The sequence below is a fragment of the Pyrus communis genome, chromosome 6 (assembly GCF_041283825.1).
Source record: "Pyrus communis isolate YQ-2024b chromosome 6, ASM4128382v1, whole genome shotgun sequence".
NCBI lineage: Eukaryota > Viridiplantae > Streptophyta > Magnoliopsida > Rosales > Rosaceae > Pyrus > Pyrus communis.
In genome coordinates, this window is record NC_142570.1 from 9632234 (window position 1) to 9704322 (window position 72089).

Here is a 72089-nt window from a genome sequence, read left to right on the forward strand (position 1 = left end):
AAAACTTGTGACTACTCTAAAAGATAACTAATGCAGTACACACACTCTGTGGATTTTAATTTTTATGTAGAAACAAATAGTGAATTGGGAAACTTAGACAAAGTGGAAAAAAAAAATAGTCGTGGGTGCAAGAGAGAGAGAGGGAGAGAGAGAACACACTATGTGTGATTTTAAATTTTATGTAGAAAAAATTAGTGAATTAAGAAACCTATAGAAAGTTGAAAAAAATAGTCCTAGGAGAGAGAGAGAGAGAGAGAGAGTTTTGGGTATTGATAAGGCGACATAAACGTGAGGTTCAGGAAAAAACAGCAAAACTTGTTTGTGCGAAAGTATTTTAATACCCACATTTTTTAAAATATTTTCTTTCATTTTTGTATAAAAGGGTATAACAATAATTTTATAAATTTTTTATTGACAAACAAGGTTTTATTAATTTGTAGTATTAATATATAAATAGAAGGGCTGAAAAATGTGTAAAGATGACTGTTTTGGATGTATATATTAATTTGTAGTATTGATATATAAATACAGGGGTTAAAAAATGTGTGAAGATGACTATTTTGGATGTATATAACCGGGCTTTGGGATTTAATTTAATAAAAACTATCTTTGTGTAATATAAAGAATGGAAATTACAAAAAATACAGGGAAGAGAGAGAAGTTGGAGACAAATTTAGGAGAGAAAATGTGTTTAAAAGTAAGGGGCATGCTTGGTATTTAAATTTTGGAGAAATGTTAAGGAGACTCTCTTAAAGTGGGACTCTCCATGGACTCTTTGTTATCTCACAGTTTAATGTCAAATTTGTTACTAACAAAGTATTGTGCTAAAAAAATGAGGTGGTAGGGATATCCTGGAGAATCCTAGTTTTGAGAGTCTTCTTAGCCTTTCTTTTAAATTTTGTTATGAAATTATTATCTAACGAAAAACAATAAAAAATGGGGACATACTAGGTATTTTGAGGAAAGGGGGTTGACAAGCCCCCTTCTCTTCATAAGAGTTTTAGTAATGCTAGAGAGACTAAATTTGTTGACAAAATTTGTAAACCAAATGATGTGTCACCAATAAGAAATGAGCACATTTATCAACATGATAGGTGATCTCTCCAGTGCAACAATATCATTCGATCCTCTTCGAAGACCATCAGGAGGAGGAGGCAAACATCAAAGTTTGATTATGGTAGCTCACGAAGAAGAAGACATGGGAAAAACTTATATGTTTTTAGCGAAACGACACTGCTCTTGAGAAAAAAATTAAAGATGTTATTAAAAAAAATAATAATAAAAGGCTCATTAACACTTCTTCCTTCTAATCGTTTTATAAATTTGAGCTCACAACTATAGACATTTATGAGTTAGTTTTATGTTTGATTCACACTATAACAATATTAACCTAAAAACATAATCAAAAGAGCACTAAATGGCCCAAAGGGTGAAGATGTATACTAAGCACACAGTGGTACAGCCCGATTCGCCAAGTACTCGACCAAATGGCTAACAAAAAAGGTGAGATGCAACAAAGATAGAGACTTACATTTGTCAGTAAATTGTTCCCCCGGTAAAGTAACTTTCTAGTTTCGCCCCAGCTCACATCCTTAGATCTGGTTTGGTACTGAGGTGAGTCTGAAAAAAGCTGGTATAAAAAAAAGCTGGGAGCTGTTTTTGTGTTTGGTAAACATTCAACTTCAGCTTTTTTTCACAGTTTTGGATGAAAAAAAGCCAAAAACAAGAAGCTGCAAAACCCAGCTTTGAAAAATCGGCTTTTTTTCACATCTGTTTTACATAAAAGTTTACCAAACACTATAATACTGTTTTTTTTTTTTTCAAAAGCACTTTTACAAAAAAGTTTACCAAACACTCTGCTGCTTTATTTCACAGCCGTTTATTCTCATAGCACAGCAGAATCAGTTTTTTTTCAAAACACAGCAATACCAAACCAGCCCTTAGTCTCTCCTCCAACCATCGATTCCGCTCTCACAATGAGACTGACGACGATGAAATCAGGAGGTCTGTGTTGTTAGTGTGAATATGTTGCCAACTTTTGCGCCGACGAGGATTACAAAGTGGGGTTTCTCAATGGTGAATGACCAGACGTCAGAGTGGTGCAAGAAGACAAGATTGATGAAGGCTAAGGCTTGGATCTTTAATATGATGGCAGAATCGCCGGGGTCACGGTGGTGGATATGAAGATCTTCGCCTACTTATGGAGAAGAAGGAAGACGAGGTGATCCAGTGAGGAAAAAGATATATGTTTGGTAATGGGTTTAAAGATAGAGTTGGGTGTTTGGGCAATGTGTTGGGATAAAATTTCAAATGACAAGGCGGTATAAGGCTATTGAGCCACATAGGACATGAGTAAATTTGGATACTTACAGTCAATACCTAAGTATTGTTCATATTAAACTATTTAGTTAGACTTAATATTTTTCTTAAATATGGTATTTTTCTTAAAACCTATGTACAACTAATATTTAATATAATTTACCTTATATTTTTTTGTCTGAATATATAGATTCTTTATAATTTTTATGCAACAATTTGAAAAGTGTTGCGGTTCTATTATAAAATTAATAGGCACTATACGGAGTAGCAGAACTTCTTATAAGCGCATGTTATGTCCCTTATTTTCCCTGGTGTGGCACTCATAATCACAACATGTCCCCTCATGTATGGTAAATTTTCAAATCTAACACGTGGACAACTCAAATCGAGTGAAGTGGATCACATGTTGGTAAACACTTGAATAACTTGGGAGGTGTGCAATTCCCATTCCTCTTGTCCCACTTCCCTTACGTAAACACGCCATGATTGTGTTAGGAATGTGTCCAAAGAAATGTGATTGCGTTCGATTAGTCTGGTGGTCACACTTTTTTTTTTTAAGTTGAGATGAAATATAAAAAAAAAACATTGTGATACTAATTTCATTATGATTATGATTGTGTAAATTCTATCGGAATTTTTTAGATAGTGTTCTATTTCAGATGTATTACTTGAAAGGCAAATATTGTCCCCATAAACTTACTACTATAAATACAGGTACAATGGAGTGAGATACACACCTCATAATTCACCTATTCTCTCATCTCTCTTGCCGCTACACTCTCCCACTCTCTCTCCCTTTATCATTCTTCAGGTAAATAGGCCTACAACACGTTATCAACACACGCTTGCTGAAGGAACTAGAGGTTCGTGAAGGAAATTTTTCTACAACTAGCATTCAAAGGGTTTATTTCGTTTCCAGCAAATCAAACTCTTTTCAAACAAAAAATTGATATTTTATAAGCCCCTATTAGCATGAAAACATTCACCATATGTATGAACCTCCAATCTTACTATTATATGTATTGTATATTGCATATATTTTTCAATATATATAAGCATGTTCATGCCCACGCAATCAATGTTTTCATATTCTGATTATGCAAATTATATTATATTATGTTATTTTGCCATATTGAATTATGTGAGTTAGAGAAAAACAAGAAAATAGTAGCACGAACTAGAATTTTGAAAACCTAAACCTGAAGCCAAGCTGCGCCACCTTAAGACGCGCTGTGCCTGCACTGAGCTGAGCCTGAAGCTCTAGCTCTGCCAACCAAAACGACACCGTTTGATGTCTTGGTTCAGCAGCCCATGTTTTGAGGATACTTCGCACTGGCCAAGTCTGGACTTTATCCTGCCAAGCCCTCAGCTTGCAATACACTAGGCTTGCACTTCCTCGACCCACCCCAGCTTTGCAGGGCACTTGCTTTGCTGAGCTGACCATCTTGGACTGCCCAGGGCCCAATTTTTTTTTCTGCAGCATGCAGCTCACCCAGCCCACCCCAGCAGCTTTGCTGGGCTGACTATCTTGGCCTGCCCAGGGCCCAATTTGTTTTTCTGCAGCATGCAGCTCACCCAGCTCACATTGGGTTACATGGACAACACTCAAATTGTCTATGTTGCTCTGCTTTTTTTTTTTTTTTGTCTTTCTGCAGCATGCAGCTCACCCAGCTCACATTGGGTTACATGGACAACACTCAAATTGTCTATGTTGCTCTTTTTTTTTTTTTTTTTTTTTTTTTTCACCGCACCCAACTAAGGTTGGGCGGCCACGGCTAAGCCCAAATTTTGGGCTCTATTTTCTCAATTACTTGGCCCGAAGCCATCCAAAACAAATATGACATGAATATCAATATTTCTTGCTTCCACGATTGACCTATGTTTAGTCTCGACTATTGAATTATAGTGACCAATAGTCTATTAGTTCGACAAAAACCAAATTAATGGTCAGCATCCCACTTTTGTAAATTACTGATTCAATATTTTATTATTTCTATTTTAATAGTAGACATATTTCATTATCCCGAAGCTACTCACACTTGGGTTCCTGAAGCGGTTCTTAAGGTCGTCACAGTTCAGTGGTCGGCCCCGCTCTTGTTCTCCTGAAGATTCAGGATCGTCGAAGCTCAGGTGCTGAGGCTCCATGCGAGGCGCTCGTGCAATGTCCCAAGTATCAAAGTTGCGTTGGACTCAGACCCTACTTGCAAAGGCGTGAATAACCATTTGGATGTCGAATTGCTCCATTCTTGCATTAAGATTAGTGACTTATGCTGGGTCGAAATGGAGATCGATGCGATTGGCTGTCCTACTAGAGTTATGTTACTTAATTTCACATAAACGAAGACCGGAGTCTGGGTTTGCAGGGTAGACCCGCTGAAATTCTCCAAGGCCTTCATCTGGCTTTTGATGTCCATAAAGTTTGCATTGTTTTCCTCTCGAGATGCTATGTTGGTCTTCTACAGCTCGCAAACTGAGGCACTGATCTTTTGTAAGGTTTCCTATATTTGATTCATTGTGGGAAAGGTTCAAGAAGCAGGAGCATCGTTGTTCCATGGGGTGGTTGAGCAATCAGGGACTTAATTGCTTGTGTCCGGAGTAGTAGAGTCGTTGGGAAGTGGATTGTTCTCTGTTATGGTATTAACGTCAGTGTTAACTAAAGTTTCTTATGCATATATGCTTGTGGTAGAGTGATCTGGTCCGGGAAATATAAGTTCACTCTTAATAAAAATACCAATTGTTGGAATTAAATTTGCGCCCCACTGGTGGGGTGTCGGCCAAAGGCTTTCCGACAGTTAAGTTAGTAAGTAATTTATGAGACTCAAGTTGTAGGCAAGAGAATAGAGTATGCAATTATTGTGTTACCCGAAATGAACCCTAATGGGTGTATTTATACCAATCGAGAGAGAGTCTTTTAGGTACATGATCTGTATATTACTGGGAAAATCCAAGAAAATATCTATAAGTAGATATTGCATCGCCTTAGAAGTATGATTACTTGCGGTGCACGCCAAATCCCTAGATTATAGGAATCTCCAAAAATATAGAAAACCTGACTTATTCCATATCGAATCATGTTTCATTATCGTGTAAAACAAGAATGTCAATCTTAGTGAAGTCGACGGACTTTGCCCACTTATTCGAATGATGGTGGAATCTATGGTCCGTCTGTACATCTCTGTGATAGAAGCTGTTGAGTCCATGACCGGACTACTAAGGCATCTGTACTCCGATCCATCTTACTCCGACCATGGAGAATCATGATCCAACAAATAATAATTGTAAAAAAAGCTATATAACGAGGTTATGGTCAAACTTTTTGATGGTGAGGGTGGCCCTTTTTCAAGGTGGAAATCTCTTCTAATTAATTGGATCGCTGCCGTCTCCTTCTATGTTGAGTCCAAAGCCCATGATCCTTATTTGGCTCATTGGTTACCTTAAACAATCTCTTTCTTACCTTGTTGCCGGGGACTATTTGGTGGCCCTTGTTCAAGACAGAAATCTTTGGCAATGATCTTCCAAAGAAATTTATTAAAAGGTTGAGCCAAAAGGGTTCTTAAATATGTGACAACATCTTAATCATTAAATTTGTTAGAGTTACACTACGGATGTAACATTATATTTTATTAAGGTATCATAGACTAACTTTTTTTTTTTTTTTTTTTTTGACAAGAATCGATTAGATTGCTTTATTTTATTTTTATGAACGAAACAAAATACAGATGATTGGCTTCGCCTATTATCCAATTTATAAGCAAACCATAAAAATAGGAAGCTCATTATTTATTTTCCAGCAGCGCCCACATGTTTCACATATACTAATAGAATACATTGGCTGGAACGGATATTTATTGTTCAGCATCCCACATGAGGCATCTTATCTTCTTGCTTCTTAGGTTTCCAAATTTTCATGGAAGAGTAGAACTTTATTGCCAAACAAAGACATATATTACATGGGAGGCATTTTGAGTTGGGCAAAATAGACATAATCATATGTACTCAACTGCTACATGAGCACAACTTGTGCCTTGTCCTCTACTAAGATATAATATTTGACAGGTAATAATTTCATTTTATGTGTTTAATTATAGTCAACTAAAGTTGGCCTGTAAGCAAACATCACTTTGAGGAACTTACGGGGTCACTATCATCCCTCGAATAAAATATTTTGACCATTTCATCCAACTCCGTTTCATACTTTTATTCACAGTCTGCAAGTTGCAGTATCTGTTGGTCTTGGCTCTTCAAATTTATTGGATATTTGAATCTTATCTAATTATGGCATCAAATTCCCAAAAATAGAAGGAAATTAAAAAAAGAGAGTAATCAACACTACCAATCTGTATATAACGAAAAAGCGCAATTCAAAAATTGCGGTCAAGAAGTATATATATACCAACAAAATTCATAAGAAAGCAACAAATATAAAAATAAATTTGCAGAAAATAAAAACGTGTACAAGGAAGTAATCTTGGTCTGTTTTCACTTGCATTTTAAACTTTGGAGCGTTTTGGATGACAGATCAAATGCAATGGCGCAGTCCATGGTGGAAGACTTCTTCTTCTTCATGATAAACATCAATTCAACCTTTCCAGTCAACGTAGCCGCGCTGTTGAGTGTCAATACTCCGCTGCTTAATTCACTGCTAAGACTGGAACTGCTCAATGCACTTGAACTCAAGCTCACCTCGACGTCAACGTTTTTGGTGGAAAGCATTCCAGCCTTGCCTTTGGGAATAGAAACTTGCCCAACAGTCGCGCCTTGGTACAAAAACGTGATAATTGCAGCATCATACTTGTATGGACCAAAATTTGTGTTCTTGACTTTGATTTGAGTTGTGAATTTAGTGTCGAATGAAGGTGTCGCTGGGACAGAGTTGAGGTTTTGGACGTTGATGTTGCCTAGCCTAACCTTTGGGGTCTTAACTTTCATAATAGTGAGACTCAACGCGGTTATGACCATGATCTGAAACACAATGAAAATACCAATATAAATGGCCAACTTGATTCTCTTCTTGCGTTTCAGCTCATCAACTGATTGCAAAGACTCCGCATCACTTCTTGTGTAACCATTTGCTGGTGCCAAGGGATAGCCCTGGTTGGTTTTCTCAGCCATATTATCCTTTACTTTTGTGATATGAAAATGGAAGAAGGTTTTTGTGGTTGTTTTTTTTTGGGGGGTTTGTTTCCTTGGATCAAACTTAAAACAGGAGGAAGTTGTTTGTGGAAATGGAGGAAGAGATGTGTATTATATATAGGTTTTGGAGTTTAGACTATTTTTAATAAGTTATGTGGTGGAGTGCTTTACCAGAACAAGTAAGTTCGGGGAAGGAATTGTAAATTCTTTTAATATTTTATTGCGGACACCAAACGCGTCCAAAGACAAAGGTTCTTGACTTCTAGATGATCGATGACTTTGGTGAGGACCTTTTAGGGTTTTGCTTTCAGATGGAACAAATTAAATATCAAGAGGAACCGTCATTTTGCTTAAAAAATATCAACCGAAGCTTCGATTTTTCCGTTGGCATTAAGACTAAATCCCCCAATCACGGGTGAGAACATGGTTTGTGATATATACTATTTGGGGCTTCTTTTTTAAATTTAATTGACTGTCCCCAAATACAAGCAAGAAATATTCTGTACTTGAAGAGTGAACGTTGTTGAAGACTTGACTAATCAAACATGGCCGAGGGTTTAGGGGGCTTATGTAATAATCAATCGAGTTAATATGTTTATCAAGATATTGAGAATAAAATGGGTATGGTGCAAATGTAAAATTGGGGATATTGAGAATAATATGTTTCTCAACATGCCTTTCCATGTATGACGAATTTTTGAGCTTAATACTTAGATAACACAAATGAGATAGCGTGTAGCACGTGTTGCTGTTGTTAGACCTGACAATTTTTTATACGACTCGTTAACACGACACGAAAACGACACAAATTAACGAGTTTCAGGTCAACATTAGGGCTGGGCAAACGGGGCCTGGACCCGCGGGTAGGGGCGGGTCCAAGCGATTCGGGGCGGGTACGGGGCGGGTCCTATTTTTAAAATTCTGAAACGGGGCGGGGCGGGTCGGGTCCATGTCATTTGCGGGGCGGGACGGGTCCTAATTGCTGAGAAACGGGTCCCCGACCCGAACCGTTTTCCACCTTCCAAATATTTTCTGATTGAATCTGATCCGTTGATTTTATCTAATCACTCTGTCTCTGCCTGCCAGACTCCCACACCACACACCCACAGTCGACTGACTCGACTCGACACCCTCTCTCGTCTCAGACCTCGCTCTCCTCTCCTCTCCTCTCTCGTCTCAGACCTCACTCCCCAAATCTCCTCTCCTCTCTCGTCTCAGAGTCTCAGACTACTGACTCGACTCCCTGAGACTCATAGTGAGTCAGTGACTGTCGACATCACCATCGCAGGATTGTCTCCTGAGTCCTGACTCTCCTTCAATCCTCCCAATCGTGAGTTCCGACCACCACCACACGGTCGACACCAACCTCGCCGTCGAGAACACTACCATCATCGTGCAAATTCCTAGGTAATTTATGAATTAGGGTTTCTGATTTGGGAATTTAGGGTTTTTGGGGCTATGATTGCATAAGCTTTTCGATTGATTATAAAGACTGCTGCGATTTGATTACTAGCAGAAACTTGTTTATTGGTTTTGAAGGCTGAAGCTGCGATTTGATTATATGGACTGCTGCGATTATATGGTCAGTCAGTGAACTAAAATTGGTAATTGAAGGCTGAAGCTGCAATCTTAATGCATGCAAGCTGCAATCTTAATGCATGTAAGCTAAAATTGTTAATAGCTTCTTCTGGGTTTAAACTTTAAAGAGGTTGTTTTAGACATTTAATTTATGGGTTTTGTTCTTTGTTTGCCAGATCCTCATGGATGAAGCACAGTAGCACACTAGTTACAGCATGATTATAGTTTTCTATTGAGTAGAATCATCATTTCTAGGTGTAGCGCCTCTTTTGAGCTTTGATTGTGAAAAGGAAAATTTCCTCTGTAACTTGTTAGAAATATTGTATCTAACACTTGTGGCTTTTACTTGTTCGTTCACGCCTCATTTTGTTATTTCGTTGTGTTGGATTGTCGGTCCATATTTTACTGGTACCATGCATGAAGAGGCTTCCTTATTGGTAATGTAGGTAGGAAATGGTATGCTATGTTGAGGTTGGGGTTCTTGTCTTGTTTCGTTATGTATCTAAAATTCGTGAGTGAGTGTGACTGTGTGAGATGAGTGAGTGGGACTGTGGGTGTGAAATGGTTGGCCATTCATGTCTGATCTTGGTTTTCAACACCCCTAGGCGTTTGAACTCAGATTTCTGTCTTTAAGTATATCCATTCTTCAGATGCTTACTTAAAGCCAAGTTAGTAAAAAGGATTCAATGTTAACGGTTGATCTCATTTATTTCTTATTGTAACACTTGCTTGTAGAATATCTTATATATGTTCTACACATGGCTTTTGGTGTAATATTTATTGTATTTATTGTCAAGTAGGCGTTGAAGTTTCAAACATTGGATGTAAATTGGAAGATTTTGAATCATATCCTGCTTGCTTACTGGTGAGTTCTTGGTTTGGATGCATGTGGTGCAATGCATGGTTGTCATCTAGTATTTAAAAATGTATCATATTTTCTGATTTAATGGGATTAGAAGTTAGGACCTGTATGCAATGCAAGAATGAGAACCGAGGCCTTCTGCCTGCATATATATATATATATATATATAATATAATACATATACATATACATCTCACACACACACACACACACAATAAGTACTTGGCCAATATTGCAGAAAACAGTTTCTTTAGCCTATGGAAAAGAGCATAGTTTCTTGAAACATTTTGGTAAGTTGTATAATTATTTTTTGTAGACTGCTATCAAGTTCGAATTTTCCAATTTTCTTTCTGCAAATTATTTTTTGTTTTAGGAACTGCAATTGTATAATTTTAAGTGATTGAAAATTGGATTTGGTGATTCTCTGTTTATTTTTTCTTTTAATATTTTTATTAATTGCCGTATACAGCATTTTTGTAGGTTTTTGTTGCTGTAATTTATGTTGAATTGAAAAGGGTTCAAGGGTTGCTGCTTCGAGCCATGAAGCACGCAGTGTGGAGCCATTTGCTGCTACTAGGGTGCTTGGAGAAATCATTCTGGAGCAGATTCGTGAGATTAATGGGTATTTTTCTTAACCCCTCTCTTTGTTTGATAAGTTGTGTGTTTATAAAATATGATAAAAGTGGCTATAAGAATATTGATTTTTTGGGAATTTTTTGTCAATGTCGTTTGAACTAACTGCAGGGAATACTTTGCCTTTGGGTTGCATATTTTGTATGTTGATTTAATTTTTAGATGTTGGAAGATGTAATATTATTATTTTGAATGTATTGTTAATCTATGAACTTGGATGTTGGACTTTGTATTTAGATTGGATGTTGGACTTTGTATTTATTTAGTTCTGTACAATTTTTTTTTTATTTCAAACAACCAAAAAAAAAAAAAAAAAAAAGGACCCATGGACCCGGCCCGAACCGGCCCGTTTCAACCGGGCCGGGTAATGTCCGGTTCTTAATTTAAAAAACGTAATCCCCGGCCCGGCCCGGCCCGTTCCTTTTGAACTTAGGTCCGGTCCGGTTCCTTCAAAATTGGGCCCGGCCCGGCCCGTGCCCAGCCCTAGTCAACATAATAACCAATCAAGTTGTTATCAGGTCATCCATTAATAAATTCTTAACGGGTTTACATGCAGGTAACCGGTTAAGAAAAAAGTTTGTTTGATAACTTTAAACTATTAAAAAAAACCTTACTAGTTACTACAATAGCTATAGTACTTATTCTCATATAAGTGAGATTTAAAATTCCGATGCACATTAAAATTATAAAGCAAGTTAAAAATATGTTGATTAAAAAATTCATAATAATTTATTTACAAGTGAAAAATCGTGCTTGCATCCTCTATGCTTTGATGATGGGTACAACGTCGATTTTTAAAACCCTACAAAACCCTCTCGAATAGCATTTTAGGGGGAGTTCAAATAAATTAAATTCATAATAACTAAAGTACAAGTTGAAAAATGTGAAAATATATATATATATATATATATATATATATATATATATATATATATATATATATATATATAACGCTTGTGATTACATCCTCTACACTTATACAATGGTTACATTATTGTTTAGATTTTTAAAAGCCTCCAAACTCTCATGGATTTTTTTTTTTTTTTGAGTGCAAAATTAAGAATAATCAATGTAGACACGTGAAAAATATTAAAAAAAAGGTACAATTAGTTGTGATCACAAGCTTTACTACTTTCGTGAATGGCTTAACTTCGAATTTTCGACACCATAATCCATAAAACCTTGATTTATATTAAACCGTCGATTTTCTTTTAAGCTCTATTCTTCTAATCGGATTCCGTTTTTCAAATCTTCTTTTTTGAAAACATTATCTTTTAGCAGATGGAGAAAAATAAACGGTTCAGATTGTTGATATCACGTTTTGATGTTTATGGTTAACTGAAATACGAGTCGATGTTGTATACTTTTTAGAGACTTTATAAACTCCAAGCAATATTTTCGTTAACCGTAATAATTTGAACATGATATTAACAATCCGAACAATTTATCTTTCTGCATCTGCTAAAAGATAATGTTTTCAAAACCAGAAAATCTGAAAAAAGAGAAATTCGGTAAGAAGAATGGAGTGTAAACGTAAATGACAATCATGTTTTTCATTTTATTATTTATTGATTAAAAATATATTTTCTTTACGGGTCACTGGTTGGGTCGTATTACCCGTTAATATTAAAGGGTCGATTTCGACTCATTTTAACAAGTGTTACACAATATAACCCATTAAGATATTGAGTATATTACTAAAATGACACGAACATAGAAAACACGACACAAATGTCAGGTCTAGCTATTGGGCTTCACACGTGAGACAATCTACAATGATACTAAGAAAAAAGTTGGAGTTGCACCATAAAACAATTGGCAACATAAGGAGCAACTTAATTTACTTCTAAGCTCATGCAAAGTTTGTACTTGCATAAATGTGGAATTCATTTTCAACAAGTTTTCCTCTAAGTGAATGATCAAAATGATGAGCTCGATCAATCTCATAAACCATTTGTGATAAAAACATTTTTGGCATTATTGACACCTAAATTAATCACTTTCATTTTTTTTCTTTGACATGCCATCACTTTCATCATAGGAGAAAAAGAAAACAAGAAGGTCATGATTATTAACTTCTAGCCCTTTAATATTAACTTATCTCATATTATTAACTTAATCTCTACCCCTTAAGCTTTGGCCACTTTAGTTTCACTTTTGAAGCAACTCCATAAAAAGTCATATTCAAAGCTGAATAATCAACTCCAGTTCGTAGCACCAACTACAAGAATAAAAAAGTCCAGGTCCATTATGGTTTCCCAATGTCAAATTCTAATTAAGGTCAAGCACTCCCACTAAACTGTAGCTATGTTATTTCACTTTCTTTTATTTATTTTGCGAGTTTTGAATTTAGGACTTCCTTAAATAATGTGGACACAATTGAAAAAAATTGCAAGGTAATGCATACACAATTAAAAAAATTCAAACAAGAAGTAATGGCGGAATTTGTGAATATTAAGTAAGTAAAAACTAAATCAAGTCTCGAAACATAAAAATAAAGTTGGCTCATGGTATAGCGCCCATATTCTCTCAGTTACAATCCAAATTTTGGACAGACTTGGCTGCCAAATTAAACACCATAGAGCAGCTCATTTCAGCAGATTTGTTTTTCTTCATGATCATCATCAACGTAACCTTTCCACTCAGCTTGGCTTGACTGCTCAACATCAGCAGCCCATTGCTCAGCTCACTTCCAAGAGCGGAGTTGCTCGGCAATGCTGCAGAATTCACACTCACCACAACATCAATTTTTTTCGTGGACCGCATTCCGACTTTGCCATTCGGAATAACAACTTGCCCAACGGGCACACCTTGGTACATAAACGTGGCCATGCCGGCATTAAACTTATAGGTACCCCAGTTTAAGTTCCTGACTCTGATTTGGGTTATGAAGCTCATGTCGAATGAAGGTGCTGCCGGGTCGGAGTTGAGACTTTGGACGTAGATGTTGCCCAACCTGATTTTTGGGGACTTAACTTTCATCACAGTCATACCAAAAACGCTCATCACTACGATTTGAAAGACGATGAAAATGCCAATGTATTTGTACATCTTAATTCTCTTCTGGCGTTTGAGCTCCTCGGATTGCGTCGTGGCTGAAGCTTCATGATCATCTCCGGAGTGCCCAGTTGCTGGTTCCAATTGGTGGTACTTCTCAGCTACTACTTTCTCAGCCATTTTAATTTCTTTACTTAGAAAAATAGAAAATGAACAATATTTCTCCCTTTTCTTGGAAAGTTGTATTTTACTTCTAGAGATGGGTTGGGAAATAGAGAGTTGTGTTTGTGGCTACGGTAGTAAAATGTTATGCATATTTATAAAGTATTATGGGTGTGAGTTTGCTTCCTGCATGTTACACATGTAAGGGGATATATTACTTTTTAAATTTTATTTCATACACGCCAAACGCGACTGGTGTACCCTTACGACTTCTTGATGGTGGCGTGAGCATTGCAATTGAAATATAAAGTTGAGAATCCTTATTATATCCATAGAAGCTTCGATGGGGTCAGTCGTCCAGTTTGGACTTCCATCCTAAGGTTCATGTACAAGAAATTGGAAACCAAACTACTCATGGTGCTGTATTAAGGTAATTTTGCTAGAATTTTAGAGACGGTACAAAGACCCATTAATAATGTACTTATATTGTAATTAACTTAATTACATACAATCCAATAAGTGTACGTTGTTGCTACAAAAAGGCATTCGTATAATTCATATAAATTGTCATTTTGTAGTCCATTGAATGACAATTTATGTCTTCACTAATGCATCCCACAACCCAATACGACTAGTGTACTTATTGGACAATTGTAAATGAACTGATCCAAAACGTTTTGTGTGGGAAGAAAGGTTGATGAAAGGCAGAATGCAGAACTTATTAGGCCATTTTCTGTGGATGAAATTAGAGATGATGTGTACCAGATTCCAGCTACTAAATCTCTGGGTCCTGACGATTTTACGGCTGGGTTCTTTCAGGATCATTGGGAGGTGGTGGGGGAGGATATTATCCGGATGGTGCAGGCTTTTCACCACTCGGGGAGGTTGTTACAGAAGGTTAATCATACCCATATTGTTTTAATTCCGAAGGTGAAGGCTCCGTGAAGGATGACATAACTTAGGCCGATCTCTTTATGTAATGTTGTGTATAAGATAATTGCTAAAGTTCTGACAAAAAGATTGAAGAATGTGATGGACCGGGTTATTAGTGGCAATCAATCGGCATTTGTACCGGGGAGGCAAATTCATGATAACATTTTGGTTGTTCATGAAATATTGCATTCTTTAAAACAGGGTGTGGAGGGCAAGGAGGGTCGAATGGCGGTCAAATTAGATATGGCAAAAGCGTATGATCGAGTGGAATGGAGTTTCCTGATTGAGGTGATGAGAAACTTAGGTTTTCATCCACTATTTTGTACATGGATACGTAAATGCATCTCTACGGTGTCACATAGTGTGATGGTGAATGGTGTTCCATCAGGGTACCTCCTTTCCTGATTGAGGTTACGAGAAACTTGGGTTTTCATCCACTATTTTGTACATGGATATGTGAATGCATCTCTACGGTGTCATATAATGTGATGGTGAATGGTGTTCTATCAGGGTACTTCCGACCGGAGAGGGGGTTGAGGCAGGGTGACCCGTTATCACCTTTCCTTTTTCTCATATGTGCAGAAGCTCTATCAACTTATATTTGGAAAAATGAAATGGAAGGGTAGATTAGTGGGGTGTGGGTGGCGCCTGGAGCAAATGCCATCTCTCATTTGTTTTTCGCGGATGATTCGGTGGTGTTTTGCAAAGCGGATGAGACGGAGGCAGGGAACGTAATAAGGATATTGGAGAAGTATGGTCAAGAATCCGGTCAAATCATTAACTTGGAGAAAAGTTCTATTTTCTTTGGGAAGGGTTGTTTAAAGAAGAATTAAAAGCGTATTGTGTCGAGAATGAATATCCAAGTAAGAGACGGCTTTGGCAAATATTTGGGGATCCAGGCAGATTTTGGACATTCGAAGAAGGCGGTTTTTGAATCTGTACAACGTGGCATTGAAAGTCGCATAGATAGGTGGGCGAAGCAATTTTTGTCACTGGCGGGGAAGGAAATGTTGATTAAATCGGTGGCAATGGCGATGCCGAATCATGCTATGTCATGTCTTAAATTGCCAGTGACCACGTGTAAGGAGATGGAGCGAATTATTGCTTAGTTTTGGTGGAGAAGTCAAGCGAAAACCAGGGATGTCATTGGGTGGCATGGGATAAGATGACCGAGAGTAAGAAGGTTGAAGGTTTGGGCTTTCGAGACCTTATTGGGTTTAATTTGGCTATGCTTGCTAAAATTAGTTGGAGGGTGTTGTGGAAGCCGGATTCAATGCTTAGTATGGTGTTTTAGGACAAATATTTTCCTAATTCATATTTTCTGGAGGCAGGTCAGCAGTAGAAATCATCCTGGGGGTGGAAAGGTATCCTTTTGGGGAGACAAATTTTGCACCGTGGGGTTAGATGGAGGGTGGGGAATGGAGAGAAGGTTCGAGTGGCTGAGCCATGGGTGCCTAAGCCTCATTCGTTTAAATCGGTGTTAAAAAATATGGATCCTAATACAAGGGTGTGTGAGTTGATCACAGCGGATAGGCAGAGGTGGAATTTGGAAGTGCTTGCGATGGGAGTGGCACCGGAGGGTGTTGAGTTGATTCAATCTATACGGGTTAGTCGACATGGGTGTGAGGATAAAAGAATTTGGCATTATACGAAGAGCGGGGTGTATACGGAACGGTCGGGTTATCATGTTGCAATGGAAACGTTGAAAAATGGTGAGTTTGGAAAGAAAGGGAGTGGGATGGCGAGTTCTTTGGGTTTATTATGAGGGACGTGGAAGAAAATTTGGACCCTTGCTATTCCACAGAAACTCTGGTTCTTTATGTGGAAGGCTGGTAGGAAGGCTTTGGTGGTTAGACATAATTTGGAACATAGGAAGATTCGAATAGTGAATAGATGTGAACTATGTGGAGCAAGTGATGAAACTGAGGCTCATATTTTCTTCGATTGTGAGTTTAGTCGTATCTTTTGGTTTGAGACATCATTGCAAATAAATAAGGCAGCTATGGGGGTGTGATTTTCTGGAGGGATGATAGCAGATTGTAAAGCGTTTGGAGAAAGAAGTGGATGCTGATTTGATCGTGCAACAGGTGGCCTTTGGCTTCTGGCGAATTTGGAAGTCTAGGAATGAAATGGTTTTTAAGGGGGTGCGGACGTTACCACAGGTTGCGGTGGATTTATGGCAGTGGCATGTGGAGGAATATAGGAATGTTATGGATGTTACGGTGGGGGAAGGTGGGGCAGATAGGAGAGGTAGGAGAGATGGGGTTGGGTTGGGCTTTGGGGAAGAAATCGGTGAGGGTACGGGTGAGGGGGTGGAGTATGAGGAAGGGGTGAGAGGTGGGGGAAGGAGTAGTTAAGTAGCAGAAGTCAAATTATGGAGAGTTAAAATTGAACTGTGATGCAGCATGGAAGGACACAGGGGAGAGAGGGGTGGGGTGGGTACTTAGGGACTTTGCGGGTATCCCAAAGCTCGCAGGAGGGGTAGGAGGTGGACAGTTTGGGGACGCCACCATGGCGGAGATGGAGGCGATTAGACAGGGCCTAGAGACGATGGTGGAGAGGGAGGATGAGGAGGTTAGTACTAGACTGGTGGTGGAATTGGATTCCAAAGGCTTGATCAAGATGCTAAACAAGAAGACCCCGGTTGATGTGAATCTCGAGATTTATATATAAAACATTTGGCAAATGACTAGCTTATTTCAGTTGGTAAGGTTTTGCTTTACCCCTCGTCAATGCAGTCGTCAAGCATGGCAAGAGATTTGGCTGGGATGAATTAGGTCTTGAGTTTCTCTTTAATATTTTAGCAGAAGATGCAAATGTAACTATTCGTTTTTAATTTCTAATAATGTGTCACTACTAGGAAATAAGAACCTTAATCAACACTTAAGTAATAATTCAATCGTCAACAACCACATCATTTGGTTTACAAAATTTGATTTAAAAATCTAGTCTCCCTAGTATTAGCCAAATGTTACAAATAGTCAAAGTTTAAAATTTAGACCTTTTATTTATTTATTTATTTCATGTTGTGACACTGCACTTTCTATGCGACTCTTGTAGTGAAAAAGTTGTTAACTAAATTTTCGTAGTATGCATCGTCGAAGTTCTAAAAGATGGTAGGCGCTAGTTGGGCGGCGGGTCAGGACCTAGTGCCTAGGCAGATTTAAGTATATAAAATGTCTTACAGTTTATTGAAAAAAAAAAAAAACAAAATGAAAGTTATCTATTTTTGTCTAAGTGAGAGTTGCAACTTAGGCGAGTGCCTAAACGGGTTTGAATGGGCTAAGCGAGCGCCGAAGCAAGTCTATGAATCATTTCTTAATTTTCAAATGTCTGGTAGCCGCCTAGTGTCTAGGTGGCTAGGCGGCACTAAGGTGGGGATTTTTAGAATAATGTGTGTTGTTAGCAATTGAGATCCAACCTAAATTTTCGTTAGTCTTCCGTTAAACAAAGTACATAAACCTCACGTGTGGGGTTAAATTCGTCCTTTTAATTAAACTAAGAAGGCCATAACATTTGATTTAGTGATGCTTGCTTCTTTGTTGCCTACAAAATTACCTAGAGGCTAGGTCCTCTCTTCCAAGCTAGTTGAAGATTTGAATGTGAAAACAATTTGTTTGGAGGAGAGGACCATTGTCCCAAAGTTGTTGCCTCACAAATTGGTAATCGGCCTCACTACGAGGGTTTAACTAATAAAATTTTCATGATGAGGGTCATATTAGAAGTACGACGTCACCACAGACCACGAAAAAAATTTAGCCTAAAGTTTAATACTTAAACATATTAAGTGATTTGATTACCTATTGATGATCCAAATTCAACAGTAAGATGACTCTGAAATATCTTCTATAAATTTCTTCAAATTTCTTCTTTATGTTCTTCACACTTCAAAGCATTAAAGCCTTCAACTCTTCTTTTGAAATTTCCACAGAGACTTTGCCTTCGTTTGTCTAAAACTTCCATCTCCAAATTCTTTTCTCAACTCCTTCAATTCAAGAATGTCTTCTTCCGTTGTCCTTCCTACCATGCTGCCAACTATGCCTCTGTTGGTCGGGGTGCATAGTAAGGGAGAACGAGAAGTTTTCGTGTGCCAGGGCAAAGATTTGTTGAATGACTGCGAGGTCTGGTTAGAAGCCGGCCACAATATTCAGGCATCTTTGCTTGAATATTCAGATCTCGAGCCCCCGTGTACCAAAATCCATCCCTGTTACCTAAACTTAGGATTAAAATTTCCGCTATTTGCTCTTTTCAAAGAGATCCTAGTAAGCTACAACGTTGTTCTGTACAACGTCACTCATCTTCCTTCTCTATCATCACATGCTTTGAATTACATAATGGATGGTATGGAGCAGACCTTAGGATCTAGGAATTTTGCATGTTGTGCACCTTGTGGAAGAGTTCAGTGACGCATTACTTCTTCCAATATTGACCCAGTTTGCATGGGGATGTATATCACATATTTTCCCAGGCACGACAAAGACTCTTACAAGGATCTCCTAGCAGTCTATGACAACTGGAAATGTCACATCTCAGGGGTTTTGGTCCAGAACACTCCAATTTTTTATCTTCAGTGTGGTAATGACGTGGGGAGCATCGAGTTGTGTTGATTGGAGCTGATTGACAAATCCTTCAATGTTATTCCTATAGCACATCGCAACTAGAAGTGCCTTATTGCTCCTAAACTGGTTAGGAAGCATAGTAGGGATGTTATTGTCAAACGTTGTAACTATCATGTCCCTATGCCGCTCTAAGTCAAAGTGAAAGATGCTAAGAAGGTAATATACTCAATTGGAGTTCTAAAGTTGCCTAGATCAAAGAAGAAGAAAAAGAAGAAGAAGAATAATAATCCGTTCTAGATCGAAGTGAAAGACACTAAGATGGGAGTCCGCTCAATCCGAGTTCCAGAGGTGCCTAGAAGAAGCCGCTCTAGATTGAAGTGAAAGATACTAAGAAGGGAATCTACTCGATCGAAGTTCCAGAGGTGCCTAGATCATAGAAAAAGAATAATGAACTGTTTGATGACGCCGCAAAGAAGTCGAGTAAGGACATGACACTTAAGAAGAAGTCTGCAAGTGAAAGGAGTTTTTCCACCCCACAAGAAAAAATTGATGAAATGGATCGAGCTTTTACTTCTTTCGAGCTAAAGCTTCTTAAGGTGGATCAATAATAGGTCTCAGCACTACAGGGACCAGGGAAGAAGAAGAGAGAGTTATCTAGCTAAGGCAAAAACTTCATCAATGTTATCGAGGGCTTGATCTACTAGGCAGCAGAACAACAGCAAGAGCAGCAGCATCATGAACATTAACAACAAGAACATCAGCAGTAGGAAAGACAACAACACCACCAAGAGCAGCAACAACATTATGTATTCATTACTTCTTTAAGTGAGATGATAATTTCTCAACATCACCCTACCCCACTTTCTACAACCATTCAAGTAAACGAGCTGGTTGGTAGTTTGGTATGACCTCATTCGACGTTTGTCTAATGATCTAGCTTTCCACCTCAACAATAAATGGAGTTCAACCTTATTTGATTCTCAGATCGGCCTAGAATTGGCAAGCACTTTCAACCAATTCTAATTGCCTTCACAATGTGGAACATGCCTAAGCATTGATCCTTATAACCATCACTCATTTTGACTTCAAAGAGGCAAGTTCACACTTTGATAACCTGATTAAGGATTGTCACTAGAGTCGATAAGTGGTAAGTGCTCCGTTATTTACTTAATTTGTGTTGGTTTCTTCTATCCTTGCCTTATTCTCATACACTTCTTAAACAAACTAATGTGTGGATTGAGGCAGCGCTTCTAAGTCAAGTTAAGAAGGTTTACATGTTGGAGGCTGCCTATAAGAACAAACATGGATGCAAAATCCAAGTTGGTAGATTGTTGTAGAAGAGGAATGCAGAGCTAGAAAAGGTGTTGGTGGTTAAGTAGGTGGTGGAGCATTCATGGGAGGTCAAGCAGGACAATTTGATGGACAAACTGTGCAGTGAGGAAAACTAGGCTGACGACCTTAAGGCGATAATGGTCAAGTTAGCGTGGAGCTGAAACAAGCGTTGATGGCTAGAGGTAAAGTGGAGCGTAGTGTGTGGGACATGGATCGCGCCATCTTTCAGCCAGACTTAGAATGATTCTAGTGAGTAATGGAGCTGAATGAGGATGCTCATACTAAAGCTTTTCAACTAGCCATGGACAAGAATAAGGTGGAGTTAGCAAATATTCGTGTAACTTTTGAAGAGGTTTTCGAGCTGAAGTATTGTCGAGGGTTGTCACCTATTTTGTTGGATAAGACTATTGTAATAGTTGAGACTCTTATTACAAGATGGCGGAGATCAAAACAGCCAATTTCCCAGCTCCTCTGAGCTCGTCAGATGATATCGTAGAGTTTGAGGCTTTTGAGGGTGCTGGATCTAGCGCCGACTCCGAGGAAAGGCCTAAAGTGATTTCTCCCTCCAACTCCAAAGCTACTTCCAAAGATTTGTCTGTCGTGAACAAGGGTAAGGTCGTCGATGTTGGAACCACTTATGATGTGTAGTCGTAGTTTTTTTACTTTGATTTATCATTACACAACTTTTTTTTTCCAAGAAGGTGGCTTGTCACTTCCAAAATTGAACACCTTGTCATTTTCCTTAGTCATGGGACTTTGGCTCTTTTGAATCTACATTTATCTGATTGTATTTCCCTACATATCTTTTTTCACTTACTAATTCTATTCAGATTTTTAAGCATGTTAAAGTAGAGTACTTAAGAATTTTCATCCTTTGCTTTCATATTCGTGGAATCTAGCTTAATTCAACAATCTTTTGAAGTAAAGCAACTTTGGGGTGATGGGTAACAAAGCGAAACACGATTAAGCCTGTAAACCCGAGACAGAGCTCTTATCCCCCATTGATAACATTGATTTGGAAAAATGTTATCTCCCAAAACATAGTGTTTATAAGTATTTTCACTTTGATAATTGGAGGACTGTCTTAATCTAACACTGGGTTTAAGGCCTATGAAAAATGCTTTTCTTTGAAGTTGATTTACTATATTTATTGGATTAAGGATGAGAAAGTGACGAGTTGGTCCTGAATGGTTTTCGTTCTTAATGTTGTTCTGATCTTTTTCCTTCAAACAAGACTTTGTGTTTGTTTGATCATTTATCTTGCCCTCTTCGGGGTTTGAGGATTTAATAGTCACAACATGTCACCAAGAAGGTGCTTTCTTCTTAACCCGAATTGTGTGTCCATTCATAATAAATCTTAAACAAAAGTTTGTTAGGGACCTGGTCACTTGCATGTGGGTTAGAAACACCTTTGAAATCCTTTTGTCAGACTAAGCATTTATGATCGAACTACACTTAACTAACTTGGCTAAGACATGTCTGTGCATCGGAGTTCCACTGGAATATAAATCATCTTGAGGATTTCATAGTCTAGATGCCTCAAATGGACTTACTTAGGCACAAGATGACCGCAAAACATACTTGGCATAATACCTTGGTCTGTGATAGAAGTAATCTTACTCGAGTTGGAGTTCAGAGCCACTACTCATATGATTTGCAGATCACCCTTTCGATTATTCCCTCGAATGGTGTAGAGCCCAAGTTTAAATGTGATAACCCCGAACCCTTAGGGGTTGCATAATCTTTCTGGAAGCCAGATGGTCCATTGGAACTTCTGGATCATGGGGCCATGTTCTTTTGTCCGTGGTCTACGTATCGTAACCGCACCTAAACGACTTGAGCCTTCTAAGCTACTAATCAGAACACCATGAAGTGGGCTATAAGAGACTCCTTCGACACTAAACATTTTAAATTTCTAGACTAACAATTGTGTGAAGTTTGAAATCTGTGTGTTATTTAGAATATTAGGGGATTCCTTATACCACAAAAAAGAGAAAACAACAAACGAACATACAACAGTCATAAGATAATACAACTTATTATACAATGTATGGTTTACATCAGGGATTATCTTTGACGAAGGTGCCTTGATTTAGGTATGCTTTGGAGATGTTTCTCCTAGCCTACGTGTAGATGAGAGGCGTTGAAATTCATTGTGGTTGAATTCATAATGGATTGCCTAAATATCTTTTCATGTTGTTGAAGAATCAAACCATGTGTAGTTCGATGAAGGGTCCTTAGTGATATCGGTGATGCTTGAGGATGTTTCACCTCAGGGTGATTGGAATTCCCTTCCTAGGTCTAGGGCTACAAGATTTCTTGTCTTTAGGCACCTCATATCCTCCATAGATGCAATTATTGTTGAGAGTAGGTTTCTTTGTAGGGTGCCAATTTTCTTCTTAATCAGTGAGTTCATGACGGTCGGATTTGGCTTATTCTTCGTCAGGGACCTGATTGCTTGCACCGGGACTAGTAAAGTAGCCGGGAAGTAGATTGTTCTATGTTATGGTGTTAATGTCAGCGTTAACTAAACTTTCTTCTGTAGATATGTTTGTGGTAGAGTGATATGGCCGAGCGAATATAAGTTCACTCTCAATGAAAACACTAATTGTTGGAACCAAATTCGCGCACCATCATGAGAATAGGAGATGCAGATCGACTACAAGTAAAACAATAAACAAATCGTAAGCAGTAGGCAAGATAATAGAGTATGCAATTTTTTGTACCCAAGATGAACCCTAAATGTGTGTATTTACGTCAATCGAGAGAGAGTCTTCTTAGGTACATGATCCATATTTAACAGGTAAAATCACAGAGGATATCTAGGAGTAGATATTACATTCTCTTAGGAGTGTGATTAGTTGTTGCGCACTCCAAATCCCTAGATTATAGGGATCTCCAAGAATAAAGGAAACCTGGCCAATTCCATAAATGATCAAGTTTCCCTATCTTACAGAATCAAAATGTCAATCTCAGTGAAGTCGACGGACTTCGCCCACTTATTTGGATCAGGATGATGGTGGTGTAGATGGTCCGTCTGTACAACTCCATCATATAAACTTTTGAGTCCATGATTGGACTTCGGAGGTATTCATATTCCGATCCGTCTTACTCGGACCCTTGAAAATCATGACCCCACAAATAGTAATTGTTAAAGAAAAAGAAGAAGCTATAACGAGTTTACAATCAGACTTTTTGATAGTGAGGGTGGCCCTTTTCCAAGGTGGAAATCTTTTCTGGTTAATCGGATCGCTGTGGTTTCCTCCTCGATTGAGTCCAAAGCCCATAATCCATGTTCGGCTATTGGTGGCCTTAAACAATCTCTTCCTTACCTAGTTGCCAGGGACTATCTGGTGGCCCTTGTTCAAGACGGAAATCTTTGGCGATTATCTTAGGAAAAAAAAAAAAAAAATCTATTAAAAGGTTGAGCTAAAATGGCTCCTTAAATACGTGACAATAGCTTAATCATTAAATTTGTTGGAGTTACACCACTGATGTAACATTATATATATGCTAGATATTTGATAAGAGAACATTACTATATTATCCATACAAAGACATATATGACATGGGAGGCATTTTGAGGTGGACAAAATAGACAACGTCCTCTGTACTCAACTGCTACATGAGCACAACTTGTGCCTTGTCCACTCTTGAGACATAATATTTGCCAAGTAATAATTTCATTTTATGTGTTTAGTTATAGTCAACAAAAGTTGGCCCATCAGCAAACATCGCTTTGAGGAAATTAGGGGGTCACTATTATCCATCAAATAAAATATTTGACCACTTCATCAACTTCTTTTCATAATTTTATTTAGACATGACATTTGTGTCGTGTTTCTTATGTTCGTGTCGTTTTCGTTATATACCCAATATCTTAACATGTTGTGTCGTGTAACACCCGTTAAAGCAAAAGGCTAATATGACTCGACCCGAAATTGATCCATTAATACTATTAGGTAATATGACCCGACCCTTTACCCGTTAAAAAAAATATATTTTAAATTAAAAAATAATGAAAATGAAAAATATAATTGACTTAAAAAAATGGAAACCATAATCTTTACTAATATCCCTACTAATTAATAAAACACTCATGATCAACCAAAATCCTATGAAATTACCATTTTAACCCTCTAATTAAAACAGAATCTCTACTAATTAATAAAACACTCATTGTCAACCAAAACCCTATGAAATTTCCAGTTTAACCCTCTAATTAAAATAGAACATGAATAAGAAATATGGGGCAGAAATGTAATTTCCCACAGCCAAATTTTGCTGTTTTTTTTTTCAAAACCTCACCTACATGTAATCCTAACATATTTCTAATTAAAAAATAAAAATAAAAATAAAAAGAAACTTCCGGCTCCCACATTCTCTATCACTCTCTTCCTCTCTCCTTCTATTTCAAAAACAAAAATAAAAAATTTTCTCACACACTTTGTGTGTGCCCATATGCTAGTACTAAATTAGTATATGCATATCACATTGTCACATAAACTTTACTTCAAAACATAAAAAAAATAATAAAAAGAAAACATTTGTCTTTCAAGTATTATAGACCCCAAAATAAGATCCTAATGAAAAAAACATTAGTACATTACTACAAAATACCAAATGTTCAAGGATATGCAAAATAAAAAGAGTTGCATTTCAAGGTTGAGGATGCAATCCCGAGTATTTATATATGCTTTAACATTTTTCAGACTTATACATTAATTATTATAATTTTACTATTCATAAGGGCTTGTATGATTCTAAAAATTGAAATGGCGATGTACCCATCCTCAAAGCGTAGAGGATACGCTCACGAGCGTTTGCCGATTTTTTCACATTTTTTGCACTTATCAAATAATTATTATAATTTTTTAATGTGTTTGGTATTTTTAAATTACTTTTGATATTTTTATTTTTATGTGTTTTATAATTTTTTTAATCTCCCTCTCTTTGCGTATAGTTTATTATAAAAATAAATACATAAATAAATAAAACTTAAATATAATAATACAATAATACATATTTGATATACATATAGACACACACACACACACACACCACACTATGCCTATTATATTTTATAGTAAGTTTTTTTATTAGTTTAAAAAAAATTAAAATCATCAAAATAACGTTTTTCTTAACGTGTCAAAACGGGTTACCCGTGTGTCACCCTCATGTTAATCTGTTAAGGACCCGTTATTAATAGGTTCTTATCGTGTGACACGATAACGACCCTATTAGTAATCGTGTCGACTCAAAACCCGTTATTTTCATGTCGTTTACGTATCGTGTAAGAAATTGTCAGGTCTAATTTTATTCACAGACTACAAGTTGCAGTATCTGTTGATTTTCACTCTTCAGATTTATTAGACATTTGAATCTTATCTCATTATGGCATCTTCACAAAAAATAAAAATAAAAAAGAAAGAAAAAAAAGGAGAGTAATCAACACTACCAATCTGTATATAAAAAGAGGCACAATGCAAAAATTGCGGTCAGGAAGTATATATATACCAACAAAATTAATTAGAAAGCAACAAATATAAAAATAAATTTGCACAGAAATTTAAAACGAGTACGAAGAAATAATCTTGGTCTGTTTTCACTTGCATTTTAAACTTTGTAGCGTCTTGGATGACAGATCAAATGCAATGGTGCAGTCCATGGTAGAAGACTTCTTCTTCTTCATGATAAACATCAATTCAACCTTTCCAGTCAATGTAGCCGCACTATTGAGTGTCAATACCCCGCTGCTCAATTCATTGCCAAGACTGGAACTGCTCAATGCACTTGAACTCAAGCTCACCTCGACGTCAACGTTTTTGGTGGAAAGCATCCCAGCCTTGCTCTTAGGAATTGAAACTTGCCCGACAATCGCACCTTGGTACAAAAACGTGATGATTGCAGCATCATACTTGTATGGACCAAAATTTGTGTTCTTGACTTTGATTTGGGTTGTGAATTTAGTGTCGAATGAAGGTGTTGTTGGGACAGAGTTGAGGCTTTGGACATTGATGTCGCCTAGTCTGACCTTTGGGGTCTTAACTTTCATAACAGTGAGACTCAACGCAGTTATGACCATGATCTGAAACACAATGAAAATACCAATATAAATGGCCAACTTGATTCTCTTCTTGCGTTTCAGCTCATCAGCTGATTGCAAAGACTCCGCATCACTTCTTGTGTAACCATTTGCTGGTGCCAAGGGATAGCCCTGGTTGGTTTTCTCAGCCATATTAATATCTGTTTCTTTTGTGATATGAAAATGGGTAGAAAGTTTTTGTGGGTTTGTTTCCTTGGATGAAACTTAAAAATGGAGGAAGTTGTTGGTGGAAATGGAGGAAGAGTTGTGTATTATATATAGGGTTTGGAGTTTGGACTATTTTTAATAAGTTATGTGCAGGAGTGCTTTCCCAGAACAAGTACACGCGTCCGAAGCCAAAGGTTCTTGACTTCTAGATGATCGATGACTTCGGTGAGGACGTTTTAGGGTTTTGCCATCCGATGAGACAAATTAAATATCAAGAGGAACCTTTATTTTGCTAAAAAAATATCAACAGAAGCTTCGATTTTTCCGTTGGCATTAAGACTAAATCCCCCAATATCCCAGGTGAGAACGTGGTTTGTTTGATATACTATTTGGGTTTTTTTTTAAATGTAATTCACACTGTTGTCCCAAATACAAGTAATTTGGGTACTTGAAGAATGAACGTTGTTGAAGACCTGACTAATCAAACATGGCCGAGGGTTTAGGGGCTAAGTAATTGCCAATCAAGATAATATGTTTCTCAAAATATTGAGAATAAAATGGGTATGGTGCAAATGTAACATTGCGGATATTAAATTGTAGGGGAAGTATATTCTTGATTTTATACCATCTGATCGAAAGGTGTTTTATGTGTTTTATTTTGAGTATTTATAGGTCTTTTACAAAAGAAACAAAGATATTAATAAAAATATCACTCATCCGTAGATATTTTATGATTTTTTTTGTCAATGCCAAGTTATTTTGTTTGATACTATTTCTTGTTTTTTGCTATTTTGGGCCATGATCTAAAGAGATATTTATCTTGTTTTCAGAGGAGAGGCACATGATGTTACAATTTCATTAAATTATAAAATAAATACGTATTTTTAATTGATATACTTTAAAATATGACATATCAATCATATCGCATACTTATATTATAATACATAAAATGGCATAACAAGTAACACGTTTTTTTTACTTATTATTTATCAAACAGTAATTATATTAGTAAAAATTAAATTCAAATGTATACATCTCAACAAGACTATTAAAAAGCCAAACTAGCCCAAGACTAAATACAAATAGATACGTGGCAAGTGTTTCAGATATAAACAAAATTTCCACAAATTGCCAATTCTGAATTTCCTTTTTAATGACAGGGTATGCATACCAAATGTCCTATTTATCTCACTCACTTAGTACTCATTCTTTATTACTTTGTTAGAGTGATCCCTTAATGGGTGACTTTAGATGCGATACCTATTTATTAATATTTTTTATCGAAACTATGTTAGTTTTCAGTTTTTTTATTGAAGTCCTTGAAATTAATATAATGATGCATTTTTATGTAGGTTATTATAATTTTAAATTAAAATTTGATATTTTGTAGTTACTTATATTAATGATATTTTAAATAAAATCCATAATTTGTGGAATTGATAATATTAAAAATTAAATTAAACTTATATAAAAAAGTATAGTTTATCTTCATGACATGATTTATCATTAAGATAAATTATACTTAAATAAAACTCATGATTTGTCATTACTTATATTAATGACATTTTACATAAAAAAAAATGGTAATTTTTACACGGTTCATTTTACATACAAAAAGTTGGTACATTTTATACAAAGAAGGTGGTATGTTTTATATGAAGTAATCGGTACATTTTATATCTGAAAACAATGGGTACATTTTACATTAAAAAATGGTACTTAAAAAAAAAAAGGGTACATTTTACATATAACAAAGTGGGACATTTTTAAAGACAAATGGGTTCATTATTAATAAATTATTGGTTCAAAGAATGGTTAAAAAAAATGAGTACAAATAAAAGTTTGGAAAATATGGACAAAAAGAAATTAATAAATAGGCACAAATTAAAACTGAAAAGAAAATTGATACAATTAAAAAAAATGGTTGCAAACTAAAAATAAAAATATATGATGCAAAACTTAGCAATATATATTATAATATATACATTTCATACAAGTTCTGGGCCATTAGATCACTTTTGAAGCAACTCATATAAAACGTCATATTCAAAGCTGAATAATCAACTCTAGTAGTACGACCAACTACAAGAAAAAAAAGTCCAGGTCCATAATTGTTGCCCAATGTCAAATTCTAATTAAGTTCAAGCACTCCCACAAAACTATAGCTATGTTATTTCACTTTCTTTTATTTATTATTGATTTCTTTAGTGTTAAATAGAAATATATATTCTAACAGCCCGTCCCGGACTTTTCGTACCGTAGGGGTAAAATGACAATTTTGCCCCTAGTGTGTTGGTTTCGTTGTGTGGTCATTTTGGGGGTTTTGGTTGGCTGTTTTGGACCACACACACACACACCCACACTCACCCTCATCCTTTCCCTATCCCATATCCATGTCTCTCTCTCTCTTTCTCTCTTTTCTTCACCATACGTACGGACAAGACCCATTGTGCTCGAAAACATCACGGATCGAGGAAGAAAACTACATAGTTGTGCTCGTGAGGTCCTTAGGAGTTCAACCATACCCATTTCAGTTTGTAGGAAGCTTGGTGAGGTCCTTAGGACGCTCAGGGTGGTTCGTTTGAAGGTTTTGGACGTCGGGATCGTGAGTTGCAGGTTTGGCCGGTTTTGGTGGAGTTTTCCCGGCGATATTCCGTGGGTTTTAGTGCTTGAAAGTGGTGAGACCTATCCTGAGGACGGGCGCAGTCACTCGAGGCAAGGGGGTTACGACCCTTCTACATACCAGTGAGTGGGCTTTTGGTTTTCTATATATACCTATATACTTATGATTTTCCCAGAAAATGAAATGAAACGTTTATATGTTTTAAATGCCATGAATTGCAATTGCATATTTAGTTATGTATTAGTAGTTGCATATATATATATATATATATGTTTGGTGCTGCGGATGCACGGGTAAGTGCCAGGTAAGTTATGGTTTATGTTTGTGTTTAGTAGTGATATGAGATGCATAGAGAGCTCATAACCTGCACCCCGGTGTTAGTGCTCTTGCCCAGAGTTGGGCACAGTTCTTCACGTGATGTTCACCTCCCGCACCACACACTCATCTTGGATCCAAGTTAGGTGCACAGTCCTATCGTACATACCACTTTAGGTGGTTCTGACTCGTAGGTAACCTGCAATTATTTGCCCAGTCTTCACGTGATCATAGCACTTGAGCGTACTTATTTACACCCAGTCCTGTCGTACAGACCACTTTAGGTGGTTCCAACTCGTGTGCAGGTGTAGTTAGTGAGTTGGAGATTTGAGCTCTAGATTCAGCCGTACAGGTCACGTTAGGTGACTCCGGCTGACAGATTACATAGCTTTGATCAACATTACCTGGGTACTTGCATTCTATTTAGAGGCATACGACATGGCATATTTTCTGAGCATGTTTTCTATATTATGTGTACATTCTATTTTTCTGGGAAGTATACAGGTTTTGCGGTGAGGGGTTAGAACTTTGTTATTGAAATGATTTTGAAAAGCTTTGTTTTTGCCCACTCACGCTTTCTGTTTTGCGCCCCTCCAGGCTCTAGTTTGGATAGCGCTTTTGGTGGCTCCCCAGAGGATTTCTCGGCATATCTGACAGATTATCACCAGTGTAGGACCACCTTTGGGTGTGTTATTTAGTGTTTGTTTCTTCCAGACTGCACTAGGTCTTTCGTGCTCTGAACTTTGTTTTTCACACTTACGCTTGCACATGTTTATTATTTACCTTGTGCATAGCTAAGTTTGTATTTATTCGTACTTTTATTATTATTTCTTAGTTTCCGCACTGTGCACACGGTTATGTCACTTCCATATGACGGCCAGCATGCCCTGATCTCGGTCGGGGTGTGTCATATATGTTTTTATCGAACAATTGTCTTTTGTGAGGTTTGAATTTAGAACTTCCTCCAGTAATGCAGACACAATTCAACAAATTGCAAACAAGGATGTAATGATGGAATATGTGAATATTAAGTATGTGAAAATTAAATCACATCTGGAAACATAAAAATAAAATTGGCTCATGGTATAGCGGCCATATTCTCTCAGTCACAATCCAAATTTTGGACAGACTTTGCTGCCAAATTAAACACCATAGAGCAGCTCATTTCAGCAGACTTGTTCTTCTTCATGATCATCATCAAAGTAACCTTTCCACTCAACTTGGCTTGACTGGTCAACACCAGTAGCCCACTGCTCAGCTCATTTCCAAGAGCGGAGTTGCTCGGCAAGGCTGCAGAATTCACACTCACCACAACATCAATTTTTTTCGTGGACCGCATTCCGACTTTGCTATTCGGAATAGCAACTTGCCCAACAGGCACACCTTCGTACATAAACGTGGCCATGCCGTCATTAAACTTATAGGTACCCCAGTTTAAGTTCCTGACTCTGATTTGGGTTTCGAAGCTCATCTCGAATGAAGGTGCGGCCGGGACGGAGTTGAGACTTAGGACATAGATGTTGCCCAACCTGATTTTTGGGGACTTCACTTTCATCACAGTCAAACCTAAAACGCTGATGACAACAATTTGAAGGACGATGAAAATGCCAATGTATTTGTACATCTTAATTCTCTTCTGGCGTTTGAGTTCCTCGGATTGCGTTGTGGCTGAAGCTTCATGATCACCTCCGGAGCGCCCAGTTGCTCGTTCCTGTTCCTGGTACTTCTCAGCTCCTACTTTCTCAGCCATTTTAATTTCTTTACTTCGAAAATATAAAATGAACAATATCCCTTTTCTTTGAAGGGTGTGATTTGCTTCTAGAGATGGATATGGAAATTAGAGTGTTGTGTTTGAGGTAACGGTAGTAAAATGTTATGCATATTTATAGAGTATATGGGTGTGAGTTTGCTCCCTTTAAAATGTTACACAACATGGAATATTACTCGTTAAGTTTTATTTCAAACATGTAAGAGCGTCTCCAAAGGAGATGTCAAAATGTCTACATAAGCTATAATAGTAAAAAAAGATCACAATAATATTCTCCAACTGAAATGTCAATTCATATGTGGCGAAGACATGAATTGGCAGCAAGGGGGTTGCTGTCAAATTTGACAGCAGCTTCAAATCTTTTTTTATTATTTTTATCTCCTCTCTCACTCTATTGTCCTCGCCTTCTTCTACCCTTTTCTCAGAACCAAACCCAGAAATCAACCTCACGATCTCACCTAAAGAGATAAAATCACACAATTCAGAAACAAACCCAGATGGAAAAACGAATTAGATGATCCAATTAAATCAACCACAACACACAATTCAATCCAATCTCAATTGATTGAAGGATAAAAACCCAATTTTGAACAGAACCCAATTAATAAAATCGAAAAAAGGGAAGCAAACCTTTGATAAAATAAGCAGAAGAAGGCCACCCTCTAACGGTGCTCATAGACATGGTCTCCTCCTCGCTCAAAGGTTTGGCCAATTTATCGACCAGCTGAGCCAGGCCATGCGATCTCGACCGTGGAGGAGGGACCCAGTAGGAGGCGCCGGGCAAAAAGGGGAGCCAATCGGGTGCGGATCAGCGGACGATGATCTGGTGGATGGCATCCTTAAGCTTGCGCAGAAGGGGATCAGAAGGCGAGTCGGCGGAGGAGAGCAAAACATAATGTAATAAAATAAGACAGAAATTAAGGAAAAAAAAATAATGTAATAAAATAATAGTTTAATTTGACATATCGGGTGGAGAGCAAAACATGAAAATATATCAAAATGCCACATAAGCTGTCAAATTTAAATTTTAGGTTTAAAATGTGACATCTCCTTTGGAGATAGTCTAACAGGTTAATTGCATAAGTTTCAAACTTCAAATGTGTGTGCATTGCCTTTGAAATATAAAGTTGAGAATCCTTATTATATCCATAGAAGCTTTGATGGGATCACTTTTCCAGTTTGGACTTCCATCCTAAGGTTCATGCGCACAAGAATTTGGGTTAACATATCCACGTGACACGTCCTGTTATTTTTTTTTATTGGAAGACTAACGGGAATTTAACTTTGGAACTCAAATGCTAACGGAGCTCACTACAAGTGTTTAATTAATAACATTTTTAGCACAAGAATCACATTAAAAGTGTGGTGTCGCCACAAAGACCACGAAAAAAATTTAGCCTAAAATGTAATACTTAAACATATTAAGTTACCTACAGACTATTCTAACCATTAGAAAAATTCGCCAGAATGTTTAGTTTTCAAATATCTAATTCGTTTCATTAAAAAAAAAAATTACAATTGCTTAAATGAGTAGCTTTTGCCATTTAGTACTATCGTCTAGTGATATTCCTCTTCACTTGAAAATGAGATGTTTTATGTTTGACTTTCGCTAAAAGTGAACTTGAATCACATTATTATTAGCCCATTACGAGGCTAAGCCCACCATCTTTCCTATTGTAGATAATATCATTTATTAAAAAAATGAGTAGCTTTTTCAATTTGTGGTTTTTTTTTTTTTTTGGAAAGCTTTCAATTTGTAGTTATGTCGTATATTTTTTTAATGATATATATCATTGATATTTTATTTTTATCAACTCAACAGTTGAAATGTAATTTATAATCGTTTCATTACTTTTTCTTGAAAACTAACTATTGATCCAATAGTCTATTCTAGTGGTCCCAATAAGTTTGATTCTTGTCTACCATGTGAATCAAACAGTGATATTAGGCGAATTCATTTGTTTTTATTCTCTCATATGGACAAAACTTGGAGTCCCCTAACAAGTCTTTATCCCACTTGGTTGTTGTCGCATTAAAATTATATGCCCCTTATGGCAGAGAAGTTCGTCTCATACCTAGATATTTTTATTAGCCAAATTAAAATGAGCGAAAAGTCGGGCGTACTAGAACGCTTGAATTAGTCCATTTTGGTGGCATGCGGAATATGATCGCCCAAGTGGGCCGGCCAAGGTCTGGTGGAGCTAAGAACGAATATCTACGGACTTGATTAGTAATAAAATTTGTATAATTTATTTAGGAGTTGGGACGTATCCATCAAGAAATATCGATCGTACATGAACTGTGGCGGTTCTAGTGTATACATCACAAAAGGCAGTCCTGTTTTTTTAAAGTTTTCATTTTCAGGATCTAAATACATGTTAGTCATAAAATTATATTAATACAGATTTAAATACTTAAAATATTTGAAAATTTAATAAAACAAAACTAACTTAAAATCCATGAAACATTAAAAAACTCATTTTCTTATTTTACTTTAATACGTTGTCAAATATTTTAAGCCTTGGATCCAATCTAGTATCATTTTATGGCTAAGAAGCTTGAATACACAATTGAAAAGAAACCAATAATATTATGAGTTCTTCATAGATAAACTTTTACGGTTTTTAATTCCTAGACAAAAACCACCAATGTTTAGAGTCAGACATCCAAAAGAAACCCAAAATTCAAATAAACTATTTCTAAAGGAAATGTTAAATTATAAGAGTTAAATTATAATTGATGACTGATGTGGCAATCTGAAGTTGTATGTCAAATTTTTTACTTCTCCAACCAAATTGTCAAATGTTATTTTATTATTTAAATAGAGCTTTAAATGGTTGTAGTTCTTAAAAAAATGTTGAAACAAAATTTTTATTGGTTGAAATGTTAATGTAATAAGGGACCCACAATGAAAAATAAATTTGACATTGATGTCAAATTTGACTCTAAATCACAAAGTCTTCAAATCCAATCAACAAATAATACTTCGGTTGGAGAGATTTTTGATGTCAATTCATCTTGGATTTTAATATCTTCTTTGAAGATGCTCTAATAATTGACCCAGTAATGAAATTTGCCAATATGCCATTGTTCACAACTTCACATTTATGTTGCCAAAGTCTCTCCATATGAAGACATTGATTTTTTTTTTTTTCTGTTTAATCTTATGTCGTTGTTCCGATAATGTGGAGCCAAAAATAATCAAGAGGCAACACGTGGATTTTTGGGTGAAAATGAAAAAAATTACCCTCCAAGCACACCGGAATTCTTACGCGCGAGCAATGGACAATCATCCCTCAATCAAGTCAAAAGTGCTTAAATAGGTATTTATTTATAACCTATTTCATCCATCCCTCATCATATCTTCTCTACAAGGTAACCCCTAAATCATTCATTTTTTTATTATATTAATTGATTAATTATTCAATTAATTTGCTAATTAAACATAAATCATGAACTTCACCCACAAAACCATCCAAGTGGCCGGTCCATCTCCTCCCAAGGTGGCCGGCCACACCCCTATATAAACTCCCTCATTCTCTCCAAAACTCAATTCCAATTCTCTTGCTAAATTCTCAAAATTCTTCAAACACTTTTCTCTTGAAATTCTAACTTTGGCATCGAAGGTTCTTCGGCCAAAGCACCCCCCCCCCCACCAATTAATCATGGGTGCGTGAGGCTCTTGGCCTTGACCTAAGGTATTATTTATTTTGTAGGTGCAATTTTGTCCAAGAACAAGGAGGAAGAAATTTGCATCCACAAATTGGTGCTTTCATTGAGAGTTGAGTCACATGCTCGTAGAACACTCTCGCATCTAAGGTTTTTTGTTTCTTTGATTATTTGTAGATTTTTCGTACGTTCTTATTCTTGGAATTTTTATTTGTAAAAATTCTTTGATAAAACATAAAAGAAAAGTAGAATGTCAAGAGACTCGGAAACCTTGATGAATGGAAATTCCAACGTTCAAAGATTAGGACTGCGGTAATTTACAAGGTTCAACATAGCAGTGAATGGAGAGGCATCCCCACAAGGCACCACCGTGGTGGTTACCACGGCAACCACCTTTGGCAAAACCCATGGCTCTGAAGCCGCGACCCAAGCCATGCCATTTTAACCTTCAAGGGCCCAAGCCCTAGTCGAGCGATCCCATGCCACCCAAACCTAACGCGAGCCTAATGCGTCGCCAAGCTGGCCCCAAGCCTCGCACCCACGTGCGCTACACGCCAAGCAACCCACTCCCGTGGCCCAACCTGCTTTTGCGGCCTTCCAAATGGCCTAAATCAGTCGAAAATTAGTTCAACCATCCCGGCTTCAACTTTCTGGGCCTACGATCAAACCGAAGGCATTTTCATCGCATTTATCGGCGGATTTGATATTTCCCAACTCAAATCTCGCACCCGGAATCTACCATACTTCCACTGCTCAAAGAGATGCATTTCTTTGAAGCTCTTCCAATCCAAATGGCAAACAACACTTGTCTCGACAAGTCATAGAGTTGACAAGGGCTTTCGCGCAACAGACGACCTTGGTGAATCAGCTCTTATAGCGCACTGAGATGCAAAGTGCCTAAGACGAGGTGTCCCGAAGTAGGACAAGGGCAGATGAAGAACCTCTCTAGCAGCATCCCGGTAAGCAGCCACTCGACCAACGACGAACCAAGTGTTCAGGTATTATACACTCCTGATTGGGCCCTCGAGATAACGTATACTCCTGTCTTAGCGCGCAAATGAGCGTGCACTCTCGACTAGGCTCACAGATGATCATACACTCACGGTTGGGGCTATACTTTAATAATCAACATGAGCAGCCTTCCAAGCGAAATGTTCATTCACAGCTAAGTTAGTAAGAAGCATCTTCCACATCACATCGGAGTAGGTAGCATGACGGACTGAGAGAAGCAGTCACTCAATCTGGTTCAAGCTCAACCAGCAGCCAGTGAAGAATCCCCTCGCCTACTAGGAATAAACCACATGCACCGCAACCACGGCATATACGATCCAAGCACGTAGAAGAGCAGCCTAGACCAACAAGCCACGAATGGGGGTAGCCGAGAGCTTCACTACCCTAACAAAGGCAAATTCGAGAAGAAGTAATGAGACTCTTGACTGAGCAATTGCACAATTTCCAACGTAACGAGGTCACCGACGAAACACTATGACGAGACTGATAAGTTCATATTTATATAAATTTTATATCAAATTCACTTGTCTTTTCTTAGTTAGTTCCTTATATTTCTGAGTTATTTACTTTGTTTTTGTGTTTTGTAGGATTTGTCAAGTAAAGAAAAGAAAAATAACACAAGTGGAATTTTAAGTGTATTCGTCAAAACTGCCTGTGCAGGTCAGCTGACTTTGGAAGCGAGTTGCGGACAGCTCAGAATGAATTAGAGAATGAGCCTTATTGGAAAGCTACGGATGTCTATTTTCTGGAGCATTTCGCAGATTGTTAATATTATTTTTCTAGAAGAAGTTATGGCTGTTTCAACACTGAAAGGTCCCCAAGAGGCTGAGCAGTTTGTAACTGACAAGAAAGCATTGAAAGCAATAAATCCAATAAATCTAGTAGCCAAAACTGATGCAATCAAGAACAAACCAGCTGACACATATTCAAATATCAGAGGAAATGGAATTAAAGATGAGGATTAAAAGAGAGTAATTGGCATAAAGGCTACCCAAGGAGTTACAATTGTTTTACATTTCCTCTCACTTATTGTCATCACTAAATGGCTATTAGTGGGTGAGTTAAGGAGAAGAAAATGATGCAGCAAGAATTGGTTTAAAAGTAGCATTGGGGAAGGAATGAAAGAGAAAAGCCTCCGGCGATTTCTTTCGGTTCTATTTTCTCAAACTCATGTCTATCTTTTGTTTTAACTTAAGGATTTTGTAACTAAATTTTTAGTAGTTAGGGGCTGTTTGAAGCCCCGAATATGATTGCAAGTTTGTTATGACATTTCGTTTGAATTACTTTTACGAATGGATGAAAGTTGGTTCACTACTTGTCTCATTGATGAATTCTTTATGTGTTTTCTATGGATGCATACTTAGTAAGCATTTCTAAGATTCTAATGCTATGAATATGTGTATGCCTGCCCTTGTCGAATGAGGACCTACATATGTTCTAGAGTAGTACTTGTTAATTGCGATTAACATGTGAACCAATCTCTAGGATAAGTAAGACAACGCCAGTACTTACGATGCCTTGTGATGACTCAAACTCTTTTCGTTCTTAATGATTTCTACTTGTTAAATCTATGAACACACCATTCTAGATTGCATGTTAGGGACTAAGTTAAGTTGAAAACGCCATTCTCTTAACATACTACATAAGAAAGAATAATAGGTTGAGTTCTAACATTGAGCCAACTTGAGCATCTTCATCCGGAAATAGAAGGAATTTGAATGAAACATAACATGTTTGCATGATTATTTGGTGGTGGATAGCAATTCCCCTAACTCGTTTTTCTTAATTTGCGAACTACTCAAAAATCTGTCTCTGTTCTGTTTTTGTTCGATTTAATTTAAATAGCAAATCAACTCCAAAAATGAGTCTAGTTCTGTGTGTCGAGTATCTGCATATAAAATTTCGTAGACTTTAGATAAGTGTAAGTCAGTCTAATAATTATTTTTCGGTGGCTGGTCAGTAGGGACAGCAGCCCAGTTTTTGTGACATTTTAAGTAGTTAGATAAAACAATCTTCTGCGGGAAGGACCCTTATTTTCATATGCTACAATTGACAAATCTTAGTGTTAATAAGGAAAATCAATAGGACATTTGTGTGCAACTTTGTCGTGTGCTTTTAATCCTATCAAATTTTTGGCGCCGTGTCGCCGGGGATTGTTATTTCTAATTACTTATTTTTCTATTGTTTTTTTTTCACAGACGAGATCGAACAGGCAGAGTCCCCACGCAAGTTTAGCATGCCACATTTCACATCCTTCAAAGGAGATGGAGACTCGGAAAGACACTTGAAGCACTACCAAAACACAATGATCCTCTATCGAAACAACAACGATTTTATGTGCAAAATATTCACCATCACTTTACAAGGCAAGGCACAAGATTGGTTCTACACCCTGCCGCCACAATCTATCCAGAGTTTCGACGAATTTTCTTTGGTTTTCACCAAAGAATATTCATCATATTACTTGATCAAGAAAAAGTCTTACCACTTATGAAGATGTTCAAAGCAGAGAAGGCAAAGATAGTTGGATGCGACGACTCGATAGTAAGCGCAGCCTTCCAAAATGACTCCTAGCAGACCACCCACTGTTAGGAGAATTGATCATGAAAGAAGATTTAACTCTGGCAAATTCTTTCGCTCTGGCAGAGAAGCATGCACTTTGGGACGAGGCTTGCCGATGCGCATTCAAGGACTTGAAGAAGTACCCGACATCACCTCCCTACTATCTAAACCGGAAGCAGCGGAGGATTTATTCGCATGTTTGACGGTATATGAGGCAACAATAAGCTCTACCATCGTACGAAAAGAGCTAGAGGCTCGACTATCTATATTCCACAATTCAAAAGCTCTCCTCAATGCTACCATAAATTCATAAGCTAACTTTGGCGATAGTTGTTGCAACCAGAAAGCTCAAGTTATACCTTCAAACGCACACAATCATCCTCATAATGCACTGTTCCACCCAATCTAGAAGCGTAATGATAAAGGCGTAGACACTGGCGGATGCAAAGTTTTTTGACAAACACAACAACTCAGCCCGAAAGGCACGCCAAGGGCAAACGAATACTAGAACGACATACTTGGAAGCAAGTTTTGTCCTCGTCGCCCCAAAAAATTCTACATATGAGCAACATGTACCGGCAATTGAACACCACCTCCTGCTACGTGTCACCAGTAGTTGAGCATCTCCTGCTGCATGTAATATGGCCCCAGCTCCACAGCTCCCTACTGCGCCTTCACACCTAGCCTATATGTCAAAACAGAGATGCTCAACGATGCCCCGGAAGTAGCCGAGCATGCTCTAGCTACGCCTGCTCCACCCGATAGAGACTTCTGGCATTTGCATGTCGACGACGCATCCAACTACAAAGGTTCGAGAACAGGTGTGGTCCTTGTCACCCCAGATGGTTTGATGCCTGAGCAGGTGATCACTATAGGTGTCAAAACATCCAACAACGAAGTAGAGTATGAGGCTCTACTAGCAGGCCTTCGAATGGTAAAAGACTTGGCAATGAAAAAGCTCGCAATTCATTTTGATTCCTATCTAATCACTAGCCAGACTACTTGAAGCGTTTCAAACTTACACCCTCACTCAAGTTCCACAATGCTCACGCGGACGCACTAGTCGGCCTAGGCTTCGCCCTCAACCACCAACTCAAACACCCTATTCTGGTGGAGTATCTAGATAAACCAAGCATAGAGGCGGAGCCATCAATAGAGGTGTCACAGGTTAGTACAATTCCAAACTGGCAAAAATCCATTATAAACTACCTGGCCAATGGTGCACTCCCCATGGAAAGATTGGAGTCTAGAAAGCTCCAAATATAGGCAACATGCTACTATATGTGGAACGACATTCTCGTCCAAAGATTCTACATTGGACCACATCTTTGTTGCCTAGCGTCTCCCAACGACCTAAAGGTTTTAAGCTCAATCCATGAAGGCATTTGTGGAAATCACTCTGGAGGTCGATCTTTAGCACAGAAGGCTCTAAACGCAGGCTACAACTAGCTTACCATGCACCAAGACGCTAAGGAGTTAGTACAAAAGTACGATCGTTGCCAACATTACAAGTCGGTACTAGCACTGCCTGCTAGAAAATTACACCCGCAGACGAGTCTTTGGTCATTCATGCAGTGGACAATCGACTTGGTAGGGCCAATGCTGCCCACTACTGGGGGCAAAGGCATGACGATCGTGATAACCGATTACTTCACCAAATAGGTAGAAGCAGAGCCTATGACTACGACGATACAAATGGACATAAAACGTTTCATATGGAGGAACATTATTTGCTAATTTGGCATCCCTCAATCCATCATCACAGACAACACCCTGTAATTCGTAGGCAAAGATTTTGTGACGTTCTTCCAAAAGTATGGCATCAAGCAACACATGTCCACACCGATATCCTTAAGGTAATGGGCAGGCTAAAACATCCCATAAGACGATCATCGACTGCCTCAAGAAGTCCCTCTTCAACAAGAAAGGAAAATGGCCAGATGAACTCCCCAGATGTCTGTGGACGTATCACACCACCAAACGACGAGTCACCGGTGAAACTCCTTTCTCTTTGGCATTTGGTTTAAAAGTGATCATTCTTCCCAATGTCATCGTGCCAAGTATCAGCACTCAACTGCCAAGCATCGAGTAGAACAGTAAGGAGATGTCCACAAACTTAGATCTGGCAAATGAGAAATGCGACATCACCCGCATCATAGCTTACCAGCAGTAACTTCTCTTTAGTTACAACAAACGGGCCAAATCCGACAGTTCCAGCCTGGAGATCTAGTCCTAAGGAAAACCTTCATCATTGCCCGCAAAGAAAGCTCTAAAAAGATGAATCCCATCAGGGAAGGTCCATACAAGATCAACAGAGTAGGCGGCAAAGGAAATTACACCCTCGCCACCATGAACGACAAAGAGATCGAAAAGCAATGGAATGCCTACAATCTGAGGAAGTACCATGTGTGACTTCTCGCTACATCAAAGCCCAAAGACTCAAGTAGCTCGAGGTGCACCACCTCACAAGTTAAGGACTATCCACTTGTTATGCAGTTCTTACCTTACAGCTAAGTTCTTGATTGTTTCACTCGTTTTTCAATAAAGAATTCAGAAGTAATCTACAACTTGGCTATGCTGCATGCTTACAACAATTTATCACAGGAATTGCATCTCTTGAGGGACCAACCATGATCTTCAGTGCAAGAGGGTAAACCAATTCCCCGACACCCACATAGTTCTGCTCTCCAAGATGGGAGGAGAAACTTACACTCTGAATATCCAGACGTGGATGAGTCCGGCTACCCTGGTATAACTAGGTGCATGATGGTTTGCGTCGGGATTCCTAGAAGTATCCATAATGGTCTTTTTCAAGGCTTAGCTAACTGAAGGCTTTTGGGTTTCTTGGCCTAATCTGCGGGGAACTGGGCCTTAGAGATGGAGGGGTACATTACGCAGTATGCTTTATGAAAGTCTGCCCTAAAACCCTAAAGTTGCTACCGATTGCCCTAGGGTAGCCTACGGTTTCCAGAAGACTACCTGCGACTTGCCTTTTAAGCAGTAAAGCTGCGCAAGACTTATATAACCGCATATTCTTGTGAACGGTTAAACAAGTTAACGTGCATATACGAAGCTTTATCCACTACTGACATGCTACGTAGTAGATAAGCTTCACCTTTTCCAAGCGCTACACAACCTACACAAAATCCTAAAATGTTGTGATACTTGCTACACAACCTACAGAATTGGAGAAAGCCAAGGTTAACAGCCTAGTGGTTACGCGGACTTGTTTGCTGCTGTAAGTAAGGCATCCGGCTGCCAACCCTATGGCTAATAACTTTGCAAAGTTCTACACCAACATCTATGACTGCATAGGCTACGCGGACCTGTTTGCTTATAGAAAAGTAGCACACCTGGCATTGGTCTATAAAGTCTAAAGGTTAGGGCATGAATAAAAAAAAAGCAAAGATGAAGAAAGCGAATGAAGCATGTTTATAAACCACTAGCAAAGGCCGAAAGAGTTCAAGCAAAACAAAAGCTACAAGGAAAACAAAGAAAATCCCAAAGGCTACCTAGAAGACTACACTTCAACAGCTTAGACATCCCACGACTACTAGGTCGTCACACCTTTAACAACCGCAATGCTCTTAGTACTGGCATCATCCAGCGCTTCACCCTCGGCTGCCCCAGCCTGGGCACCAACTTCTCCAACTACTTCACCAATACAAGCCTTAAAAGTAAAAGCAAGCAAGCCTTCCGGAGAAATAGAGAAGGTCTCAAAACCTCGAGCCCAGCCTTCTCACCCTTCAGTTGCTTGTTCTCCTCGAGTATACCTACACAAATGCGCTGCAGCTCATCCACTTCCTTCTTCAGACTTTTGTTGATCTTCAGCACACCTTGAAGTTCGAACACTTGGGGTGGTTCAAGCCTATCAACGATTCTTTTGAAGTGGATCACTTGATTATAAGCAGTAATGAACTCTTCATCCTTTGCATAAGCAGCGAAACGAATCTCAGAAACTACAACTCAAGATCTTGAATCTGAGGTATGTAACATCCAATCTTCTTTTCTGCACTTTCATACTTAACTTGGATCGCGTCAAGCTTAGTCTTTAAGTCAATAAACTCTTGGCGAATGGTCTCAAGCTGTAGAGAAGTGGGGGCAGAAATATTACACCCCTTCAAAGCAACGAGCTCATAATCCAACCTCTTGATCTCCTCAGCCGAGGAATAAACTTCCGTTCCCATAGTCTTCGCCACCTCCTTGGCAGCCTTGTTAGATATGCATCATAGCAAGCAGATCAGTCCTTTTATATTGGGTCGTATACTTCGCAAAGGAACTTGGGCAACCAACCTTTCTAATGCCATCAACAAACTTGGCATAAGCGTCCATGTCTTCAATAGATCTAGTTTCAAAAGCACACACATCTCAGCAGCCTTCCCAAAAGCAAGCTTAGTGGATTTCTCACAGCTGCCCACTTGGGTAATCTATTCCTTCCTAACAGGCGAATCAGTATCAACAGCAAAGGGAGTGGGCCTTAGCGTCACTTTAGCAGCAGAGTCCCCATTATCGCTCTTCATAATAGCAAGTCTCTTTAAAGGAAAACCGAACTTAGCTCCCAACAGATGTCTTGGTACAGATTTAGCAATTCTCTGCACTAAGGGCATGACAAAACCTCTAGACTGACCAATACTATCAGCAGTCGTATTAGCCATTCTCGACGTGGCAGGCCCCACAGGCTCAGATCCAGTAACCTCATTTTTCTACCCATTGGAAGAAGTCATGTCAATCACAAGCTTCTCAGCAGCAGGCGGACCCACACGAGCAATGGAGGAAGTTTTCAGTTTTTTCTTAACTGGCATCTCTTAAGGAGGAGGGGAAGATCTCTTCTTTCCACCTTCATTCACAATAGGCTCCACGACAACGATCAGACGAGCCAAAGCATCTGCCTTAATCCTCTTTACCTTCTTTCTCGAGAGCACCCCATCTTTCTTTTGGTGAAGAGAACTAAGCAGCCAATGTCATTCACGGTACTCAGCAGAGGAGATCAACCCATATTGACTTTTCCCTTCTTCTTTTTTTCTCTCGGACTAGCAGGCAAGAGGTATGCATGCCCAGCATTCTAGCAGCCCATGAAGCCCACGACCTTCTCATTTCTCTCAATCGCCGGCTTGGCCCGCGTCAGGTCCAAGAGCACAAAGGACATCAGCCATGTAACTCACCTAGCACTGCACCCTAGCGCCATAATTCGTGGCCTCAACCGCATAAGCTGCCCTTGGCTCTAGCCAAGTCGAGCAGCCCAAGTAGTGGTCCCTACCACAACACATCATTAGCCCATGTCGAGCCGACTCCTGGCCCCTGCTAGCCGACGTGCTGCACCACCCCTACGGCTGGCCCACGACAGCACTATCCAAGAAAAAGACAAGGAAAATTAAATTTTTCTTACCTGAGTGAGGCGTGGAGAAGACGAAGTAAGCAACGAAAGATGATCCTTTGCACGGGCAAGATGTAGAAGATTGCTAGAGGAGGGGGAACAAATATCCTCTAAGCTTTCTCTCTCTTGTAAGGTAGAATAAATCGCTCTCCAAAATTGATTTAATAATCTACTTAGGGTGGACTTAAATAGGTTTTGAGAGAAATTTATTTCCCTTTCCTAGAAGGATCTAATTTCCTATTAAAGAGGGAATCTTCATCAAAACAGGAAACAATCCTAAGTTTCCCAAAGCAAAAAGATCTATACACCTGCTGCCCTTTTTTGCGAGTAGCCCAACAGGTGTGGGAGCATTTGTGGAGCCAAAAATAATCAAGAGGCAGCACGTGAATTTTTGGGTTAAAAGGACAAAATTCCCTCAATCAAGTCAAAAGTGCCCAAATAGGTATTTATTTATAACCTACTTCATCCATCCCTCATCATATCTTCTCCATAAGGTAACCCCTAAATCATTTATTTTTTATTATATTAATTAGCTAATTAATTGATTAATTATTCAATTAATTTGCTAATTAAACACAAATCATAAACTTCACCCACAAAACCATCCAACTGGCCAGTCCATCTTCTCCCAAGGTGGCCGGCCACACCCCTATATAAACCCCCTCATTCTCTTCCAAAACTCAATTCCAATTCTCTTGCCAAATTTTCAAAATTCTCCAAACACCTTTCTCTCGAAATTCTAACTTTGGCATCGGAGGTTCTTCGGCCAAAGCCCCCCCCACCTCACCACATTCATCGTGGGCGTGTGAGGCTGTTGGCCTTGACCTAAGGTGTTATTTGTTTTGTAGGTGCAATTTTGTCCAAAGAGAAAGAAATTTGCATCCACAAATAATTTGAAAAAAAAATGTAGTTTGCCTAGAGACATATGCATCTGAAAAATAAAATGTAGGTAAACTGATTTTTCAAACAAAATTAAAAAGAGCAAAACTATCAGGAAATTTAAAATGTTAATATAAAAAACGGATGCACTGTAATCCACCCAATTAGAAATTTAACACAGTTAGTATGACTAGTTAGATTTATAATTAGTTCAACACAATAAATGGATATAATCAGCTGGCTGCACATTGGGATCAAGGTGGTCCTAGAATTCCATCTAAAATTCGAGAAATATACATTTGAAGATTATCTGAGGTCCTTTTAAATATCGGGTACGGGTCATTTTTGTGCCTAACAAGTGTCTGACAAAATGCATATCGCAGGTTACGTTGACAACACTCAACAAATTCTCCCAATGGCACTCGTCATAATGCTTCGACATATGTCAATGTCTTTTGACATGTGCGCAACTTGGTTCGGCTGATGACAACGAGTCCACCAAGTGTTCGACGAAATATCTTAGTGAATAACTGGTTTTTTTATTTTTGGCACGCTTCAGACTCTGTTTCTATCTAAAAAACTTAGACCTTTAACACTGGGACCCCCTAAGATTCAATTCATTGATCCGCCACTAGATATACTTAATATGTAGAGAACCATATACCATGTTCAATTGTTATTAAGGGTATTCAGGAATACTAAAGATGTAAAATCTGACTTGTTAAGCTTAATTAATGAATTTGCTTAGTTAGATTCTAGTCACTAAATATCAAGATTTTGTATAAAAATGTTCACGCTATAGAAACAAGACAAAAAGAGCGTCTTATTGAAATATGAGCAGGTGGAACGTCCATGTCCATTATAGCTAGGAATATCTGTTCAATATTAAGTTGCAAGATGGTGCAAGAAATAATAGTTTTTACAGTAACATGATCGAAAGTTATAGTTAACCAATTATTTTTTTAACAAATAATATTATTTGCACTTTGTTCTCTTGATTAAAAAAAGACGCAAATGAGTTTAACACTCCATTTTTTTCTCTGCACTACTCAATTTCTTTCCGCCTTACAATTGTATAAACTGATGGAAATTCAATGAATAAAAACGATAGGAGTGCAAAAGGATCTTGCTTGACCAGTGAGATTAAAGAATAATACATCCAAGTTTAAAAACAATAATTTGCCAATAACTAGATCCTACATCACGTTTTCACCTGTTATTAATCAGAAGACTTGATCAATATATTAACAGAAGCTTCTATGGATATTTAAAATGTTCCCTCGTCACGGTCAGAGAAAAAAACTAAAAGTTCCTCAAGTTCCTAAATTAGTACTATGATCTAGTCACATTCCTCTTCACTTGTAAGTAAAATGTCTTAGGTCAATTCTCACCAAAGGCGAATTTGAACCACATTATTACTAGCTTATTGTAAGGCTTAACTCACTTCATCACTCTTTTAATGTAGATAATATCTTTGTTCAAAAAAACAAAAAAAAATCCCATGCGTTTGGTGTGTGCGATAAAATACTTCCGTGATTGAACTCACATTTTCCCGGAAGTTCATTCGACCGCACAACTTAGTGAAAATAGGCCTAACTCCATATACTATATAAAGCACATTACTCTTTCAACATTTCCACGAAACAACTCCCACCACTCACAAGCTTTCATTCCACAAAAGGAAACCAACAAAAGCAGGCAACTTTTGTTTTTTCAACTTTTATATCAGAAAATAAAAGGAAATTAACATGGCTTGGAAACAAAATGATGCGGAATCTTTGCATTCCGCTGACGAGCTGAAACGCTAGAAGAGAATCAAATTGGCCATATGCATTGGTATTTTCATTGTGTTTTAAATCATGATCATAACGGCGATGAATCTTACTGTGATGAAAGTTAGGACCCCCAAGGTCAGGCTAGGCAACATCAACGTCCAAGAGCTCAACTCCGTCTTAGCAACACCTTCATTCGACACTAGATTCACAACCCAAATCAGAGTCAAGAACACAAATTTTGGTCCATACAAGTATGATGCTGCAATTGTCACGTTTTTGTACCAAGGAGCGATTCTCGGTTCCAAAGAGCAAGGCTGGAATGCTTTCGACCAAAGAGATTGACGTTGAGGTGAGCTTGAGTTCAAGTGCATTGAGCGCTATCAATCTTGGCAGTGAATTGAGAAGTGGGGTATCGACAATCAGCAGTACGGCTAGGTTGACCGGAAAGGTTGAATTGATGTTTATAATGAAAAAGAAGAAGGCTTCCACTTTGATCTGTCATCAAAGACGCTCAAAAGTTTGCAACGCAAGTGATCAGACCTGCGAGATCAATGCTAGTTCTTGATTTGTTATCGTTTCATTTTTTTGTCCTCTTTGGGACTTCTTGTATTTTGTTGCAGAACTGTATTGCTTTACTTGTCCAACCAATGAGGCCCCTGTTTTCTTTTTTTCTTTTTTTCTTTTATTGATTTTGTTCGATTGAATTTAGAAACAGATGCGTAACTTCTGTAGTATATATAGCAAGAATTCCTGAGTTCATCAAATTGAATCCAATCACACAATTTTAATAGAATCAGATAGTGAAATGAAAATTAGATGTTGAATAAAAGTAATTTTGGACTGCAGTCACATTTGCCTTGTCATCAAAGACGGTCCAAACTTACAAAGCAAGTGAAATCAGACGTGATATATATTTGGATATATTTTTGGACACTTTTGTCCATCTGCATACTCTGCTTATTTATGTTTTTTAATTCTCCTTTGATTTCTTCATTCGAAAAAAAAAACACAAAAAAAAAAAAAAACACAGGCACGTAGAATGAGAAAATAAATGCATGGAAACCACTTTTCTAATTATTTCTTTTATCCTAAAAGTGCGTTCCCATAAGGTCCTTGATTTTTGGTTTCTGCTGCAATAAGGTCTTTATGACTTTCAAAATAACTTTAAAAAAAAAAAAAAAGGATGACCAAATTAAACATAAAATACAGACTTGTTTTTGGCCAGTCTGAGTAGGGTTCTTGTTCGACCGGTCTCCCCTACTTCGAACTCCAAACTAAAGAATACGTTTCTCTTGGCTCTGCTCTACTGGACGCCGCCTGTTTGAGCATTTTTTTTTGGGGTATACTAGTAAAAGAGGGAAGAAAAAGTATGATAGCACAATTTATGGTTGTGACTAAATGTACCCTACTTTTTTCCCAGTTTAACCTTTACACAGTTCAATGTAATACAATGAGTATAAACGACATTGTAACCACCACACTGTAAGAGTTGAATCTCAATACAAGGACACATTTAAGATCAATGATCACTTATTTCTAATCCAAGTGGAAGCGAGTACCTCTGCAGCTTCAACCCTCCTCAGTCACCAAATCCATTGGGTGTAAGCAATGAAATGTATGCAAATGGTTCTTAGATCATAAAATCAATGGATCGTCATTGAAAATATAAGTTATTCTAAACAGACAAATACAGAGAATGATTTGTGATGCTCTGATATGAAAAATAATACTCAGCTAGTACGAAATCTGAATCAAGCAGTGAAATTTCTCTCAAATGAACTGCAGCTCACAAGGTTTGTTTGATTAGAAGGATATATCATCGAAATATTTGATTTCAAAATAGGCAATGCTTATCAATTTGGGAATACAAGAAGGAAGAATAGATTCGGACTTTCATGAGTTTTTCACAGAGACGAGACATGTCCTCTCACTGGAATCGAGAGGACTTTCTCACCGTAGAACGAAGATTCTGAAAAACTCAAAAGAAGCGTGCTAGTTAAACAGCAACCTTTAGCTTAACAAGTGAAGAAATGACATTTCACAAGTTAAACAGCAACCTTTAGCTTAACAAGTAAACACTAACCATGAAATAGTCAAAAGTAAAACGGCGTAACAAGTGTAAAAATGAACACATCTACAAGGTTTTAAACTTAGAAAGCACCATATATTGAAGACAGGAAGAAAGGTAAAACTGACATAAATGCTTAAAAAATTAATAAAAGAATATTGTATAAAATACAAATTCAAGGGTCACATAAAGAATAACAAATCAACTTGTTCACTCGCAATTTGAATCCTAAAGATGTTACAGAAAGAATGCAGTTCAACTCCACCCTCCTGCACCAAGCTACTTAGTTTTTCTGATCACTTGCATTGCAAACTTCTGAGCATCTTTGATGACAAATCAAAAGCAATGGTGCAGTCCATGGTCGAAGACTTCTTCTTCTTCATTATAAACATAAGTTCAACCTTTCCAGTCAACTTAGCCGCGCTGTTGAGGGTCAAGACCCCGCTGCTCAATTCACTGCCAAGATTGGAACTGCTCAATGCACTTGAACTCAAGCTCACCTCGGCGTCAATTTTTTTGGTGGAAAGCATTCCAACCTTGCTCTTTGGAATAGAAACTTGCCCGACAGTTGCACCTTGGTACAAAAACGTGACAATGCCAGCATCATACTTGTATGGACCAAAATTTGTGTTCTTGACTTTGATTTGGGTTGTGAACTTAATGTCAAATGAAGGCGATGCCGGGATGGAGTTGACCTCTTGGATGTTAATGTTGCCTAGCCTGACCTTGGGGGTCTTAACTTTCATCACAGTAAGACTCATCACCGTTATAACCATGATCTGAAACATAATGAAGATACCAATGTACATGCCTAATTTGATTCTCTTCTGGCGTTTCAGCTCGTCAGCGGACTGCAAAGATTCCGCATCATTTTGCTTCCTAGCCATGTTAATTTCCTTTCTTTTTTAATATGAAGGTGGAAACGATGATGGTTATCTGCTAGCTTTTGCTGGTTTCTTTTGTGGGATGAAAGCTTGGAAGTGGAGGGAGTTTGTGGAAATGATGGAAGAGTAGTGTGTTATATACATAGAGGGTTAATGTTGTGCGGTACAAGCTTCTACGAAATGCTCAAATAATGTAACCAAAACGCACGTATAGGGTAGGGTTTTTGATATTTAGGATCAATCTAGACGGCTGTATGTAGGAAGAAGTCTTTTGTTTCACATAGCACATAAAGAAAAGGATATAAAATACAAAATAACACATGAGGTGCCTTTCTCTATAAGACGTGTAGAGATCCAATTGTTCGTATTCTAGGCAAAGTTGATATTAAAATGCTACCTGTACTTTAGTATTATGAGTTATGTGCTTTCTATTAGATTATTCATATCAATCACATGTGGAACAAAATATTAGCTTGAATGTTAAATTAAGTTTCTTAAGCCTTGTTTTTTCTGGATTAGTTTGAAGACATCTTTCAGTCCTTGAATTATAATTTGAGCACCCATTCCACTTTTTCCCTAAGAAATGGAAAAAAGGGAAAGTCTTTTTCGCCCTCCATTTTCTCCTATGCACTCATCAATTTTTTTTTTTTTTTTTTTTCCTGCTATTGCATTTCTATATTTTTTTTAGCCCTACGACTGAAAAAAGCTAAAGAGTAACCAATAAATAAACAAAAAATTGCAAAAAGATAAATTGGTAGTGTGAAAATCATCACCCTAGAAGTATCATGCTTGACCAAATTTATAAACAATAAAGTGTACTATAATAGATGCTTCTGTTGATATTGTCATATTTTGTATGTCCATATCATGACAGCTCAAAGCAAAAATAAGAATATAAGATGACCAGTAAAGCATATAATAGATGCTTCACCAAAGTCATCCATCATCTAGAAGTCAATAAGTTCACCCTTGACCTTGGACGCGTTTGGCGCGTCTGCAATCAAATTATTCCCTTGAAACTCTCATTTTCCAAGAAGCTCATTCCCCTACACAACTTATTGAAAACAGGCCAAACTCCAAACGCTATATATAGCGCACGACTCTTCCATCATTTCCACAATATCCCTCATTTCCAAGTTTCATCCCTGAAAACATACACCTCAACCAATCACAAGAAGAACATGGCCGAAAAGAACCAACAGGCATATCCTTTAGCACCAGCAAATGGTTACACAAGAAGTGATGCAGAGTCTTTGGAATCCGTTGATGAGATGAAACGCAAGAAGAGAATCAAGTTAGCCATTTACATTGGTATTTTCATTGTGTTTCAGATCATGGTCATAACGGCGATGAGTCTCACTGTCATGAAAGTTAAGACCCCAAAAGTCAGGTTAGGCAACATCAACGTCCAAGAGCTCAACTCCGTCCCAACATCACCTTCATTCGACACCAAATTCACAACCCAAATCAGAGTAAAGAACACAAATTTTGGTCCATACAAGTTTGATGCAGCCATTGTCACGTTTTTGTACCAAGGTGCAACTGTCGGGCAAGTTTCTATTCCAAAGAGTAAGGCTGGAATGCTTTCCACCAAAAAAATTGACGTCGAGGTGAACTTGAGTTCAAGTGCATTGAGCAGTTCCAATCTTGGCAGTGAATTGAGCAGCGGGGTGTTGACTCTCAACAGTGCAGCTAAGTTGGCAGGAAAAGTTGAACTAATGTTTATAATGAAGAAGAAGAAGTCTTCCACCATGGACTGCACCATTGCATTTGATTTGTCATCAAAGACGCTTAAAAGTTTGCAGTGCAAATGATCAGACTTGCGAGATCAGTTTTAATTCTTGATTTGTTATTTTTTTAATTTTTTTCATTCATTGTGACTTTATTGTATTTTCCGCAGAAATACAATATTATTACTGTACTTGTATCTTAATAATGACACCCTATTTTTTTATTTTTTTTTCTTTTCTTTATTTTGTTTGCACTTACCATGTTTTAGGCATATAAATAGAATAATTTAATAAGTCAGTAAGATTACAATTTAATTCTTTACCGCTTGTGTGTCATATGTCTTAGAAGACATCATTTGGGCTTGCCACACACCCTCTTTGTTACTGGGTTTTACCTGGTTCGCTCATATTTTTTTATTTTGTTAATCTGGTCTTTTATTTCGGACTGGGCAATTTAACATAAAAAATTTATATTAAATCCAGCCTTCATCAATTTTATCCTTCGATATCATTGTATAGTGTGTGAAGGTTCCAACTAATGCTGAAAGTGGATAATTTGATTAATCAAATTTTACATAGTTAGAAACCATTCTAATTCAATATTGTAGGAATATCCACAAGCCGAATAGTAACATCTACCAATGGCTTTCGGTTGCCCAGATTAGTCAGAATATGTTTGAAGTCTACCATATTCTGATCATATATTTTAGAGCATGAAATATTTATGAAAACTCTAAGCGTATCTATGGTCACCATGATGTATCTCATATTGTTGCTTTGGCCAAAAACTACTTCTGGAGATAGATCGTCAATGGGCTACTATGACACCTAGAAGGTGACAGATTCATTTTTGTGCATTCATGTATCTCTATGTTAATACACATGATTGAAACCTCACTCTATAGGGCTCCGTTATTGTTTGAGAGCTTCTAGGTGAGACTAACGATCACATTCATTAACATAAGATAACTAGTGATGTCTTTGGTCTAAGTACTAGCAGTATCCATATAACACAGAAGTGTGGTATAATTGACAAGTAGGTAATCTTCTATTCATAGACTTTTATGGTTGGTCAATGTCTAGTGAACTCAATCTCATAGACAAGGACTTTTATGCCTATTCCATGTCACTACATGCTTAGTCTAAGACTTACTAATGGATATAATATAAATCGGCATTTGCGGATGTTTGATAGTCCTTTCGATCATCTTATGGCTAGGAACATAATTTAAGACTGCAGATCTGTATGGTATGTATCTCAAGATTGGAACATCTTTGCAATCTCATCCCTACCACTTAAGTTATTCCTTAGACTCATTCTAATCAACAAAGAACCTTCCTAATCTACTGGTAGGTCAGGATGTTCTCACTTGCCCTTTGGCTCCAATGACTCGACATTGGGTTACCTGAAATAACCAATTATGTATTGCCACATCAATTGCTTTTCAGACATGCTTCCCACTTGCATGAAGGGTAATTAATACGCATGACAATCCTTACTATTACATATTTCGTCCCAATTATATCATCAATCACTCATTGAGCAATAGTGTCCATCATGCTTATTTCGATTATTGCCTCTGAGAATGCTTATACTCACTTGGATATGAATTAGAAGTTGACATGAATTACTCCATGAAATATATAAGTTCTTCTGGCTTGAGCTATTGCCCTATCAAGTCCACAGTTAAGGGAAATTCGACATTCTTGATTGGATTAGAATTTCAAATTCAATTTTTGAATTCTGGAGTCTGCTTACAACTTTACTTGACACTTTTAAAGTACTTACAAGTTGCACTCTCACTATGACAAATATTCTGAATCCAATCCATGAATTTAATGGTATGATACAAACAATTTGCATCACCCAAGCTCCCACTTCTCAAACACCTTTACTAGATCACATTATTAATTAATACAACATTAATTTGTCAACAGTTTCTTTTCCACTGTCACATCTTTCCACAGTGGTAACATAGACCTTTTACGTCCACCTTTTCCTAGTCAATTGTGCCCTTGGTTTTCAGTTTTTGAGTATTGGCTTTAGGTTTCTTTTTGGGCTTTGAATCAAACGATTTTGCCATGGCGAGCAACTCTTTGCTTCCTTAATCTCTCTTGATGTCTATGAAAGCAGTGGACATCTTGTGCACCAGTTCTTGTGTCGCAAATAAAGACTAGAAAAAGATGAAACTAACGAGAAGGGGAACCACCATAATCCATGGCATGAGCCTGATGGCTGTGAAACCATGTTAACTACATTGAAATATTTGAGAATCCAAGAGAAAATGGAGAGGAAAGAGTAACTGAGAAAGATGAGCTAGAGAGAATTTAGATAGAGAAATATGAGACTTGTATATTGACTTAAGAGAATGAAGATTACACATTGTTTTTTACTAGAAAGCCTAACAACTCTAATTAAATACTAACAAACTTACTAATTGTATTGCTAACTTTATTTCTAACTGTATTGCTGATTTGTACCCTTAATATATCCTAACAACTTCCCAAGTTGATCAATGATACATTTGGCGGCTTTCACTTTGCCAATCCGTCTTTGAAGTTCGACACTCATGTTTGCTAGCATATAGAAATAAGTTGTCTCATTGGCCTCTAACAAAGTCTTCCTCTCACGCTTTTCCTATTGAGTGGAGTTATTAGATAACTTCTCAATACGAAGGTCCTCATCCATATGGAACGCTAACTTCTCAATAGTTAAGACATAACAAAGATTGCGGAGCCAATCTTCAAAGTTTGGACCAATAAGCCTGTTTTCTTCGAGGTTTTTGAGATAGTTTGTCATTGCTATAAATAAAAAACAAACCAATTTTAATTAGTTTTAGTGGATTAAATAATCACCAATCAAATATGGGCCTTAAAAATAGGAAAAGGATCCTCATCGGATTCTTTTCCTGAGAATCCTAAGGATTCTGTAATTATGACCTTTCATCGTATAATGTGAGGTTAGTTTTCATTAGCTACTATTTATATTTAATTTTAAATTTTAAATTATGAAATGATTTCTGATCGTACGATGTATGATGCACGGTCATGATCACGGGATCTCTAGAATCTCTAGGAAATCCTTTTCCTTAAAAATAAGATTGGATACTATCACATTTTTCAAGATTGGCATTCTAGCAATTTCGCAGATTTTGACACATTCAATTATGTGTAATTCTGGTGACAGGACCGGAGGCTTATGATAGGGAGGCCAAGTACCGTATGTACATCTAATACTCTACCGGTTATCTACATAAGCGATTTCAAACTATTTTGCAATTAATATTTTGGAAATACCGACGTTTAGCCGCCAGAAGAGTTCAGTATCGCAAGTGCAACTAATACGCACAACTTGGTTAGTTCTTTACCCACCAATAGTGTCTTGTTGGAATTACGAACCTTAAATGTACTCCAAGCAACTACGGTAGTCATATTCAAAGTATTCATCAACACTAACAACAATATGTGTACACGTAAGGCCGGTCCTCTGGAGTTCTCAAAATCTTCCTAGTATCATGGCAACTACATAGATCGGTTCTCTATAATGATTTTACGCATTGGTGGAAGGCTAGGCTCAATGAAACATTTTATTAAGCCCTTTTTCAAACCAATATGAAACTTGAAGGTTTTATTTTTAGAAAACTAGATTTTAATCCTTAAAAAAGATGAAGTTTAGAAAAATGTCTTATACAAGATTAAAATTTAATTTTGGTCCCTAGACTCTATTTAATGCCAGCTAGGCCTGGCAAACGGGTCGTGTCTGCCGTATTCGTGTCGTTTTCGTGTAACACCTGTTATCTTAACGGGTCGTGTCGTGTCACACCCGTTATTTTAACGGGTCCTTAACAGGTCGTGTCACTTTACCCAACGGGTAAAGTGACCCGACCCGTTATGACCCGTTATGACCCGTTAAGAAAAAAATATATTTTTTTAAAATTTGCACAAACCACACATTGCAACATAAATATTACTTGAAAACATTAAAACATTTTTCGTTCAACTACTATATCTACACTCGAAAATGAAAGCCTAATAAAAAAAATAATACATACACTACTAATCTATTACAAATATTAAATGTGCAAGGATAAAGAGTTTTTGTTTTTAAGATTGTCCCGTTACTTGATCTCTGAATGTTTTTTTTTTGTGATTTTTTGCTGATGTGATCTCCAAGCATATACAAACAATTTTGACGGTTTGGATCGTTGAAATTAGTTTTGGAGAATTCGTAAAACGATAGATTGACTAACACTTAGAGTTTATTTATACTTTCATTAAGTATAACATAAGATTTTGTGGTATCCACTTGTGTAAATATTTTAAATTGAAGATTGAATTCATTCATTGTATTCATATAGGGTCAAGGAGTGTAGTTATAAAAAATCATCAAAATCGGAGTTAAAATAACCGTTAAATCGTGATTTTTCGTTTATAACCGTTGAAAAGCTTTGTCCCGTTACTTGATCTTTGAATGTTTATTTTTTGTGATTTTTTGTTGATGTGATCTCCAAGCATATACAAACAATTTTGACGGTTTGCATCGTTGAAATTAGTTTTGGAGAATTAGTAAAACGATAGATTGACTAACACTTAGAGTTTATTTATACTTTCATTAAGTATAACATAAGATTTTGTGGTATCCACTTGTGTAAATATTTTAAATTGAAGATCGAATTCATTCATTGTATTCATATAGGGTCAAGGAGTGTAGTTATAAAAAATCATCAAAATCCGAGTTAAAATAACCGTTAAATCGTGATTTTTCGTTTATAACCGTTGAAAAGCTTTGTCCCGTTACTTGATCTTTGAATGTTTTTTTTTTGTGATTTTTTGCTGATGTGATCTCCAAGCATATACAAACAATTTTTGACGGTTTGGATCGTTGAAATTAGTTTTGGAGAATTCGTAAAACGATAGATTGACTAACACTTAGAGTTTATTTATACTTTTATTAAGTATAACATAAGATTTTGTGGTATCCACTTGTGTAAATATTTTAAATTGAAGATCGAATTCATTCATTGTATTCATATAGGGTCAAGGAGTGTAGTTATAAAAAAATCATCAAAATCGGAGTTAAAATAACCGTTAAATCGTGATTTTTCGTTTATAACCGTTGAAAAGCTTTGTCCCGTTACTTGATCTCTGAATGTTTTTTTTTTGTGATTTTTTTCTGATGTGATCTCCAAGCATATACAAACAATTTTGACGGTTTGGATCGTTGAAATTAGTTTTGGAGAATTCGTAAAACGATAGATTGACTAACACTTAGAGTTTATTTATACTTTCATTAAGTATAACATAAGATTTTGTGGTATCCACTTGTGTAAATATTTTAAATTGAAGATCGAATTCATTCATTGTATTCATATAGGGTCAAGGAGTGTAGTTATAAAAAATCATCAAAATCAGAGTTAAAATAACCGTTAAATCGTGATTTTTCGTTTATAACCGTTGAAAAGCTTTGTCCCGTTACTTGATCTTTGAATGTTTTTTTTTTGTGATTTTTTGCTGATGTGATCTCCAAGCATATACAAACAATTTTTGACGGTTTGGATCGTTGAAATTAGTTTTGGAGAATTCGTAAAACGATAGATTGACTAACACTTAGAGTTTATTTATACTTTTATTAAGTATAACATAAGATTTTGTGGTATCCACTTGTGTAAATATTTTAAATTGAAGATCGAATTCATTCATTGTATTCATATAGGGTCAAGGAGTGTAGTTATAAAAAAATCATCAAAATCGGAGTTAAAATAACCGTTAAATCGTGATTTTTCGTTTATAACCGTTGAAAAGCTTTGTCCCGTTACTTGATCTCTGAATGTTTTTTTTTTGTGATTTTTTTCTGATGTGATCTCCAAGCATATACAAACAATTTTGACGGTTTGCATCGTTGAAATTAGTTTTGGAGAATTCGTAAAACGATAGATTGACTAACACTTAGAGTTTATTTATACTTTCATTAAGTATAACATAAGATTTTGTGGTATCCACTTGTGTAAATATTTTAAATTGAAGATCGAATTCATTCATTGTATTCATATAGGGTCAAGGAGTGTAGTTATAAAAAATCATCAAAATCAGAGTTAAAATAACCGTTAAATCGTGATTTTTCGTTTATAACCGTTGAAAAGCTTTGTCCCGTTACTTGATCTTTGAATGTTTTTTTTTTGTGATTTTTTGCTGATGTGATCTCCAAGCATATACAAACAATTTTTGACGGTTTGGATCGTTGAAATTAGTTTTGGAGAATTCGTAAAACGATAGATTGACTAACACTTAGAGTTTATTTATACTTTTATTAAGTATAACATAAGATTTTGTGGTATCCACTTGTGTAAATATTTTAAATTGAAGATCGAATTCATTCATTGTATTCATATAGGGTCAAGGAGTGTAGTTATAAAAAAATCATCAAAATCGGAGTTAAAATAACCGTTAAATCGTGATTTTTCGTTTATAACCGTTGAAAAGCTTTGTCCCGTTACTTGATCTCTGAATGTTTTTTTTTTGTGATTTTTTTCTGATGTGATCTCCAAGCATATACAAACAATTTTGACGGTTTGGATCGTTGAAATTAGTTTTGGAGAATTCGTAAAACGATAGATTGACTAACACTTAGAGTTTATTTATACTTTCATTAAGTATAACATAAGATTTTGTGGTATCCACTTGTGTAAATATTTTAAATTGAAGATCGAATTCATTCATTGTATTCATATAGGATCAAGGAGTGTAGTTATAAAAAATCATCAAAATCAGAGTTAAAATAACCGTTAAATCGTGATTTTTCGTTTATAACCGTTGAAAAGCTTTGTCCCGTTACTTGATCTTTGAATGTTTTTTTTTTGTGATTTTTTGCTGATGTGATCTCCAAGCATATACAAACAATTTTGACGGTTTGGATCGTTGAAATTAGTTTTGGAGAATTCGTATGCCATCAATCAAGTTCCGTGTGTGTGTGTGTATATATATATATATTTATTAAGTAGATTTAAATCTATTTATTTTGTACGTATAAATTATAATTGACTGGTACACGGAATAGTACATACATCACGTGTCACGTGTGTCATTATAAAAATAATGAGATATGTCATGACAATCATGTGTGTGATAAAAAGTTAATAACTTAAAAAAAAAAAAAAAATTTCACCACTTCTATTAATTTTCATTTTTCCCTCTCTTTTTTGTTTCCTTTTCAACTTTTTCTTATCATTTTCACTTTTTCCTCCAACATCTTTCCCTAATTCCCTCACTTTTTTGTTTTATTTTCAACTTTTCTTAACATTTTCATTTTCCCTCCATTTTGTTTTTCAAAAAGGGCGGCAAGTTGGCAAATGGCAATGGCAAGAAATTGATTATTGAAATTTGAGAATGGAAACAAATCACATCTGAGTCCTGACGCATCAAATTTCAATGGATGCAAAATCATGCAAATATGCAATGCATGATCATGCATATTAAATTATTAATTAATAATTATTATAGTTTTTATAAAATTTAATATATATATATATATAATTAGTATAGATAGACTTAATATTTTGGGAGTATAATTATTATAGTATATATAATTATTATAATTATTATAAAATTTATTGTTAATTTAATATATATATATATATATTTATTATAATTTTTATGGGTATAAAATTGTAAAATTAATGTATATAATTATTACAGTATTTTTTTAGGGTTATAAAATTATAAAAATAATATTCTGCTTATCGTGTATCGTGTTTACCCACGTGTATACCCGACCCAACCCGTTATCTTAACAGGTGCTTATCGGGTTACCCGATAAGACCCGATTCGTTATCGTGTCGACCCAAACACCTGTTAATTTCGTGTCGTGTCGTGTCGGGTTATCGGGTCGTGTCAGAAATTGCCAGGCCCAATGCCAGCAAATATATTCAATGTTTCTTTTTTTATTTATAATTTTATGAATTTAAATTTTATGAAAATATTATAAATTTTAATTCTCATTATGGTAGGCATCTTATATAAGAAAATATTTTTATAGAGATTTTTCGGTACACTTATGTTTTTGCATATTTTCTTATTTGCCACTAATTCATAAAAATATATTTAGGTACGAACATTTCGGTATAATGGATTAGTATACTATGTTTAGGTACGGACATTTCGGTACACTAGTTTAGTATAATATATTTAGGTACCGACATTTCGGTATACTAGTTTAGTATCATATAGTTAGGTACGGAATTTTGGTACACTTATGTTTTCACATATTTTCTTATCTATCACTAATTCATTATAATATATTTAGGTATGGGCATTTCTGTCACATCCCGGCCCGGGGCGAACCACTTCCCGGCCCCGCTCCACCACCGTAGCACGATATTGTCCGCTTTGGGCCTCGACCACGCCCTCACGATTTTGTTTCTGGGAACTCACACGAGAACTTCCCAGTGGGTCACCCATCATGGGAGTGCTCTTGCGCGCTACTCGCTTAACTTCGGAGTTCCTACGGAACCCGAAGCCAGTGAGCTCCCAAAAGGCCTCGTGCTAGGTAGAGATGAGAATATACATTTAAGGATCACTCCCCTGGGCGATGTGAGATGTCACAATTTCGGTACACTAATTTAGTAAAATATATTATGATATGGATGTTTAGGTACACTAATTGGAGAAAGTTAAACAAAATTGTATAATAATAAATTTAAAATTTAATGTAATAACATTAAATAAGTTATCTATTAAATATAAAAACTTTGACAAAAAAAATTCTATTAAATATAAAAACAAAAATATAATATGAATTTGAATTAAGTACACATTAATGGTCTAAAATCAATAATCAATCTAAAACCAGGTTTTTTTTTTTAAATTTTAATCTTCTTGAAGGATTAAAATTCAAAAACCCCTTTTATTTTTTAGGTTTCACAATAGTAGTATGTTTTGAAACAAATTTAAAACACAAAACAAGGCCGGGGAATCGCATCCCTTGGCTGAAATTGGCATGATCATGGACTTATAAAAAAAATGAACCAATCCCGAGTCACGAAGATTGGATCATCTAAGTATGGTGGTGTTGATTTATTTTAACGTCCCTTAAAGAAACTCCGAATGTAAAATAAATACAAAGAAACCAAATCATCATTCATTGGTTAGAGGAGATGAGGCACGCAAGCCCCACTTAAATTACAACCCGGGAAAATAAAATAGATTTAAACGCCTGCAATAACACATTATTGTTTCCCAACACCATAATCAAATTATATAAAGCGGCCAATTACATAGCTCAATTATTTGTTTGGCCTAGTCCATAATCAACCTCATGAATTAGAATAAAATAGAATAGACAATAACAAATTATTGAATTAATTCAATTGTCGCATACCCTTTCGCTGAATCATTTAACCATTTTACTGTAGTTGCGATGCAAATTTGTAGGATATATAGGTGGTATGCCAAGAAACTCAAGCCCTATAAAGCTATGCGTGCCGAAATTATTAAGTGGGAGGGGAAAATTTTCATTTCCTAATTTGGTTTCCTATTTTTATTTTAATTTAATTCTCCTAACCATATTAAGATCTTTATTAAATAAATAATTTAATTAACTATTAATTGAATTGGTTTCCTTGTAGGAATAGGTTTCCTACAAAATAGGGAATCCTAATTAAAATCCAATTTTAACTCTGCTCCTAAATCATTATGTAATTTAAATCTAAACAAAATTCAAGAATCTTAGTCTAATTAAGTTTACTCTTAAAAAATTGTTAACGCATGGTCACATGCCTAAAAGAAAGGCCCAAAAGAAGAGAAGCCTGATGGAAGGAAGACCAAGCCCAATAGAAATGGGAAGGATGATCTCGAGTGCTAAAAGCGATAGCTCGGCGATCTAAGTTGTTTGCTAGCTATGAAGCCGAGCGCTTCCCTGTAAAGTGTTTTCCGATCGCAGAAGCAAGTTGGTATACAGACAACTTTATAGCACAAAGCCTCAGGACACAGGGACATGCCTACTTAGATGTCCACTCGAGGTCACGTGACAACTATCAGAGAGAACATATGCCTATGAAGGGACGTAAAGGCTGACAAGTTAAGAGCTCAAGTGTGAATTCCCACCAACACCAGGGTTGAGCAAGGTGCTCGGTATCCGTTGTTCCAAGAAAACATGCAAGTGGACCATAATAGATGTCACTTTATTGCCACGTTTTATCTAAATAATGGAGGGGCATCTAGTAGATTAGGTCTACATATTTGGCGCATTAAATGCAAAGGTAATGGAAGACTCGAGCCTTGAGACTTGGGGCTCATTGAGGGCTTATATAAGGAGGACAGATACCATTTAGAACAGGCATGATGAATGGGGAAAGAAAAGAGAGTGTCTAAAGCCGAGCGATATATGTAACCCTTTTATTCAATATATACGAGAGAGTCAGTGGACATAGCCCAATTTTAAAGGGTGAACCAATTAAATATTGTTGTTATATTCTCATCATACTAACCCCGAGCCCACATGACCATACTAGTCTTTGTTAGCTTCACCGATTTTGAGGGTTAACGCAATTCAAAATTTGAAAGATCATACCTATTGTAATTAGAATTTTAAATGGAATCTGCCCTAAAATTTAGCAAAAAAACAACAGCCTTAGGAGGTATCATGTACCCTATATTGTCTTCCATGACTCTCATGGGGACGCCCAAAAGCCTCCACAACAATTGGTGGAGACGGGGTAATGCTAAGTTACAATTAGACCTGATATTCGTGTCGTGTTTTTTCGTATTTGTGTCGTTTTCGTGTTATACCTGATATCTTAACGGGTCGTGTAACATCCATTAAAATAAACAAATAAAATGACCTGACCCGATATCGACTCGTTAATATTATCAAGTAATATGACCCGACCCGTTATCCATTAAACAAAATATTTTTAAATCAATAAATAATGAAAATGAAAAATATAATTTGAAAAAAAAAAACATAATACTAAATTAGTATATGCATACCACATTGTCACATAAATATTACTTCAAAACATAAATAAAATAAAATAAAAAAATAAAAAAAAACATTTGTTTTTCAAGTATTATATACTCCAAAATAAAAGCCTAATGAAATAATGTTAGTACATTACTATAAAATACCAAATGTTCAAGGATATACAAAATGAAGGGAGTTGCGTTTCAAGATTGACGAACCTTGCACGTTTATATATGCTTTCACATTTTTTAGACTTGTACATTAATAATTATGCTTTTTATTTATTTTGAACTCCCTTAAAAATACTATTCATGAGGGTTTGTATGGTTTTAAAATTCAAATGACGTTATACCCATACTCATAGCGTAGAGGATGCGATCATGAGCCTTTGTATACCTTTTCACATTTTTCGCACTTGTAAATTAATTATTATAATTTTTTTCAATGTGTTTGGTATTTTTAAATTACTTTATACTTTTATTTTAATATGTTTTATAATTTTTTAATCTCACTCTTTGCCTATAGTATAATATTAAAATAAATAAATAAATAAAACTTAATTTTTTTTAAATTTATATAAAATAATAATACAATAGTTTTTGGTAAAAACCTATTTAATATTTAATATATAATATATACATATACACTATGTGTGATAACCCGTCCCTACTTTTACGATTTTATTAATTTTAGAAGAGTGAAAGGACGAAATTGCCCTTCAAGACGAGGAGGTTGACTTTCGCTGACTGGCATGTCATGTCATGTAAGACTCATTTTCTTGGTGTATCCTTGTAGTACTCATCGCTACGAATGCGTGAGCGCAAACAGAATGCAATTTGGAGTTATAATAAAAGAGTTATTAACGAACGAAGTCGAGAACAAAATGGTCAATTAATTATTTTCATGAAGGCTTTAGATTTTTGAAGCTAAATCTGGAAAGCCACGTGTGTGGATGAGATTGAATGGAATAAGAGATGGTCGGTGGAGATGGAAAATAAGGGAGAGAAATGAGGGAGAGGTGAAGACGAATGGAGAGAAGGGAGAGGGTGAGTGACCAATGGGAAACAGAAGAAAGGAAGAAAAAGGGGAGAGTGAGGGAGCACCGGATCACCTTGACCCGATTCCTCCCCGCCGACCCAACGCATTCCGCAACCATTCTAATGGTTATCCGTCGATTTTTCCCCTAAATTGCAGCCATTCACCACCTAGGAACTTCTCACTGGCCTTTCTTCAATTTCCACCCATGATTGACGGGTTTTTGACCCTAGTTTCATAAGAACACCCACGTCAGCTCTAAAGGATGCACGGCGGCGAATCTGCTGTTCTTGCAATAATTTCTTTCAATTGTCACCACCAATAGCCCTCCCTTGAGCTCAGAAACAATGCCCAATCATTGGTTAGAGCGTCGGAGTTGATTTGAGGACAAATCAAGAACACCCAAATTCTAGGGTCTTAGCAAGTTCGTGGCGATTTGAAACTTTTCCCAGCCAAATTGGACTTGCCCACATGTATAAAACTTTCTCTACTCATTGAGATCTTCATTTTTGTGAAGTTTGAGAATTTTTAGAAATACTTGATTTTTTTGGCGAGTCTGGGTGGCTGATCGCCGTGTACGGCGGCGCATGGGCCGAGGCATCCCCTAACCTTCCTAGGCTAAATTTGATTCTCCAATTCCATACATGAAGTCCGATTGACAAATTTCCATCATTTGAACCTAGTTCCATTAAGGTCCGTCACTTGATTATTATAGCAATCGACGATCCGACTGTTGGATTGTCACCAAACTTTGATACGTTATAGTACATAATATTTGAGGATATTAGAAACTTACAGATCGGGAATCTGACGTGCGGATCTTCCCGAATAGGATATGTAAGTTACGTGTTCTATTGATAAGAATTCTGAGATGTGATTTGATAATTATTCTAGGCCCAGATCGTTCGTGACACCTCGATATTTGTGCTAAGGAGTTGTAGTGCAAACTCAGGTCAGTGGGTCTTTTTCCTTTTTATAGTGTGTATATATATACCTACCTTACGGTTTTCCAGAAAATGTTTTAAATTGATTATGCATAGCATGCCATGATTTAAATGTGTTATATTTAAATATTGCTTTGTGATGAGATTTGTGGTTATGCCAAATGATCCTACGGAGGAGCAGGTAAGTTCAAGTGAGTTATTATGTGATTGAAATGGTTGAATTATATGAGCATGCATATATTCATTTAAAGCTTCTCATTGTTGCACCCCGATGTTAGTGATCCCACTCCGGACTAGGGCACATCCTTCACATGATTGTTCACCTCCCGCACCGCATGCTCGCCTTGGATCCAAGTCAGGTGCTAACTTGTCATACAGGTCGCATTAGGCAACTCCGACTTGTAGGTGACGCGCGCATAGCGCTAGCTTTCGTGTGATCAAAGCACTAGAGCGTACATATTTACACCCAGCCTGTCGTATAGGTCACACTAGGTGATTCCGACTCGTGTGCTAGCATAGACTAATGAGCAATAGGTCTAGTCGTACATGTCACATTAAGGTGACTCCAACTAGCATGTTAGTTTAGACTGATCTCACACCTGGCTTACATTTATTATTGCTGAGATATTATGGCATGGTATGCTTCTGTTTTCATTGCCCTTGTACATTCATTTTCGTACTATCGTAGTATTATTATTTTTCTGGAAACTATATAGGTTTTACGGCGAGGGGTTATAACGTTTTCAAAAGGTTTTTATTAAAACTTTATTTTCAGGCCCACTCACCCTTATTTTTCGCCCCTTCAGGTTCTAGTAGCAGAGTTTTTGTACCGATGAGGATTATTGGCAAATCTTGGGGTAGATGATTACCATCAATGATATAATTATCACCCTATTTTACTGTATTGTACTTATGCTCTGTCATCAAGTGTGAAATGGGTTCATACCCACTCACTGCGCACTCTTGTACTTAGGCACTTTTAGGTTTAAATTTATTCACATCTTCCACATCAATACACTTTATGGCTTCGTCACCTTCCAGGTATCGACCAACACAGCTCGATTCAGAGTTCTAGTGGACATCCCAGATCGGGGTGTGTCACTATGACTATTGTATTTATAGTAAGTTTTTTAAGTAGTTTAAAATTTTTAAATCATCAATAATTTTTTTCTTAACGTATCAAAACAGGTTACCCACGTGTTACATTTGTGTAAACTTGTTAAAGACCTGTTATTAACGGGTTCTTATCGTGTGACCCGATAACGATCCGATTAGTTATTGTGTTAAACCGAAACCCGTTATTTTTGTATTGTTTACGTATCGTGTAAGAAACTGTCAGGTCTGATAACAATAAGCCTAAGTTTTCGGTGAATTTTGTGACCCGAATATCCTACTTTTCTTTTTTCATTTTTTTGGGACTTCTTTGACATGATAAATTACACAGAAGCATGAAAAATGACAATTGACCTAAGTTTTCGGTGGTTACAATGTAGTTTGGTCAATCTAGATGGCTGGATATGTAGGAAGAAGTCTTGTGTCACATAGCTTACGAAGAAAGGGATATAAAATACAAATAATATAGCTTACAAAGAAAAGGATATCAAATACAAATAATACATTATATTAATAATATTATTCACATGTTGAACAAAATGTTAAAATGTTACCTGTACTTTAGTATTATCAGCTAGGTACTTTCTATTATATTAATCTTATCAATGACACGTTGAACACGATATTGGCTTGATTGTTAAATTAAGTTTCTTAAGCATCGTTTTCATTGGATGAAGAAACTCTTCGGATCCTCTTTGGAGAATCTTAAGGGTCTTCACATTCTAACTGTTCATCGTATACCGTATGATCAGTTTTCATCAAGTATTATTTGTGTTTAATTTTTAAATAAAAAAATCAAATGATTTTTGACCGCATGATTTTTTATAAATGACTAAAAGGTGAGAATCCTTGGAATTCTCACAATTTGGATCCAGATGAATCCAAATCCGTTTTTGCTGGATTATTTCGAAAACATCTTTCAGTCTTTGATATAATAATTTGATCACCCATTCCACTTTGTTTCTTAAGAAATATGAAAACACTTTTCCCCTCCATTTTCTCCTTTGCACTCATCAATATATATATAAGAAGTTTTTAAGGGAAGGGATCCTTATTTTTCAGAAAAAAATAGGAACATCCTCTTAACCGTTAGATTTGGCTTTAATGAAATTCTGTGATTGAGACTCTGTGGCCTGTGATTTAATCTTAGCCACAGAATTTTATTAAATTCAAATCTAATGGTAAAGAAGGTGTCTCCATTTTTTTTTTGAAAAACGGGGATCCCTTCCCTTAAAGGGCCTGTATATATATATATATATTTTTTTTTTCTGCTACTGCATTTCTACTTTTTGTAGTCTTACGATAATAAATTAAAGAATAACGAATAAATAAATTGTTGATTTGAGCTTTAATTGTAAATATTCTTGGAGTCCTATTTCTGGTAGGATTGAGACTTGTAGTTTTTAAGATTTAGTTTCCTTATCTTTTGTAATTATTTTCTCTTGTAGAATAAGGCATGTGTCTATATATTGTAAACCTTAGAAGATGAATAATGTAACGAAGTATTTTAAAGTATTTTTTCTTGGTATCGATCATCTAGAAGTCAATAATCACCACAATGTAATAGTTGAATGTCAATACAAGTACACATTTAAGCTCAATGTTCACTCAATTCTAATCCAAGTGACAGCGAGTACCTCTGTAGCTTCAATTCTCCTTTACTGAAGCTGTTTGAGGGAGGCAACTACCGTTACAACTCAATATTCATCCAAGCTCAGTCACCAGATACAGAGAATGATTTGTGAAAAAAAAAAGTTTATTCTAAACACAAATACAGAGAATGATTTGTGATCCTCTGATATGAAAATAATACTGATCAGCTAGTATGAAATCTGCATCCAACGGTGAAAATATTTAAGTTTCTCTCAAATCAACTGCAGCTTAAAAGCTTCGGTTGATAATTAGTACGATATATCATCAAAACATATAATTTCAAAAGAGGCAATGTTTATCAATTTGAGAATACAAGAAGACTTGATTCATACTTTCATGATTCTTCACAGGGATGAAACATTTTCTCTCACTAGAATTGAGAGGACTTTCTCACTGTAGAACGCAGATTCTGAGAAACTCACACTCGTTGGAGCAATATTAGAAAATATGAAAATAACACAAAAATTCAATTAATAATAATCATAAAGAAATTCACAACATCAATTTACGTATGAGATTAATATAAACAATTAGAAAGAAAGTTAGAAAATTTGATAAACTTGGAGATTGAGGCTTGCATAAATGCAATGTCTTAGAGACAAAATTTCGTCCCTACTCTTATGCTTGTAGTTCGGTAGGCGTCCATCTCCTAGGATTCAACAATGTATAATTCAAAGTCAAACCACTTCAATCTTCGGACTCTGGCGAACTTTATACATTCCGTATTTTCAAGACACGACTCGGAATTTGAAACACGAAACGTGAGAGAAACAAAGTGGAAAAAACCTATTTTGAAAATTAACTCTAATTTTCTATATCTTCAATGCCATGGTTTCATAAGCTTAAATAAAACCGAAGACATTGATTGACGAAGAGATGCATACATACATCTTTTAGATGACACCATTTAAAAGGTCCATACTCAATGTGGCACCACTTTGTATAAGATGGCACCCACTTAATGAAAAATACAGTTAGATACAAACACTTAAAGCATTTTTCATTCAAATATTGAATTAAATATTATAATTTATAAATTCTAACAATTCCCCACATGAATGAAAAATTAGGAAGAATTTGAGAGTACAGGCGGACAAAAGATGCATCAGGAGAGGTGTCTTTTGGACTTGAACCTACCCTAATGAATACTTATCGGATTTACTTGGTGATGCAGTGGCTATGGAATCTTGAACTGTTCACTGCAACAGTAAACTGAGACAATAAGCAACACACATCACTATCCTAATATATTTTGGTTCATACGATTGTGTTCATTTTGGTCATGAACAAATCCCGGATTCATGAGCGCTTTAGAGAATTTAGCCATCTCATACTCATAGAAGTGACCCACTTCTACTCTCACATAAGTGACCACTGATTAAGAATACTCTGCAATATTCCTCTTATTTATAAGATATCATTGTCATTAAGTATAAATATACATCCTAAAACTTTTGTAGACAACACACTTCTTCCATCATAGGAATGAGGTATATAGTGTGTTAACTTTTTTGAATCATGCCCAACCAGTTTGTCTATTGAACTTAGACCATGGGATCTCCAATCAACTAAGTTAGGTTTCCACCAAGCTAATTCATTAGTTATGTTGGCTTTAGCTTCATTCCCCTCGATGATCAACTTACTCTCTAGTCTAACCTTTAATAATTGGATCCACTACTAGATTGACTACCTTTGATGGTGTGCACAATCCATCTTATGAAATTTTATTTCATATGAGAGTAGTTGTTTTCCAATGTTAAGTCCTCGAAACATATGTTCGGACTTGCTAATAAGTAATTTGCTAACATTTAGGCATATTCCCCCACATTTAAGGTATTTAAAGAAATATCTCTAAAGCTTTCCATACCTTAAAATTACATATTATCATGTTTAGGTAGCAAATACTTCTTGTTAAGTAAAAACCATTATATCTTAATAATATTTTAAGTCACCCCCACAATTTTCTCATAATTGTGATTGCTGAAATGCATGACATCGGTATAAACATATGAAGCTATTCTAACTTCTTAGGCCTTAAAGCCTCGCTAGTCTTTTAAGATAAGCACCTCTTTAGACCTTAGTCTCCTCTGCTTATTAATTCAACCGTCATTTTTCTAAGATGGAAGCAATTCATCCATAATGAGTTCAAGCTCAACAGTCTGATTATTCTTTTTCTTATCACAAAATCTTTCTTGCCATGTCCAACCATGATATAACAAACTCATTGGTTGACAAATTTGAATGCACTTCTTTTGGCCAGAATGCAAGTGTATGTACACTTTCTATGAGCTTGCAGCTTTGACTAGTTGCAACCTGCATGTAGTTAGACAATGTCTCTTATTTTGCGAGATAATTTGAAGACTTAATCTTCCAGTATCTCAAATAAGGACCTACTTGAAGACTTAATCTTCCAAATTTTGCAAACATGTATGTGTCTAACTTGTATACCACATTCTAGTGCCTATCATTTAATGATAGGAGTGGGTTTGGTTCCATTCCGTTTGGTTTTTAACCCCAAACACAGAATTTGGTTGAAGAGGAAATACATTAAAAACCTCTAGGCTCTCATGCCCATTTGATTTTACTAGTTTTGTATCTTTCTCATAATCAATAGCCTGGACAAATGCAAGCACTATATGCTTCTCAAATATTCTTGCACAAATTCAATTATTTATGCGTATGCCATGCTTATCCTTTCCAGAAATGTACTAGAAATAAGTGGCATAGAATCAATCAAACTAAAATTTAAACTTATGAACTTGCCACCGTAAGTTCAAAACTGCGTGGCAACAGATACATCCATTCCACCACCAAATGCCTTTTCATGGAATCTTGTGTTGTAAAAACATCACCCTATCATATCAAGCCCAGATATGGCTTCGTCAAATCATACGCAATGGTTTGCATCTTCCCTATCAAGACATGATTTGTCTGGATCATGCATGAAGCCATTCCATCTTCCATTTTAAATAATAAGATTCTATGCATTCATTCATTTTTGAAAAAAACAAAGGGAACTGATCATTTCATGAACTGGTACACAGATAAACCAAATTTTTTTTAATAAGCCATTTTACTTGGTCTTAACCGTCACCTCTTTTGTATTAGAAGAGTCAACACCAAGCATAGTTTTTGAATGGTATCTGATAAGCACTATTGCACTGAATTCATCAAAGTTAAATGATATGCTTCATATTGATATGTAAAGCATTTACTTATATGTGTACTGTCGAACACTAACCATACAAATGCATCTATACCAAACAATTGGTTTGTATTACAACCGTTGCAAATTAATTCATACATAACTGTTTGGCATTAAATAACCCAGATTACATGAAAATCTGTAAAATAAAATCACACAAATAATATTATATATATCGTGTCTATATCATGTGTATCGCATATAGGATTATAGATCCAAACATGCAATTGTTTTGCAGTACTATCTTTTAATTATCATAAAAAATTCCCACAGCTCATTTGTTGTTTTCTATACTATATATACAACCAACAACCCATCATCTAGCCCAATGATCAAATTAAATCTTTCTATGTAAATTGGAAAAAGATTCATGTCTCAGTTTCATCATTAGATGCAGTGATCCTTCCTTCTTGAAGAGGGCTAGGGTTTACGTCAAATGCAACATATTCTATTTCCAATACCTGGCCACTGCTTATGAGAATTGTCATATTTTTTAATTATTGCATAAAGAAAAAACTTTTGTCTCTAAATATGAAAATAACACAATAATTCCATTAATAATAATCATAAAGAAATTCACAACATCAATTTATGTATGAGATTAATATAAACAATTAGAGAGAAAATTAGAAAAAATGACAAACTTGAAGATTGAGGCTTGCATAAATGCAATGTCCTAAAGACAAAATTTCATCCCTACTCCTGTACTTGTAGTTTGGTAGGCGTCCATCTTTTAGGATTTAACAATCTATAATTCGAAGTCAAACCACTTCAATCTTTAGACTCTGACAAACTTTATAAATTCATATTTTCAAGACACGACTTGGAATTTGAAACAAGAAACATGAGAGAAATAAAGTGGGGAAACCCTATTTCTCAAGAGTACAAATTAACTCTAATTTTCTATATCTTCAATGCCATGGTCTCGTGAGGTTAAATAAAACCGAAGACATTGATTGACGAAGAGATGCATACATACATCTTTTAGATGGCACCATTTCAAAGGTCCATACTTAATGTGGCGCCACTTTGTATAAGATGCACCCACTTAATGACAAATATGGTTTGATACAAACAGTTAAAGCATTTTTCATTCAAATATTGAATTAAATATTATAATATATAAATTCTAACAACACTCACTGACAGTTATAGGAAGCTCACAAGAAACACATGTGAGGATAGAATGATGCTGTTCAAATCTAGCGGCAGCCACAATTGGGAACCATTAATTCGAAGGGAAGAAGTGACATTTTACATTACCAAGTTAAAGAGCAACCTTTAGCTCAAAAAGTACACAGTAACCAAGATAGAGTCAAATGAAAAACGGCTTAACACGTGTAAAAATGCACACATCTAAAAGGTTTTAAACTTGAAACAGCACCATTGATAGGTGCATTATTTATCATATTTTCATATTAATTATCTCTAAGTTTTGTTAAGGAATTGATTATAAAAGAGCCTTATTACTTTTCTTTTCTCTGTTTCAGCCAATTTGCCCACTTAGGACATTTTTGGTGATAATTCGACTTTCCGGAGGCGTTTTGATGCAAGACTAATTAGAGAAGGAAGCTAAGAGGCTGAAGATCGTTATGTCCGAATTTCATAATTTTCCATGGAGCCATACATTCCAGTTTCACAAATGAATCCCACAGAAGTTGTTTTCCCGTTAGAATTGCGCAGCTGTAGGAGAATGAAGATTTGAAGGCTTTCCTGAATTTTCCAAGTGATGTGTGATATATGCCTGAAAAGATAAGATAAAG

At 36.6% G+C, this 72089-nt stretch overlaps 6 protein-coding genes, 1 long non-coding RNA gene and 1 pseudogene across 7 annotated transcripts; 3 read left to right on the forward strand and 5 right to left on the reverse strand.

Annotated features, from left to right (window-relative positions):
- Nucleotides 1-6661: 6661 nt before the first annotated feature.
- Nucleotides 6662-7537, reverse strand: LOC137711723 (late embryogenesis abundant protein At1g64065-like). The gene has a single exon (XM_068450981.2). It carries the CDS (start codon nt 7429-7431, stop codon nt 6799-6801), a length of 633 nt encoding a protein of 210 aa, XP_068307082.2. The 5' UTR covers nt 7432-7537; the 3' UTR covers nt 6662-6798.
- A 5424-nt stretch (nt 7538-12961) lies between these two features.
- Nucleotides 12962-13830, reverse strand: LOC137709739 (late embryogenesis abundant protein At1g64065-like). Its single transcript, XM_068448719.2, has one exon. It carries the CDS (start codon nt 13700-13702, stop codon nt 13055-13057), a length of 648 nt encoding a protein of 215 aa, XP_068304820.2. The 5' UTR covers nt 13703-13830; the 3' UTR covers nt 12962-13054.
- Nucleotides 13831-25992: 12162 nt separating this feature from the next.
- LOC137709710 (late embryogenesis abundant protein At1g64065-like) lies at nt 25993-26887 on the reverse strand. The gene has a single exon (XM_068448691.2). The coding sequence runs from the start codon at nt 26744-26746 to the stop codon at nt 26114-26116; it is 633 nt and encodes a 210-aa protein (XP_068304792.2). The 5' UTR covers nt 26747-26887; the 3' UTR covers nt 25993-26113.
- A 2069-nt stretch (nt 26888-28956) lies between these two features.
- LOC148696259 (uncharacterized) lies at nt 28957-31557 on the forward strand. Its single transcript, XR_015963579.1, has 2 exons — nt 28957-29506; nt 30297-31557. It is a non-coding gene; the product is annotated as an uncharacterized LOC148696259 (long non-coding RNA).
- On the reverse strand, nt 30706-32363 carry LOC137710398 (late embryogenesis abundant protein At1g64065). Its single transcript, XM_068449402.2, has 2 exons — nt 32098-32363; nt 30706-31925 (listed from the first exon to the last, which is right to left on the reverse strand). Exon 2 carries the CDS (start codon nt 31447-31449, stop codon nt 30802-30804), a length of 648 nt encoding a protein of 215 aa, XP_068305503.2. The 5' UTR covers nt 31450-31925; nt 32098-32363; the 3' UTR covers nt 30706-30801.
- Nucleotides 32364-46617: 14254 nt separating this feature from the next.
- LOC148696260 (uncharacterized) lies at nt 46618-47385 on the forward strand (annotated as a pseudogene).
- A 1556-nt stretch (nt 47386-48941) lies between these two features.
- LOC137710082 (late embryogenesis abundant protein At1g64065-like) lies at nt 48942-49808 on the reverse strand. The gene has a single exon (XM_068449036.2). It carries the CDS (start codon nt 49690-49692, stop codon nt 49102-49104), a length of 591 nt encoding a protein of 196 aa, XP_068305137.2. The 5' UTR covers nt 49693-49808; the 3' UTR covers nt 48942-49101.
- A 986-nt stretch (nt 49809-50794) lies between these two features.
- On the forward strand, nt 50795-51643 carry LOC137709694 (late embryogenesis abundant protein At1g64065-like). The gene has a single exon (XM_068448677.2). The coding sequence runs from the start codon at nt 50871-50873 to the stop codon at nt 51501-51503; it is 633 nt and encodes a 210-aa protein (XP_068304778.1). The 5' UTR covers nt 50795-50870; the 3' UTR covers nt 51504-51643.
- Nucleotides 51644-72089: the final 20446 nt, after the last annotated feature.

Coding starts and splice junctions, on each gene's coding strand:
- LOC137711723 (XM_068450981.2), bottom strand. CDS start 7,431: ATGGCTGAGAAAACCAACCAGGGCTATCCCTTGGCACCAGCAAATGGT.
- LOC137709739 (XM_068448719.2), bottom strand. CDS start 13,702: ATGGCTGAGAAAGTAGTAGCTGAGAAGTACCACCAATTGGAACCAGCA.
- LOC137709710 (XM_068448691.2), bottom strand. CDS start 26,746: ATGGCTGAGAAAACCAACCAGGGCTATCCCTTGGCACCAGCAAATGGT.
- LOC137710398 (XM_068449402.2), bottom strand. CDS start 31,449: ATGGCTGAGAAAGTAGGAGCTGAGAAGTACCAGGAACAGGAACGAGCA.
- LOC137710082 (XM_068449036.2), bottom strand. CDS start 49,692: ATGGCTAGGAAGCAAAATGATGCGGAATCTTTGCAGTCCGCTGACGAG.
- LOC137709694 (XM_068448677.2), top strand. CDS start 50,871: ATGGCCGAAAAGAACCAACAGGCATATCCTTTAGCACCAGCAAATGGT.